We start from the raw sequence: 71,160 nt of genomic DNA on the forward strand, positions 1-71,160 counted from the left end.
TTGCTCAAGCTAGAAATAAACATGGAAATCATGCTAGACTCCTTTCTCTTTCTCACCTTCAATCAACTCAATCATCATAAAATTTCCCTTCTATCTCTTTATTATCTCTGCAATATACACTCATCTCTCCAACCCATAGCCACTGCCCTAGTCCCAATACCATGACCCACAAGAACCTTCATGATCTGGCTCCTGCCATTCTCTTACATCTCATCTGATGTTCCTCACCCCCATCCACTACCTTGATCTCTATACTGAACTGTTTCCTGCACAAATTTGGCAATTTCTTCCTTTCCCTTGTAGAAAGTAAGCTCCATGAGTACATAGACCATGTCCAGTTATTTACTTCTGAATTCTCAGCATAGTGCTTTGTATATACTAGGTGATCAATAATGTTAGTGGAATTAATGAATGAATTAAAAAAAAAGAATGACTCTTTCAGCCTTTGCTTAAGATAACCCCTATGTGTGAAGTGTTCTTCCCCAACACTGCCTCCTCTTTGACTAATTTTTTCTTTGTACTTCTAGACGAGGCATGGGTATTGCCTCCTCTGGAAAGCCTGCCCTGATCCTCAGGCTAGATTCCCTAAGCTCCTTCGGCTCCCACACCACAGATACCTGTTCTTACCTCTGTCCTAGCACTGGTCATATTGTCATCATTGTCTGCTTCAACATCCGTATCCCCAGGCAGCCTCAGTATTCCTGAAAGGAAGGGCCTAGTTCATGTTATCTGTTTTATTCCTGGGGCCCAGCACAGGGTCTGGCACAGAGGAATTCTGTGATGAATATTTGTTGAATGAAGAGAGGGAATGGTATATCAATTTTGTTTATCTTTTCAAAAAGCTATCTCTTGGTTTCATTGATCTTTTCTATTTTGTGTGTGTGTGTGTGTGTGTGTGTGTGTGTGTGTGTGTGTGTGTTGGTCTCTATTTTATTTATTACCTCTCTGATCTTTATTGTTTCCTTCCTTCTGCTGTCTTTTGGCTTTGTTCTTCTTTTTCTAATTCCTGTAGATTGTAGGTTATGTTGTTTATTTGAGATATTTCTTGTTTCTTGAGGAAGACCTATATCACTATAAACTTCCCTCTTATAACTGTTTTTGCTGCATTCTATAGATTTTGGAAAGTTGTGTTTCCATTTTCATTTGTCTTGAGGCATTTTCTTATTTCCTCTTTGACTTCTTTATTGACCCATTGGTTTTTAAGTAGCATGTGGTTTAGTCTCCATGTATTTATGCTTTTCTTTTTGTAATTGATTTCTAGTTTCATACCCTTTGTGGTCAGAAAAAATGCTTGATATAACTTCTGTTCTCTTAAATTTCTTGAGGCTTGTTTTGTGGCTTAGCATGTTATCTATCCTGGAGAACATTCCATGTGCACTTGAAAAGAATGTGTATTCTGCTATTTTTTTATGTAGTGTACTGTAGATATCTATTAAGTTCTACTAGTCTATTGTGTCATTTAAGACTACTCATTTTTTTAAAATGGGGATGAAATAATGCTTACAAATTATTTGTATCCCATATATAAAGGTAGAACACAATATAGAACACAAAATCAAAATTTATATCATGTCAAACATAAAGATTCTAAAAGAATTTTGTTGAAGTATAGAAGTAATTCATTTGTTAACAGAAGTCATAATTATTTTTTTATTCAGAGAGTCACAAAAATTATAATCATCCTCATCAGTTCACTCAGTCCCATGTAATTAATTTATTTTTCATCTTGATCTTCTGTTAGCACTTTTAAATTCATCAGTTTTCCATTAGAGTTCTGAAAATGCTTATTCATTCAGTTCAGCAGTATAGTCAGTTAGCAGAAACATGTGCTTGTCAGTCTTTTCCATGAACTCCTTGAAGATGAAACCCTTTTACTGGAACACTTTTGCAAAAGCATCAGAGTACATCCAGAACTGTCTGTAAATGACAAAAGACTTAAAAATGACCATGCTTAAAGATTTGATGAAAGTTCATAACAATGTAATTGACAAGGAAATTTAGTTATTTCTGAGATATACATTTTAAAATAATAACTAGAATTATGACTTAAAACATTATACCAGAACATATAAGATTATTAGGAATTTCATGTAATGTCTGAAACATTTATATTAACATATTTTCATACAAATAACCCAAAGAAAGTTTAGTATTAGTTGTTGTTTTCTTTGTTTTTTAATTTTTTAATTGAATTTAATTTATTTTTTTATACAGCAGGTTCTTATTAGTCATCAATTTGATACACATCAGTGTATACATGTCAATCCCAATCGTCCAATTCATCACACCACCATCCCCACCCCCCCGTGGCTTTCTCCCCTTGGTGTCCATATGTTTGATCTCTACATATGTGTCTCAACTTCTGCCCTGCAAACTGGTTCATCTGTACCATTTTTCTAGGCTCCAAATACATGCGTTAATATATGACATTTGTTTATCTCTTTCTGACTTACTTCACTCTGTATGACAGTCTCTAGATCCATCCACGTCTCAACAAAAGACCCAATTTCGTTCCTTTTTTATGGCTGAGTAATATTCCGTTGTATATATGTACCACTACTTCTTTATCCATTCGTCTGTCGATGGGCATTTAGGTCGCTTCCATGACATGGCTATAGTAAATAGTGCTGCAATGAACACTGGGGTGCATGCGTCTTTTTGAATTATGGTTTACTCTGGGTATATGCCCAGTAGTGGGACTGCTAGATCATATGGAAATTCTATTTTTAGCTTTTTAAGGAACCTCCATACTGTTCCCCATAGTGGCTGTATCAATTTACATTCCCACCAACAGTGCAAGAGGGTTCCCTTTTCTCCACACCCTCTCCAGCATTTACTGTTTGTAGATTTTTTGATGATGGCCATTCTGACTGGTGTGAGGTGATACCTCATTGTAGTTTTGATTTGCATTTCTCTAATAATTAGTGATGTTGAACAGCTTTTCACGTGCTTCTTGGCCATCTGTATGTCTTCTTTGGAGAAATGTCTATTTAGGTCTTCTGCCCATTTTTAAATTGGGGTGTTTGTTTCTTTAATATTGAGCTGTGTGAGCTTTTTATATATTTTGGAGATTAATAATTTGTCCATTGATTCATTTGCAAATATTTTCTCCCATTCTGAGGGTTGTCTTTTCGTCTTGTTTATGGTTTCCTTTGCTGTGCAAAAGCTTTGAAGTTTCATTAGGTCCCATTTGTTTATTTTTCTTTTTATTTCCATTACTCTAGGAGGTGGATCAAAAAAGATCTTTCTGTGATTTATGTCAAAGAGTGTTCTTCCTATGTTTTCCTCTAAGAGTATTATAGATTCCGGTCTTACATTTAGGTCTCGAATCCATTTTGAGTTTATTTTTGTGTATGGTGTTAGGGAGTGTTCTAATTTCATTCTTTAACAAGTAGCTGTACAGTTTTCCCAGGACCACTTATTGAAGAGACTGTCTTTTCTCCATTGTATATCCTTACCGCCTTGGTCATAGATTAGTTGACCATAGGTGCGTGGGTTTATCTCTGGGCTTTCTATCTTGTTCCATTGATCTATGTTTCTGTTTTTGTGCCAGTACCATATTGTCCTGATTACTGTAGCTTTGTAGTATAGTCTGAAGTCAGGGAGTCTGATTCCTCCAGCTTCGTTTTTTTCCCTCAAGACTGCTTTGGCTATTTGGGGTCTTTTTTGTCTCCATACAAATTTTAAGATTTTTTTGTTCTGGTTCTGTAAAAAATGCCATTGGTAATTTGATAGGGATTGCATTGAATCTGTAGATTGCTTTGGGTAGTATAGTCATTTTCACAATATTGATTTTTCCAATCCAAGAACATGGTATATCTCTCCATCTGTTGGTATTATCTTTAATTTCTTTCATCAGTGTCTTATAGTTTTCTGCATACAGGTCATTTGTGTCCCTAGGTAGGATTATTCCTAGGTATTTTATTGTTTTTGCTGCAAAGGTAAATAGGAGTGTTTCCTTAATTTCTCTTTCAGATTTTTCATCATTAGTGTATAGGAATGCAAGAGATTTCTGTGCATTAATTTTGTATCCTGGAACTTTACCAAATTCATTGATTAGGTCTAGTAGTTTTCTGGTGGCATTTTTAGGATTCTCTATGTATAGTATCATGTCATCTGCAAACAGTGACAGTTTTACTTCTTCTTTTCCAATTTGCATTCCTTTTATTTCTTTTTCTTCTCTGATTGCCATGGCTAGGACTTCCAAAACTAGGTTGAATCATAGTGGTGAGAGTGCACATCCTTGTCTTGTTCCTGATTTAGAGGAAATGCTTTCAGTTTTTCACCATTGAGAAAGCTGTTTGCTGTGGGTTTGTTGTATATGGCCTTTATTATGTTGAGGTAGGTTCCCTCTATGCCAAATTTCTGGAGGGTCTTTATCATAAATTGGTGTGGAATTTTGTCAAAGCATTTTCTGCCTCTATTGAGATGATCATATGGTTTTTATTCTTCAGTTTGTTAATATGGTACCTCACATAGATTGATTTGCATATATTGAAGACTCCTTCATCCATGGGATAAATCTCACTTGGTCATGGTGTATGATACTTTTACTGTGTTGTTGGATTCTGTTTGCTAGTATTTTGTTGAGGATTTTTGCATCTATATTCATCAGTGATATTAGTCTGTAATTTTCTTTTTTTGTAATATCTTTGTCTGGTTTTGGTATCAGGGTGATGGTGGCCTCATAGAATGAGTTTGGGAGTTTTCCTTCCTCTGCAAGTTTTTGGAAGAGTTTGAGAATGATAGGCGTTAGCTCTTCTCTAAATGTTTGATAGAATTCACCTGTGAAGCCATCTGGTCCTGGACCAGATGTTTGTTGGAAGATTTTTGTTTGTTGGAAGATTTTTAATCACAGTTTCAATTTCATTGCTTGTGATTGGTCTGTTCATATTTTCTGTTTCTTCCTGGTTCAGTCTTGGAAGGTTATACCTTTCTAAGAATTTGTCCATTTCTTCCAGGTTGTCCATTATATTGGCATAGAGTTGCTTGTAGTAGTCTCTTAGGATGCTTTGTATTTCTGTGGTGTCTGTTGTAACTTCTCCTTTTTCATTTATGATTTTATTGATTTGAGTCCTCGCCCTCATTTTCTTGATGAGTGTGGCTAATGGTTTATCAATTTTGTTTATCTTCTCAAAGAACCAACTTTTAGTTTTATTGATCTTTGCTACTGTTTTCTTTCTTTCTATTCCATTTATTTCTGCTCTGATCTTTATGATTTCTTTCCTTCTGCTAACTTTGAGTTTTGTTTGTTCTTCCTTCTCTAATTCCTTTAGGTGTAAGGTTGAGTGTTTGTTTATTTGAGATTTTTCTTGTTTCTTGAGGTAGGCTTGTATAGCGATAAACTTCCCTCTTAGAACTGCTTTTGCTGCATCCCATAGGTTTTGGATCGTCGTATTTTCATTTTCATTTGTCTCTAGGTATTTTTTGATTTCCTCTTTGATTTCTTCAGTGATCTCTTGGTTATTTAGTGACGTATTGTATAGCCTCTATGTGTCTGTGTTTTTTACATTTATTTCCCTGTAATTCATTTCTAATCTCATAGCGTTGTGGTCAGAAAAGATGCTTGATATGATTTCAATTTTCTTAAATTTACTGAGGCTTGATTTGTGACCCAAGATGTGATCAACCTGGAGAATGTTCCGTGCACACTTGAGAAGAAAGTGTAATCTGTTGTGTTTGGATGGAATGTCCTATAAATATCAATTAAAACTACCTGGTCTATTTTGTCATTTAAAGCTTCTGTTTCCTTATTTATTTTCATTTTGGATGATCTGTCCATTGGTGTAAGTGAGGTGTTACAGTGTCCCATTATTATTGTGTTACTGTCGATTTCCTCTTTTATAGCTCTTAGCAGTTGCCTTATGTATTGAGGTGCTTCTATGTTGGGCGCATATATATTTATAATTGGTATATCTTCTTGGATTGATCCCTTTATCATTATGTAGTGTCCTTCCTTGTCTCTTGTAACATTCTTTATTTTAAAGTCTATTTTATCTGATATGACTATAGCTACTCCAGCTTTCTTTTGATTTCCGTTTGCATGGAATATCTTTTTCCATCCCCTCACTTTCAGTCTGTATGTGTCCCTAGGTCTCAAGTGGGTCTCTTGTAGACAGCATATATATGGGTCTTGTTTTTGTATCCATTCAGCAAGCCTGTGTCTTTTGGTTGGAGCATTTAATCCATTCAAGTTTAAGGTAATTATCAGTATGTATGTTCCTATGACCACTGTCTTAATTGTTTTGGGTTTTTTTTTATGTAATGTCTGAAACATTTATATTAACATATTTCCATACATATTTCCATACAAATACAAATATAAAATTTTTAGAAATTTCATGTAATGTCTGAAACATTTATATTAACATATTTCCATAAAAATAACCCAATGAAAGTTTAGTATTAGTTGTTTTGTTTGTTTTTTTTTATACTGCAGGTTCTTATTAGGCATCAGTTTTATACACATCAGTGTATACATGTCAATCCCAATCGCCCAATTCAGCACACCACCATCCCCACCTCACCGCAGTTTTTCCCCCTTGGTGTCCATATGTCCATTCTCTACATCTGTGTCTCAACTTCTGCCCTGCAAACCGGCTCATCTGTACCACTTTTCTAGGTTCCACATACATGCGTTAATATACGATATTTGTTTTTCTCTTTCTGACTTACTTCACTCTGTATGACAGTCTCTAGATCCATCCACGTCTCAACAAATGACTCAATTTCGTTCCTTTTTATGGCTGAGTAATATTCCATTGTATATATGTACCACAACTTCTTTATCCATTCGTCTGTTGATGGGCATTTAGGTTGCTTCCATGACCTGGCTATTGTAAATAGTGCTGCAATGAACATTCGGGTGCATGTGTCTTTTTGAATTACGGTTTTCTCTGGGTATATGCCCAGTAGTGGGATTGCTGAGTCATATGGTAATTCTATTTTTAGTTTTTTAAGGAACCTCCATATTGTTCTCCATAGTGGCTGTATCCATTTACATTCCCACCAACAGTGCAAGAGGGTTCCCTTTTCTCCACACCCTCTCCAGCATTTGTTGTTTGTAGATTTTCTGATGATGCCCATTCTAACAGGAGTGAGGTGATACCTCATTGTAGTTTTGATTTGCATTTCTCTAATAATTAGTGATGTTGAGCATCTTTTCATGTGCTTCGTGGCCGTCTGTATGTCTTCTTTGGAGAAATGTCTATTTAGGTCTTCTGCCCATTTTTGGATTGGGGTGTTTGTTTCTTTGATATTGAGCTGAATGAGCTGTTTATATATTTTGGAGATTAATCCTTTGTCCGTTGATTCATTTGCAAATATTTTCTCCCATTCTGAGGGTTGTCTTTTCGTCTTGTTTATGGTTTCCTTTGCTGTGCAAAAGCTTTGAAGTTTCATTAGGTCCCACTTGTTTATTTTTGTTTTTATTTCCATTACTCTAGGAGGTGGATCAAAAAAGATCTTGCTGTGATTTATGTCAAAGAGTGTTCTTCCTATGTTTTCCTCTAAGAGTTTTATAGTGTCCAGTCTTACATTTAGGTCTCTAATCCATTTTGAGTTTATTTTTGTGTATGGTGTTAGGGAGTATTCTAATTTCATTCTTTTACATGTAGCTGTCCAGTTTTCCCAGCACCACTTATTGAAGAGACTGTCTTTTCTCCATTGTATATCTTTGCCTCCTTTGTCATAGATTAGTTGACCATAGGTGCGTGGGTTTATCTCTGGGCTTTCTATCTTGTTCCATTGATCTATGTTTCTGTTTTTGTGCCAGTACCATATTGTCTTGATTACTGTAGCACTGTAGTATAGTCTGAAGTCAGGGAGTCTGATTCCTCCAGCTCCGTTTTTTCCCCTCAAGACTGCTTTGGCTATTCGGGGTCTTTTGTGTCTCCATACAAATTTTAAGATGATTTGTTCTAGCTCTGTAAAAAATGCCATTGGTAATTTGATAGGGATTGCATTGAATCTGTTTATTGCTTTGGGTAGTATACTCATTTTCACAATGTTGATTCTTCCAATCCAAGAACATGGTATATCTCTCCATCTGTTGATATCATCTTTAATTTCTTTCATCAGTGTCTTATAGTTTTCTGCATACAGGTCTTTTGTCTCCCTAGGTAGGTTTATTCCTAGGTATTTTATTCTTTTTGTTGCAATGGTAAATGGGAGTGTTTCCATAATTTCTCTTTCAGATTTTTCATCATTAGTGTATAGGAATGCAAGAGATTTCTGTGCATTAATTTTGTATCCTGCAACTTTACCATATTCATTAATTAGCTCTAGCAGTTTTCTGGTGGCAGTTTTAGGATTCTCTATGTATAGTATCATGTCATCTGCAAACAGTGACAGTTTTACTTCTTCTTTTCTAATTTGTATTCATTTTATTTCTTTTTCTTCTCTGATTGCCGTGGCTAGGACTTCCAGAACTATGTTGAATAATAGTGGTGAGAGTGGACATCCTTGTCTCGTTCCTGATCTTAGAGGAAATGCTTTCAGTTTTTCACCATTGAGAATGATGTTGGCTGTGGGTTTGTCATATATGGCCTTTATTATGTTGAGGTAGGTTCCCTCTATGCCCACTTTCTCGAGAGTTTTTATCAGAAATGGGTGTTGAATTTTGTCAAAAGCTTTTTCTGCATCTATTGAGATGATCATATGGTTTTTATTCTTCAATTTGTTAATATGGTGTATCACATTGAATTGATTTGCGTATATTGAAGAATCCTTGCATCCCTGGGATAAATCCCACTTGATCGTGGTGTATGATCCTTTTAATGTGTTGTTGGATTCTGTTTGCTAGTATTTTGTTGAGGATTTTTGCATGTGTATTCATCAGTGATATTGGTCTGTAATTTTCTTTTTTTGTAGTGTCTTTGTCTGGTTTTGGTATCAGGGTGATGGTGGCCTCATAGAATGAGTTTGGGAGTGTTCCTTCCTCTGCAATTTTTTGGAAGAGTTTGAGAAGGATGGGTGTTAGCTCTTCTCTAAGTGTTTGATAGAATTCACCTGTGAAGCCATCTGGTCCTGGACTTTTGTTTGTTGGAAGATTTTTAATCACAGTTTCAATTTCATTACTTGTGATTGGTCTGTTCATAATTTCTGTTTCTTCCTGATTCAGTCTTGGAAGGTTATACCTTTCTAAGAATTTGTCCATTTCTTCCAGGTTGTCCATTTTATTGGCATAAAGTTGCTTGTAGTAGTCTCTTAGGATGCTTTGTATTTCTGCGGTGTCTGTTGTAACTTCTCCTTTTTCATTTCTGATTTTATTGATTTGAGTCCTCTCCCTCTTTTTCTTGATGAGTCTGGCTAATGGCTTATCAATTTTGTTTATCTTCTCAAAGAACCAACTTTTAGTTTTATTGATCTTTGCTACTGTTTTCTTTGTTTCTATTTCATTTATTTCTGCTCTGATCTTTATGATTTCTTTCCTTCTGCTAACTTTGGGTTTTGTTTGTTCTTCTTTCTCTAGTTTCTTTAGGTGTAAGGTTAGATTGTTTACTTGAGATTTTTCTTGTTTCTTGAGGTAGACTTGGATAGCTATAAACTTCCCTCTTAGAACTGCTTTTGCTGCATCCCATAGGTTTTGGGTCATCGTGTTTTCATTGTCATTTGTCTCTAGGTATTTTTTGATTTCCTCTTTGATTTCTTCAGTGATCTCTTGGTTATTTAGTAAAGTATTGTTTAGCCTCCATGTGATTTTCTTCTTTACGTTTTTTCCCCTGTAATTCATTTCTAATCTCATAGCGTTATGGTCAGAAAAGATGCTTGATATGATTTCAATTTTCTTAAATTTACTGAGGCTTGATTTGTGACCCAAGATGTGATCTATCCTGGAGAATGTTCCGTGCGCACTTGAGAAGAACGTGTAATCTGCTGTTTTTGGATGGAATGTCCTATATATATCAATTAAATCTATCTGGTCTATTGTGTCATTTAAAGCTTCTGTTTCCTTATTTATTTTCATTTTGGATGATCTGTCCTTTGGTGTAAGTGAGGTGTTAAAGTCCCCCACTATTATTGTGTTACTGTCGATTTCCTCTTTTATAGCTGTTAGCAGTTGCCTTATGTATTGAGGTGCTCCTATGTTGGGTGCATATATATTTATAATTGTTATATCTTCTTCTTGGATTGATCCCTGGATCATTATGTAGTGTCCTTCCTTGTCTCTTGTAACATTCTTTATTTTAAAGTCTATTTTATCTGGTATGAGTATAGCTACTCCAGCTTTCTTTTGATTGCCATTTGCATGGAATATCTTTTTCCATCCCCTCACTTTCAGTCTGTATGTGTCCCTAGGTCTAAAGTGGGTCTCTTGTAGACAGCATATATATGGGTCTTGTTTTTGTATCCATTCAGCCAGTCTATGTCTTTTGGTTGGGGCATTTAATCCTTTCACGTTTAAGGTAATTATCGATATGTATGTTCCTATGACCATTTTCTTAATTGTTTTGAGTTTGTTTTTGTACGTCCTTTTCTTCTCTTGTGTTTCCCACTTAGAGAAGTTCCTTTAGCATTTGTTGTAGAGCTGATTTGGTGGTGCTGAATTCTCTTAGCTTTTGCTTGTCTGTAAAGCTTTTGATTTCTCCATCAAATCTAAATGAGATCCTTGCCGGGTAGAGTAATCTTGGTTGTAGGTTCTTCCCTTTCATCACTTTAAGTATATCATGCCACTCCCTTCTGGCTTGCAGAGTTTCTGCTGAGAAATCAGCTGTTAACCTTATGGGAGTTCCCTTGTTTGTTATTTGTCATTTTTCCCTTGCTGCTTTCAATAATTTTTCTTTGTCTTTAATTTTTGCCACTTTGATTACTATGTGTCTCGGCGTGTTTCTCCTTGGGTTTATTCTGTATGGGACTCTCTGCGCTTCCTGGACTTGGGTGGCTATTTCCTTTCCCATGTTAGGGAAGTTTTCGACTATAATCTCTTCAAATATTTTCTCTGGCCCTTTCTCTCTCTCTTCTCCTTCTGGGACCCCTATAATGCGAATGTTGTTGCGTTTAATGTTGTCCCAGAGGTCTCTTAGGCTGTCTTCATTTCTTTTCATTCTTTTTTGTTTAATCTGTTCCGCAGCAGTGAATTTCACCATTCTGTCTTCCAGGTCACTTATCCGTTCTTCTGCCTCAGTTATTCTGCTATTGATTCCTTCTAGTGTAGTTTTCATTTCAGTTATTGTATTGGTCATCTCTGTTTGTTTGTTCTTTAATTCTTCTAGGTCTTTGTTAATCATTTCTTGCATCTTCTCAATCTTTGCCTCCATTCTTATTCCGAGGTCCTGGATCATCTTCACTATCATTATTCGGAATTCTTTTTCTGGAAGGTTGCCTATCTCCACTTCATTTAGTTGTTTTTCTGGGTTTTTTTCTTGTTCCTTCATCTGGTACATAGCCCTCTGCCTTTTCATCTTCTCTATCTTTCTGTAACTGTGGTTTTTGGTCCCCAGGCTGCAGGATTGTAGTTTTTCTTGCTTCTGTTGTCTGCCCTCTGGTGGTTGAGGCTATCAAAGAGGCTTGATGGGAGGCTCTGGTGGTGGGTAGAGCTCTTGGGTTTGTTTTTGTATGTCCTTTTCTTCTCTTGTGTTTCCCACTTAAAGACGTTCCTTTAGCATTTGTTGTACAGCTGGTTTGGTGGTGCTGAATTCTCTTAGCTTTTGCTTGTCTGTAAAGCTTTTGATTTCTCCATCAAATCTAAATGAGATCCTTGCTGGGTAGAGTAATCTTGCTTGTAGGTTCTTCTCTTTCATCACTTTAAGTATATCATGCCAGTCCCTTCTGGCTTGTACAGTTTCTGCTGAGAAATCAGCTGTTAACCTATGGGAGTTCCCTTGTATGTTATTTGTCGTTTTTTCCTTGCTGCTTTCAATAATTTTTCTTTGTCTTTAATTTTTGCCAATCTGATTACTATATGTCTCAGCATGTTTCTCCTTGGGTTTATTCTGTATAGGACTTGCTGCGCTGCCTGAACTTGGGTGGGTATTTCCTTTCCCATGTTAGGGAAGTTTTCGACTATAGCCTCTTCAAATATTTTCTCTGGTCTTTTCTCTCTCTCTTCTCCTCTGGGACCCCTATAATGCAAATGTTGTTGCGTTTAATCTTGTACCAGAGGTCTTAGGCTGTCTTCATTTCTCTTCATTCTTTTTTCTTTATTCTGTTCCGCAACAGTGAATTCCACTATTCTGTCTTCCAGGTCACTTATCCGTTCTTTTGCCTCAGTTATTCTGCTCTTGATTCCTTCTAGTGTAGTTTTCATTTCAGTTATTTTATTGTTCATCTCTGTTTTTTTGTTCTTTAATTCTTCTAGGTGTTTGTTAAACATTCCTTGCATCTTCTCGATCTTTGCCTGCATTCTTTTTCTGAGGTCCTGGATCATCTTCACTATCATTATTCTGTATTCTTTTCTGGAAGGTTGCCTATCTCCACTTCATTTAGTTGTTTTCTGGGGTTTTATCTTGTTCCTTCATCTGGTACATAGCCCTCTGCCTTTTCATGTTGTCTATCTTTCTGTGAATGAAGACTACTCTTGCCTTATTAATTTTCCATCCAGATGATATGTTCACTGATGTAACTATGGTGTTAAAGTTGCCTACTCTCATTGTATTATTGTCAATTTCTCCCTTTATGTCTGTTAGTGTTTGCTTTGTATATTTAGGTGCTGCTGTTTTCAGTGTGTTTATGTTAATAAGTGGAATATCCTCTTCTTGTACTGATCCCTTTATCATTATATAATGCCTTCTTTTGTCTTTTGTTATAGACTTTGTTTTAAATTCTCTTTTGTCTGATATGAGTATTGCTACCTTCCCTTTCTTGTCTTTTCTGTTTACATAAAATATCTTTTTCTATCTGTTATCTTTCAGTCTGTGTGTCTTTAGCTCTGAAGTGAGTCTCTTGTAGGCAGCATACAGATAGGTCTTGTTTATTTATTCAATCGGCACCCTAGGTCTTTTGATTGAATCATTTATTCCACTGACATACAATATGATTATTGAAAGATACATACTGCCATTTTATTACTTGTTTTTCAGTTGTTTTTGTAGTTATTCTCTGTTCATTTCTTCCTTTTTGGTTTGATGATTTTCTTTAGCATTATTTGCGTTCCTTTCTTTTTAGTGTCTGTGTATCTATTGTAGGTTTTTGACTTGTGGTTACCAGGGTGTTCACATATGTTAACCTGTAACTATTTGTACTTTTCTAAAACTGACAGTCATTTAAGTTCAAACACATTCTAAAATATGTACATTTTTTATCCCCCACCCCCACATTTTTTGTTTCTGATGTCACATTTTACATCTTCATGTTTATTCCTTAACTGTTTATTGTAGTTAAAATTGCTTTTACAATTTTTTTAATCTTTTAATCTTCATAGTAGCGTATTTAAATGGTGAAACTCAGTCCCTAGTATATACTTGCCTTTACTATTGGGATTTTTCCTTTCCTATCAATTCTTACTTCTAGTTATAGTCTTTTCTTTTCCACTTAGAGAAGACCCTTGAACATTTCTTTACGGTGGGTTTAATATTGATGAACTCTTTTAGGTTTTGCTTGTCTGAGAACTTCTTTATCTATTGTTCAATTCTAAATGGTAATATTGCTGGGTAGAGTATCCTAGGTTGCAGATTTTTCCTTTTCAACACTTTGAATATATTATGCCACTCCCTTCTGACCTACGAAATATCTGCCGAGAAATCAACTGATAGCCTTGTGGGGGTTCCCTTGTATATAACCCTTTGTTTTTCTCTTGCTGTCTTTATAATTCTCTCTTTATATTTAACTTTTACCATTTTAATTATGATATGTCTTGGTGTGGGTCTGAGTTCCTCTTGATTGAGATCCTCTGTGTTTCCTGTACATGGATATCTGTTTCCTTCTTCAGGTTGGGAAGTTTTCACCCATGATTTCATTAAATAAAATTTCAACTCCCTTCTCTCTCTTCTCCTTCTGGAACCCCTATAAGGTGAATATTGGTATGCTTGATGTTATCCCAAATATCCCTTAAATTGTTCTCATTAAAACTTTTTTTCTTTTTTCTGTTCTGATTGGTTGATTTCCAATATTCTATCTCTCAAATCACTTATGCATTTTGCTATATCACCTAGTCTGCTGTTTATTCCTTGTAGTGTGTTTTTTCTTTCAGTTATTGTATTCTTCAGTTCTGACTGCTTCTTTTCTATATTTTTGAGTTCCTTTTAAAAATTCTCACTGTGTTCATCTATTCTTTCCCCTAATTCAGTTAGCATTCTTATTATCTGGTAGATTAATTAACCAAGGAGGTAAAAGACCTATACTCTGAAAACTATAAAACATTGATAAAGGAAATTGAAGATGATACAAAGAAATGGAAAAATATCCCATGTTCTTGGATTGGAAGAATTAACATTGTTAAAATGGCCATACTGCCCAAAGCAGTCTACAGATTTAATGCAATCCCTATCAAATTACCTATGACATTTTTCACAGAACTAGAGCAAATAATCCTAAAATTTATATGGAACCATGAAAGACCCAGAATTGCCAAAGCAATCATGAGGAAAAAGAACAAACCTAGAGGTATCACATTCCCTGACTTCATACTATACTACAAAGCTGCAGTAGTCAAAACAACATGGTACTGGCACAAAAACAGGCACATAGGTCAGTGGAACAGAACAGAGAGCCCAGAAATAAACCCACACGCTTATGGCCCATTAATATACAACAAAGGAGGAGAAAAGATATATAATGGAGAAAAGACAGTCTCTTCAATAAGTAGTACTGGGAAAACTGGACAACTACATGAAAAAGAATGAAATTAGAATATTTTATCACACCATATACAAAAAATAAACTCAAAATGGATTAAATACCTAAACATAAGACCTGAAACCATAAAACTCTTAGAAGAAAATATAGGCAGAACACTGTTTGACATAAATTGTAACTATATTTCTTTGGATCTGTCTCCTACAGCAAATGAAATAAAAAAAAACTAAAGAAATAAAATCTAATTAAACTTAAAATCTTTTGCACAATAAAGGAAACCATTGACAAAACGAGAAGACAACCTACTGAATGGGAGAAAATATTTGCAAATGACATGACCAATAAGGGGTTAATATCCAAAATACATAAACAGCTCATACAACTCAACATCAAAAAATCAAACAACCCAATTAAAAATTGGGCAGAAGACCTGAATAGACATTTTTCCAAAGAAGACATATGCATGGCCAATAGGCACATAAAAAGATGCTCGACATCACTAATTATTAGAGAAATGCAAATCAAAACAACAAGATATCACCTCACATCTGTCAGAATGACTATCTTCAAAAAGTCAACAAATAACAAATGTTGGCAAGGATGTAGAGAAAAGGGAACCCTTGTACACTGTTGGTGGGAATATAAATTGGTGCAGCCACTATGGAAGACAGTATGGAGGTTCCTCAAAAACTAAAAATAGGACTACCATATGATCCAGCAATTCCACTCCTGGGTATATATCTAGAAAAAACAAAAATGTTAATTCAAAAGATACACGTACCTGATGTTCATAACAGCATATTTTATAATTGCCAAAATATGGAAGCAACCTAAGTGTCCATCAACAGATGAATGGATAAAGAAGATATATATATATATATATATATATATATATATATATATATATGCATATATATATACATACACACACACACATACATATACATAACTCAGCCATAAAAAAGAATGTAATTCTGTCACTTGCAACACTGTGGATGGATGGACCTAGAGAACATTAGGCTAAGTGAAATAACTCTGACAGAGAATGACAAATACTATATGATATCACTTATATGTGGAATGTAAAAAATAATACAAATGAATGTATATAGTGAAACAGAAACAGACTCATAGATACAGAAAACAAACTAGTGGTTACCAGTGCAAAGAGGGAAGTGGGGAGGGGCAAGTTAGGGGTATGGGATTAAGAGATACAAACTACCATGTATAAAATAGATAAGCAACAAGGTATATTGTACCAAACAAGGAATTATAGCCATTATTTTGTAATAACTTTTAATGGAGTATAATCTATAAAAATATTGAATCACTATGTTGTACATCTGAAACTAATATAATATTTTAAATGAAATATTAAAATATTCAATTAAGAAAAAGGAGTGTGAATGTGCACCAAGGGTAGAGTTTTGTTTGTGCATTCCCACCCACTAACACCTCAGAAAGGCATTCTTCTCCCCTCTCCTCTCCTCTCATCCTATCAGACCAAGCTCCTCAAGTCTGGCTTCAAACACCATCCCTTGCCCCAAGCTGCACTGGTTCTACTGGCCCTGGAAGAAAACTCACATTTCTCATCCACACTCCCTCTTTCCACTTCACTCGTTTTACCCTGCCATCCACTCTCCTCACTAGAGCACTCTCATGCTTACCCCTGTCACAAGGCTCAGGATGAGACCGCTCCCTCTCCTAGTCTCTCCTTTTCTCCTCTTTGTCAATGGCAAAGCAATAGTAAAGGTCCTACAAGGCCTGGCATCAAGAACACCCTCAGATTCTTTGTGTCCCATTTCTACGTCTCCCACTGTTTGTGTATCCCAGTGTCTTTGTGTCTCAACCTTTGAGTGTCACAGTATTTGTGTATATCCCAGCGACATTGTGTCCAAGTGTCAATATGTTTTAGTTTCTGTGTGTCCTAATGTCTTTATGCCCTGGTGTCTCTGTGTTCCAGTGTTTGTATGTCCTAATGACTGTATGTCATAGCTTTTCTCTATGCCCAAGTGTCTATGTGTCTTGGGGTCAGTGTTTGAATATCCCAGCACCGTGTTTCCCGCTGTTGGTATTTACCCTTATGTGTAAATGCCAGTGTCTCTGTGCCCCAGTGTCTGTACATGTCCCAATGAGTATATTGAACAGTGATGTTATCTTAGCATCTGTGTATATCTCAGAGTCTTTGTTTTTCGAGATTCAATATGTCCCAGTGGCTGTATATCTCAATGTCTGTGTTTCCTAGGGTCTGTGAGTTGCAGGTTCCGGGTATGTTCCAATGACTGTTTGTCCTAGTCTCTGTGTCCCAGTGTGTGTATCCCAGGGTCTCTGTGTTACAATGTCTCTGTGTGTTCCATTGACCAAGTGTGCCTGTGTTTGTGTGTCCCAGTCAGTGGTTCTTATTGTCAGTATGTACTAACTCTTATTTTCCAGTGTCTATGCATCCTATTTACTGTATGTTCCAATGTTGTATATTTCCTGATGACAGTATATCCCAGTGTTTATGAGCCTTACTTTCTGTGTGTTCCCATATCTGTATGCCTCAGTGTTTGTGTATCCCAATGCTTGTGTTTCCTGGTGTCTGTGTTTCATAGAATCTGGGAATGTCCCAGTGTTGGTGTGTCCCAATGTCTGTGTACCTTGTGTGTGTGCACCAATATCTATGTGTTCCAGTGCCTGTATATCCCAGAGTCTGTGTATCCTAGTGACTATGCACCAGTATCTACATACCCAGTGTCTGAGTGTCTCAGTGAATATATATCCCCATGCCACTGTATATCAAAGTTTCTATGTGTCTCAAGTTCTATGTGTCTCAGTGTCTATGTACCACAGTGTCTATGTATACCAATTTCTCTATCTCTGTAAATAAGTGAATTAGTGTCCATGTGCCCCCAGTGTCTGTGTGTTACAGTGTCAGCATGTTGGTTGTATAGCTCAGTTTCAGTGTTTCTGTGTGCCTCAGTTTCTATCCCTGTCTGTGTGCCCTAGTGTTTTCGTACTAGTGTCTGTCTGTTTTAATATCTGTGAAAAGAGTGTCTGTACGTCCCAGTGTCAGTGTATCCCCATGCCTGTAAGTTCCAGTGTCTATGTGTCTTAGTGTCTATGCAAGTCCCAATGGACTGTATGTTCTATTGTCTGTCAATGTCTGTATGTCCCAGTGTTTGTGTGTTCCAAAGTGACTGTGTGTTCCAGAGTAAGCATGTTGCAGTGTGTCTATGTATTTCAGTGTTTTGTGTGCCTTAGTGTCTGTACCCCAGTTTCTGTGTGTTTGAGTCTGCTATATCCCAGTGTCTACATGTTTCAGTGACTGTGTCCCTATGTCAGCATGTTGTATTCTGTCTGAGTTTCAGTGTTTGTGTGCCTCAGGGACTATATCACACTGTCTGTATGTCTTAGTGTTTGCGTGTCCTTGAATCTGTAGGTTTAAGTGTTTGCTACTGTATATGCCAGTGTCTGTATGTTTTCTGGTGTCTGTATGTCCTAGTTTCTGAGTACCCCAATGTTTGTATGTTCCAATGTGTACCACAACATCTCTATGTGTCAGTGTTTGTGTGTCTCAGGGTCTGTAAGTCCCAGGGGTTGTTTGTCTCAGTGTCTGTGTACCTTGTTTCCCAGTGCCTAGGTGCCCTAGTGACTGTATCCCCGTGTTTCTGTACATCCAAGTGTCTATGTGTCTCAGGGGCTGTGTCCCAGTGTCTGTACACCCAAGTATCTGTGTGTCTCAATGTTTATGTATCCCAGTGTCTATGTACCTCAATGTCTATAAGTCCCTGTTTCTGTCTACTGACTGTGCAACAGTCTGTGTGTCAAAATGACTGTGTGTCACAGTGTATATATAATTCCCGGTATCTGTAGATCACAGCCTCTCTGTACTCCAATGCTTGGGTGTCCCAATATCTGTTTATGTCCTAACGACTGTATGTTCTAGTGTCTGTGTGTCTTGATGTCTGTGAATGTTCCAGTATCTGTGTTCCTCAATTTTTATATGTCCCATGGTTTGTGTACCCCAGTGACTGTTTCCATGTTGCATATGTCTCTTAGTTTCAGTGTTTTTGTGTACTTCAGTACCTGTAGCCCAGTGTTTGTGTGTCACAACATCTGTTTGATCCAGTTCTGTGGTGGTTCTATGGTGGTTCTGTGTCTCTATGTGCCTCAATAACTGTATGTCCCAGGATGTGTCCCATTTTCTGTGTGTTCCAATGTCAGTGTGCCTCAGTGTATGTATATTCCAGTGTTTGTTTGTTCCACTGTCTGTGAGGTAAAGTGTCTGTGTGTCTCAGTGTTTTTATATGTCCTTATGTCTGTGTGCCTCAATATCTATATTCTATTGTCTGTGTGTCCCAGTCTCAGCATGCTCCTGTGTGTCTCTGAGTTTCAGTTTTTGTGTGCTTCAGTCTCTATACCCCAGTTTCCTTGTGTCCCAGTGTGTGTGTGTGTCCCAGGTTTTATGTGTCCCTGTTTGTGTATCCCAGTGTCTGTGTGTACCAGTATCTGTGTGGCAGTGTCTGGTCCCATTGTCTCTGTGTGCCAGTGTCCCTGTGTGTTCTGACATCAGTTCTAGTGTCTATGTGTGTTGTGTTTGTATATTCCATTGTCTCTGTGAGTTTTAGTGGTTGCCTATATTTCCCAGTGGCTATGTATATCTTAAAAGCTGTATGAGCAAGTGTTTGACTGTGTTCCAGTGGCTACATATTTTAGTTTCTCAAGGTTTCTGTGCCCCAATGTCTCTGTGTTCTGGTGTCTGTGGTTTCCATTGCATATCATACGTAGTTCAGTATATGCATATCCTTGGCTCCCTGTAAGTCTGTGAGTTTCTGTGTCTTATTCTTTATGCACCTACCTTATACATCCTATTGGTCTCTTTGTTTCAGTGTCTGTATGTCCACATCTCTGGGTGTCCTGGAGTCTCTGTCTGTATTCCCTTGTTTCTATGTCCTTGTCTCTGTGTGTCCCTGATCTCTGTATGTCAGTGTCTGTGTATCCTTATCCTTGAATATACTTATTCAAGGATAAGGACACGCATATCCTGAGTCTTTGCATATCCTGAGCCTCTGTGTTCTAGTGTCTGTGTCTCCCTGTCTCTGTGTGCCCATGGATCTCCACTTCTCAGTGTCTGGGCATCCAATGAACCTTTCTGTTTGAGTGTTTGTGCATCCCTTTTTCTGTACATTGTTGAGTTTTTGTGTTCCTGAGTCTTTACATGTTCCTGAATCTTTGCACTTTCCTAAGTATTGTGTCCTTGAGTCATTGTTCATCCTTGAGTCTGCATGTTCCTGAGTCTTTGAATGTGATCTAGGATCTAGTGTCTGTGCATCTCCATGTCAGGGCACCCATGAGCCTCTGTGTTCCAGTATCTGTGTGTTCCTAGCTTTGTGCATCCCCAAGTTTTGCATATCCCTGAACTTTTGTGATCCAGTGTAAGTGTGTCCTGGAGTCTGTATATTCCTGTCTGGGTGTCTCTCTCTGAGCCTCTGTGTTGTAGTGTCTATATTAATGAATCTGCACATGCCTCCTTCCATGTGTCCTTGGTTGGTGAGTCTCTGAGTCTATGCATCTCTGGGGCTTGGCTCTCCATGTCTGTGATTTGATATTTATCCTACTTCTACATTTATTTTCTCCAGCTTTTGCCAATGTTTCTGTATTATTTTCTTGATGTTGCTGTGTCTTAAGTTGCTCTGTACCTCAGTGCCTCTCTTTCTTAGTCCATTGATCTTTTTCTCTAGATTCCCATGACTGTGTTCTTGTTTCTATGGGTCTGTTTGTCAGGGTGTCTCTCTGTATCTGTTCCTCTTTTCGTCTTGCTCTATCCCTGGTATGGTTTTGATCTGACTCACCACGTCTGTGTCTCTGTGTCTGTTTGTGTCTGGTGTCTGGATCCATGTCTTTTTATTTTTGACCCACTATCTATGTGTCCCTGATTCACTGTCCCCATCCTTTCGTCTGTGGCCTTGGTTGTCTTTTTGTGTGTCTCTATTTCTGGGTAACCAGGTGTATCTTGATTCTGTGTCTTTGCCCATTTGCTTATGTTCTGTGTGTCTGTTTATGTGTGTCTAGGTTTCTTTATTCCTATCTTGATCCTTCCAGAAGTGTGCCTGTGTTTTTGTCCCTATGTCTAGCCTGTATCCATATGATTGTGTTTGTGGGTTCACATCCCCATGTCTACTTGTTCTAAGATTTCTGTCTCTGAATTCCTGTGTCCCTGTCATTGTGTCACAATGTCCCCATCATTGTGTCACAATGTTCCCATTATCCCTGGGCCTCTATTTTGTCTGTCCTTATGTCTCTGTTACCTGGTCTGAAACTTATCTCTTTGGTGGTGTTTGTCACTGTTGAGGTGTCTGCATCCCCATGTCTTTGTCGCTGGATCTCTAAATATATAAGTCTATACTCCGGTCTCACTCTTAGTGTGTTTCTCTGCATTTGCGTGTGTCCTTGGGTCTTTGTCACCAAGTCTGGATCTGTGTAACATCTCTGTTTCTATGTCCTTATAGGTCTCTGGTCTTGTATCTCTGTGTTCTCTTCTCATCCCCCACCCCATGTCTATATGTCATCATGTCTATGTGTTTCTACCTCTCTGTCTTTGGTGTCTTGGACTGTGGTTTTGACCAATGTTCCCCTGGTTACTTCTGTGTCCCTGTGTGGCTTGACTCCTCTGCTCCTGTGTCTGGATCTCTGTGAATCTCTATCTTTTCATTTGTATGCTGTTATGCCTCATTGTCTTCACATTAGTCATTGTGTGCCTGTCCCTGGGTGACCTCATTTTTGTCTCCCTGCCTCTTTGTTTGTGACAGGGACAGCACCTCAAAATGGGGATACAGAAGCCCAGCAAGTGGGCATCTGTTTCTCTGGGTTTATGTCCCTGATACTGTCACTCTGGCTTCCTAACCCCTCTTTGTATGTCTACATGCCCTTATGTCTATTCTCTTTATTTTGAGATCCTTGTGTTTCCATATGTCTCTATCTCTATTTACCCATCCACGTCTGTGTCCTCGTTGCTGTCTTTCTGTGTGTGATTCCGTGCCTTTGGCTGTGGGTAGTATATGTGTTTGTCTACTGCTGTGTCATGGGATCCTTTTTGGTTCATTCATTCAGCAAATATTTACTAAGCACCTACTATGTGCTAGGCCCTGGGGATACATAGATGATTCAGAAAAGGTCCTTGCCCTCAAAGAGCTCACAGTCTAAGTAAGGGATCCAGACAAGTAAATAGATGATTACTACACAGTATGATAGGTGAGCTTGAATGGAATGTGGGGGTGGGCTATGGTAACAGGAGGGGACCAAACTCAATCTATGGGAGGGGTCAGGGAAGGCCTCCTAGAGGAAGTGACAACTAAGACTTGAAGAATATGTAAAATTTACCTGCATGAAGCCAAGGAAGGGAGTCCCACATAGAAGGAAAAGCACATGCAAAGGCCCATTGGTGGGAGAGAGCATGGTTTGTTAGAGGAACTGTAAGAGCTTTAAATATGTCATGGGAGCCAGAGAAGGTCGTGAGCAGGACTGGTGCCTCAGTTTTTTGTTTTAAGGAAGTCACTTCTAAGGCTGCTGTGGAGTATGGATTGAAAAGAGTAGAGACTGGAGACAGTAAGGACTGTGAGGAGGCAGAAGTCACTAAGCCTCTAGGTCCATAGATCTGCATGTCTTTGTGTGTGTGTTCTGGTATATGTGTCACTTAGTGCATGTGTTAGTGTGCATGTCCCTGTGTGTTTCCACATCCTAGGGGCTTTGTTCCTGGCTCACCCTATGCCCTGGCCTCTGGGTCTCCAAAACTTAGGTCTCCTGCTCTGGGGTTCAGGGGCCATCAAAGGAGATAGGCAATGTAGGGGTGGCCCAGCAGCCGCTGTACATGAGAGTGCTTCACCAGCCAGCAGGAAGCCCAGTGGGGTGGCAGCCTTGGTGAGTCCTTCAGCAGCCTCTTGCCTAGGATCACAGGCACATCTGGGCCCTGGTGCCTCCTCAAGCTTGGCCCCATAGGCCCTGCCACCAGCTGGATGTCTCCCTCAGGACAGAGATGCAACACCAGTTAAGGCAGTGGCCTGAGTCCTACTGACAGCTCTGAGAGGATCCTAAAGCAGGAAACCTAGAAGGAAAAGTGGGAGGGAGGAGGGGCAGCAAAGGCCTGGAGGAGGGAAGAGGCTGAGCATTGTGTGAAACGTGGAGGAGCCAGATGGAACAGTAGTATGAAAGTAGAGAGCCAAGGTGGATGAGATGGCAGCAGAAGGGGTTCAGTCCTGCTTGAAGGAGATGACAAGGCAGATTGGAGAAGTGAGGAGGTTCAGAGGAAGTAAAAATATCTGTCCAACCCACCATCACTGCCCAAACTCTTTGGTGTATGCCTCTGCCTCAGGTTGTGCTAGTGTCTCCTGACCTACAATCTGGCTTCCTGCAATCCCCCTTTACAGCAGCCTCCAGAGGGATCTTCGTAATAGACCTGACTGTATCTTTCACCTGCTTATGCCTTTTCATGACTCCCATTGCCTTCAGGAAAAAGCCAAATTCCTCACGCTGGCACTCTTGTCTGATCACTCCAGCTCCATCTCCTGCAATCTCCATTCCTTTCCTCTACATGTTTGCTCAGCTTTTCAGACTCGGTGTGGGTCTCTCTCCTACAGGAGATCTTTCTTGAACTTCAAAGCTGGGCAAGATGCCTCACCCTGTGTTCCTCCAGCTCCCTGGACTGCTTTCTGTCTAGCACTGATAACTCCCTGGGATCACTATCCATGCCTGGGTCTGTCTTTTCTATATATATATATATATATATATTTTAATATTTATTTATTTATTGATTTATTTATTTATTGCTGCATAGGGTCTTCGTTGCTGTGTGTCGGCTTTCTCTAGTTGTGGCAAGCTGGGGCTACTCTTCGTTGTGGTGCATGGGCTTCTCATTGTGGTGGCTTCTCTTTGGTGTGGAGCATAGGCTCTAGGCACACGGGCTTCAGTAGTTGTGGCACATGGGCTCAGTAGTTGTTGCTCGCAGGCTCTAGAGCAAAGGCTCCATAGTTGTGACACACAGGCTTAGTTGATCTGTGGCATGTGGGATCTTCCCAGACCAGGGCTCAAACCCATGTCCCCTGCATTGGCAGGTGGATTCTTAACCACTGCACCCCCAGGGAAGTCCTGGGTCTGTCTTCTTCCTAGACCAGGAGCTCTCCAAGGGCACAGCTTGGCTCTGATTCCTCTTTGTGGTTTGAGGGTCAAGGTGCTGGGGGCTCACTGGCCTTTCACCCTGGCAGAGTCTCTCTTGGGACTGGTGCTCTCTGATCACTATCAGCCTCAGTAACACTTTTCCAGCAGGCCACGGGCCAAGGGGCTGAGACCTGAGCCATTGATCACATAGAGCCCCAGGTGGGGTAGTTGTGGGGTGCTGGGGTTCTGGTAGCGGTGCTGGAGGACTAGGAACTCAAGGTGGGGCCCAAGGCAGAGGATAAGGTGGGCTGCAGCAGCCACATGGAGCTCCAACTGGGACCTCTTCAGTAGGGCCGACTGGTCCCAGGACAGAAGCAAGGTACCCTCACCTTGCATGGATATGGAACTGCGGGTGATGGTGATAGTGTAGGCCCGGGATTTATCTTTAGTAACTGTGATGGTCTGGAAGTAGGTCCTTGTGCCCTGGCCTGGATGGTGCCCCAAGCAGCTGCCCATGTACATGCAGCCCTGGAGGGAGAAGAATGCTTGCTGGGAGCACAGGCTTTCACGTGGTCATTCACGTAGTCACCCACAGCACAGGAGGGGTGAAGTCTCAGGGCCTGAAGTTCAGGTGAAGTGGTGCAGATCTGTGGTTAGAGAGCTAGCTCCTGAGGAAAGTGCTTCTACCACAGCCCATCTAGCTGCTCCTTCCTGTGCACTGTATGAGCATGTATGTATATGTGTGCATGCTTACCCCAGTGGGGCTGTTTGCATGCATGTGCTTGCCTCTGAGTGTGTAAATGTGTGTGTTTAGTTCTGTTCATATGAGTATCTCTGGACATATCTGTGCATCTGCATATTTGGGGAAGGTGTTATGGTAGAGCGTGTATTTTTTGGTTGTATGTGTATATGTGTCTCTGGATATGTTGGTGTTATAAGTCTTGGTGAATAGTTTATGTTGTGTGTGTCTGGTTGTGTGTTGGTACATATTGTATATCTGGGGGTGTCAGTGTGCATGCATCTGGCTGTGTGTCATGGTATTTGTGTGCTTTGGTGTGTTTTATATGTCTAGAGTAGCAGAGTATGTGTACCTATGTGTGTTGAATTCTTGTGTATTGGGATGAGTGTGGTTACCAGTGCATGTATGTGTGTCTGAGTGTGTTGATATATGTGTCATTATGTATATCTGGGCATGTGTTGTGCATCTCTGTGTATCTGGATGCCTATTTGTATGTTATTATGTGTAGGTGTGGAAAGTGTCAAAATATATGTGCCTGGATGTGTATTTTTGTGAGTTTACTGTATTCCTTAGTGTGTGTGTATGTGTATCTGTGAGTGTCTTGGTGTTAGAGTATATTTGTGTGTGTTTCCATGTGTCTGGGTATGTACTTGTGTGTTAGTGTGGTGCCCTGCTATGTGTTTGTATTAGCCCACAAATGTCTGGGGGTGTTGACATGTGTATATCTGGCTGTGGAGTTATATGAGGTAGAGTCTTTGGGGCTCTCAACTGCCTTTGGGTCATCTATTAGCTGTAGTAGGTCCCCTGGGCACCCATCTAGTGTGAAGCAGATCCTCTCTTTTGAGCATGGGATGTGGATCACAAAGTGGGTGTCTCCATCCACTGCAAGGCAGGAGGCACAACTCTGAAGTTATGGCCCTAGAAGTGAGGCAGGAGGTAGATGGGCACCCCAGGGTAAGCAATTGGAGATTCATTCCCTGTGGACAGAAACTCCAAGATGAGCATAGCAGGACAATTGAGAGAGGAGGCTGGGCCCTGCTCAGATAGAAGATAAGAGATCACATATTTCTCATTCTCAAAGTCAAGGAGACCTTCCCAACTAGAAAGGCTCCTTGGAGGTCAAAAAGGGAGGGGGCGCCACCCCATAGTAAGTGATGTCAACTACCCATAGGCCTCTTGGGTGGCATCCATCTTGGCGCACACATTGGGAGGATCCTGAGATATACCAAATACGGACTCTGAACCAGGTAAATCAAAATGATTGGCTAAAGGAAACCTGGAAGAAATGCCCCATATAAGTGATTTAAACTACCATGAGGGCGTGACTCTCTTTTTGAGTCAGTCCCTGTGTCTATACACGCGTACTGTACTCTTTTTCCTCCTAATAAATACTTTACTTGTTTCACTGCTTTCCATCTTTGTGGAATTTCTTTTCTGCAAAGCTGAAGGGCCAGAGCCTTGTCACTGACCACTGGTCTAGTGGCTAGGATTTGCTGCTCTTACCGCCACGACCTGACCTCAATCTCTGGCCAGGAACAGAAACCCTGCTTCAAACCGCTGCAGGCTGAGGCACCCGAGATCATATTTGGTTCCGAAACCTGGGAATTCAGGCATTCAAGGTAAACGGTGGGTTTCACCCAGCTGTGGCTTGAGGCCCCTGACTTTTGCTCTTGTTTTCTTTCTCACTCTCCACTTCACTTTCTTTTCAAGACCTGCAGGGCATAACCTCTGTCTGCTCACAGCGTTGTGGCTACCCCCACCAGCATTGGGGGTGGCAGGCAGATTCCCCAGGCCGTGCAGATTCAAATAACACTCGGGTGACAGCTGATGCTATCCTTTGGGACATGGTGGAAACGTGATTTCCAACTGAGAAGGAACCCAAGGGGTCTCTTTTTCTCTCTCTCGCTCTCTCTCTCTCTCACTGTCCCGTATGGAACCCTCCCCTATGCTTTTCTTTCCCAAATTACTTGTACAACAAGGTCTCTTTCTCACTTCGTATCTCCACGCCCTTTTAGGGAAGGATTTCCTAGACATCATTCCTAAACTGCATCCCCGCCATTGACAAACCCAGTGCTGCCTGTGTGAGACAAAATTGTCAGACGCTTCCCAGTTCTATCTTAGCTGCCAGACAGGGCAAAGGATTTTGGGTTCTTTTGCTGTCTAGTCTCTCACCTCACTCAATGCCCAGAAATTTACTATGAGAATTTCTCCACCTCCTGGCCCTGGAAGCTTGAACCCTGTGGCATCTTCCATAGCGCCCAACTCCAATTTCTCCAAGGGCTCCTCTTTGCATCTATGGGACCCCCTTCACTCCAGGTCTTGGCAGCCTACACACTGCTATCTATCTGGCTGGCCGCTACCCAGAAGCCTGAATTATAAACTTTGTAGATGCTCAGTCACGAGGAGTACACCCCAGCATAGGAAGACTTATCACAGGACATAAGCTCTATAGACAAGGGATCCCTCCTAAGGAAAGTCCTGGCAACTGGTCTGCACTGGTTCGAAGGTCCTCCCCTGGCCATGTTGGGGGAGAAGACTTGCGCAAGTTACCACGGAAGACCAGAGACGTCTGGTCAGAAATCGATGGGAGAGTAGAGGACGCTTGAAACCTCATCAGGTTTGAAGGGAATCTGGGCAATGCCCTGAACCCCTTCAGGTTAAAGCCTCCTGATAAATGTTTCCAGGATGCCAGATTTCATTCTAGGAGCTCTCTCTTGTTCTCGCTTGCAAGTTACTCAACATAGGAGGATCCCCCTCCAAGCAAGAAGAGACACCTCTGGAGTGTATCATTAAGAATTGGAATTTTTTTTTAAATAGAAGGGCTAAGAAAGGAAAAACTTAGGTTCTACTGTAACAGTGCCTGGCCTTTGTATAAGTTAGAGAATGGAGAAAAATGGCCTGAAAATGGGTGTCTAAATTACAATACCATTCTGCAATTGGATCTCTATTGCTGCAGGATGGGAAAGTGGACTGAGGTTCCCTATATTCAGGCTTTCATGGTCCTTTACCAAAATCCCACCTTACATGGCTCTTATAATTCAAAACCTGGGGAACCAGAAAACTCTCCTGACATTTTAGATGACCCCCCTTCTAAGCTCTCCCATTCCTCAGGGGGAAACCTAGCTCCTCCTACTCCTGACAGTATCCCTACTTCTCCGGAGCCACCTACTTCTCTTGCTCCCTCTGACTGATCCCAAACTGCACCTCCTTATGTCCCACCAGACCCTCCATTACCCCAAGAGAGGCTAGTCCTTCTTGGGTAACTCGCAGTGGAGCTTCCTATCACCCAGGATCAGGGAAACTATGCCCTCTTAGGGAAGTGGCAAATGGAGACGGGACAATCAGAGTACATGTGCCCTTCTCTTTAACTGACTTAGCCCAATGCAAACAGAAACGGGGCCAGTTTTCTGAAGACCCTAGTAAGTTTGTTGAAGGGTTTCATGACTTAACTTGGAAGGATGTCCAAGTAATTCTATCTATTTGTTGTACTCTGGAGGAAAAACAGAGAATCTGGACAGCAACCCAGGGACATGCCAACCAGCTTGCCAGACACCAACCCAAACATTATGCTATGGGTGGAGATGCAGTCCCAAATCAGGAACTCCCTTGCAATTTTAATTTGCAGGCAGGAACAGAAGCCAGGAAGCATATGCTCCAATGTGTATTAGAAGGGATGAGAAAGTGTATCAAAAAGTCAGTTAACTATAAAAAGGTTAAAGGAGTGACCCAAGAAGAAGAAAATCCAGCCCTCTTTCATGGGCAGTTTGTGGAGACTTTTAGGAAGTATACCAACATAGATCCCTCCACTTCTGAAAGTCAGCCCCTGCTTGGACAACACAACACTTTATTAGTCAGTCCACCCCTGATATTAAATGGAAACTCCAAAAATTACAATTGGCCCTGCAAACACCCATGCCCCAACTCCTAGATGTGGCATTTGGGGTATTTAATAATCGAGATCAAGCTGAGAAGGAAGAGAGAACCCAACATGAGAAAAGACAGGCCAGGGCTCATGCAAAACTGATAGCTGTTGCTGTCAGCCATGCCTTGCAACCTCAGGACAACCCAAGGGGGCCAAGAAAGTCCAACTCTCCATCTGGAGGTAAGACCAACAAGGGGGAATGCTACAAATGTAAGTCAACTGGCCACTGGGCCCAAGATTGCCAGAAAGAGCCCCCCAGGCCATGCCCAACCTGCAAACAAATAGGTCATTGGAAGAGGGACTGCCCTCAGTCCCAAAGGAGAAAGGGGGCTCCCGCTCCCAAGATGGCCATGCTCGACCACTGAGGTGGGCTGGGGATTCTGGTGGCTCCCCCTAATGAGATGTCTATCTCCATTGAGGAGCCCTGGGTAGTCCTTGACGTGGCAGGTATGAAGATTGATTTTTAAATTGATATGGGAGCCACTCACTCTGTCTTAATTTCTCACTATAGACCTCTTTCCTCCAAAAGCTGTACTGTGACTGGTGTTAATGAAAAGCTTAGCACCCATTACTTTACTGGGCCTCTCACTTGCCAATTTGAGCAGTGGTTGATTTCGCATGCCTTTTTAGTTGTACCTGAGTGTCCCACCCCACCACTGAGGAGAGACCTTCTGAGCTCCCTCAGGGCCATACTCCAGTTAGGAGGCCCCGAGTAGCCCCTTATCTTGACTCTGACTAAGACAGACCAACTGGAAGAGCAAGGTCCTATTCCCAGCCATATTCTACAGGCAGTGGACACTTCAGTATGGGACAAAGGAATCCCTGGAAGGGCCATAAATGCCCAACTGTAAGAATTAGCCATAGACCAGAAGCTGCCTACCCTAACAAGAGACAATACCCTATAAAGTTGGAAGTGAAGAAGAGTTTATAACCCCTCGTAGATAAATTCTTAACACATGGCCTCTTGGTGCCCTGCCAGTCTCCATGCAATACTCCTATTAGGCTACTTGTTAAGCCAAATTGGAAACATAGGATGGTACAAGACCTTAGAGCAGTAAACAATGCAGTGGTCCCTATACATCCCCTCATGGCCAATCCTTATAACATATTAGCCCAAATCCCTGAGGACACTAAATGGTTTACTGTACTTGACCTCAAGGATGCCTTTTTTTTTCATCCCAGTTCATCCCTCATCACAATATCTATTTGCCTTCTAGTGGACTAACCCCGACTCAGGCCAAATGCAACAATATACCTGGACAGTATTGCCTCAGGGGTTTTGGGACAGTCCACATTTTTTCACCCAGGCCCTAGGAAAGGAACTAAGGGAAATACACTTGAAAGAAGGGACTATTATACAGTATGTAGATGATATATTAATATGTAGTCCCTCCATGGAGGCCTCAGATCAAAATACCATTGAAATCCTTAATATCCTTGGGGCATGGGGTTACAGAGCCTCTCAGATAAAGGCACAAATCTCAAAGCAACAAGTTAAATATCTGGGATATATTATAAACCTGGAAGTAGACAGTTATTTCCAGATAGAAAACAAGCTATATTAGGCCTAAGCACACCAAAGACAAAGAAACATCTCCGTACATTTTTGGGCATGGCAGGATTTTGCAGAATTTGGATTCCAGGATTCAGGCTAATGGCTAAGCCCCTATATGAAGACACTAAAGGCCCAGATATAGAACTATTACTTTGGAACAGGGAATAAGAAAAGGCTTTTAATGATATCAAGCAAGTCCTCACCAGAGCCCCTGCTTTGGGTCTCCCCAGTTGGAAAAGCTATTCATCTTGTACGTGGCTGAAAAACAGGGGACAGCTTTTGGTGTCCTTATACAGAATCTAGGGGAAGTTCCTCAGCCTATAGGCTACTTTTCCAAGCAACTAGACTCCATGGCCCGAGGTTGGCCTGGCTGCCTCCAGGCAGTAGCTGCCACTGCTTTATTAGTGGAAGAAGCCAACAAGCTCACCTTTGGACAGCCACTGGAAGTCCAGACCCCTCATCAAGTGAAAGGGATTCTAGATATAAAAGGCCACAATTGGCTAACTGGAGGCCGTCTTATTAAGTACCAGGCTTTGCTCCTTGACTCCCCAGAGCTAACCCTCAAAACTTGCCGCACTTTTAACGCCACTACACTAATGTCCGCCGAAAGCCCAGAGCTAACACATTCTTGCCTCAAAACCCTTGACCAGGTCTATGCCTATAGGTCTGACCTAACAGGCCAGGCCATAGAAAACCCTGAGGAAGAATGGTTTACTGATGGCAGTAGTTTCATTAAAGATGGAGTTAGGAGGGCAAGGTATGCTGTTGTGAGCATGCATAGTGTCATAGAAGCAAAACCTTTGCCACCTAACACCTCAGCCCAAAAGGCTGAACTGATAGCTCTAACCCAAGCCTTAATCCTAGGGGAAGGAAAGATTGTAAATATATACACCGACTTAAAATATGCCTTCCTCGTTTTACATCCCCACACAGCTATCTGCAAAGAGAGAGGACTCCTAAATGCAAGAAATTTCCCTATAAAATATAGGGCTGAGATTTTATATCTCATAGAAGTGGTTCAAAAACCAAAACAGATAACAGTCATTCACTGCCATGGGCACCAAAAGGGAACTTCTCAAATTTCTCAAGGAAACAACAGGGCAGATCGGGAAACAAAGAAAGCAGTCTTGATGCCCATAACCGAAATGGCATTAATCCCATCTCTTACCCTTTCTAATGTTATACCCAGGTACTCAACTTCCAAAGAGAACTGGGCATGAGACAGAGGAGGTACTAAGGGAATGGATGGTTCATGGCACATAGATCAGAAATTGCTCATACCTCTCTCTGACCAATGGAAAATTATTAAAGGGCTACATGATTCTCTCCATCTGGGGAGAGATGCAATGTCTATAATCGTTTTCCGTCTTTTTATAGGGAAAAGACTCCCGGAGACAATTAAAAGAGTTACTTGAGCCTGTGCCCTTTGTGCCACCCATAATCCAGGAGGCAACTTCAAGCCTCCCCCTCTTGTTAACCCAGTCCAGCGATGTAGGACTTACCCAGGAGAGGACTGGCAAATAGATTTCACTCAGATGCTCTCTTTCCAGGGTTTCAAATACTTACTAGTCTTTATAGATACTTTTACTGGATAGATAGAGGCCTTCCCTACTAGAACAGAGAAGGCAACTGAAGTGGCTAAGGCTCTCCTAAAGGAAAGTATTCCTAGATTCAGGTTGCCCCGTCACCTTCAGAGTGACAATGGACCTTCGTTTGTAGCAAAGATCACTCAACAGCTTTTGCAGGCTTTAGGGATTAAATACAACCTCCGTTCATCCTGGAGACCGCAGTCTTCAGGAAAAGTGGAACAGGCTAATCATACTCTAAAGAAAACCTTGGGCAAACTCCATCAGGAAGGGTCAGAGTCGTGGTATTGCCTGCTGCCAATAGCCCTCTTAAGGGTCAGAGCAGCCCCTAAAACAACCACTAAGTTAAGCCCTTTTAAAATGACATACAGAAGGACATTCCTTACTCTGGACATGCTAACTGACCCAGAAACCCAGGTTCATCTTAAATACATTATAAACCCAGGCCAGGTGCAGAGGCTATACAAGAGCATGGTAACAGAGTACAGCCCTCTCCAGATGACAGTCCCAGTCACTCTGTTGTAAAACCTGGAGATTGGGAACTTTTAAAGACCTGGAAAAATGAGTCCCCTGGTCATCAGCTACTCCCAAAATGGAGGGGTCCTTACCTAGTCCTGCTGAGCACTCCTACAGCAGTTAAACTCCAGGGGGTCACCAGCTGGGTTCATCTGTCCAGGATTAAACCTGTTTCCACTGATACGTTACAAGAACCTGAAGACCCACATTCCAGCCATTCCTGTGAATCCACCCCTTCTTCTGAGTCTCCACAGGATCCGGAGGACCCAGGAAAGCCTGAAAATTCCAGGTGGATGAATGAACCTCTCCAAGACCTGAAGCTTTTATTTGAAAAGGACAAAAAGACTTCTTAGACCCTAGGCTAAGTACCCATAGCCACTATCTTCCTTCTTGCCTTCCGCTACTCCAATCCACTTACAGAATAATTGATAGGCTCTGGTAGATTTAGATAACTATTGTCTTCTTTGCTCCCACCTTTGCTCTTGGAACTTACTAAACTTCTCTGCCCATGCTAGGTGATTTAAATATGACTCTGACTGGTGCTACTATGAAGCCTTAGCTTTTCTATGCCTATTTCCCTTATCCACAGGATGGACAGCAACTCTGGTTTGCATTGCACAAACTCTTGCTTCCTCCACTCTATTGACAGAATGCTGGATTTGTTTACCCTGAGCTAAGTCCATTGTGGACCAGAGCAACCCTCTTGTCCATCCTGTAAGGAATTTTAGCCAAGTTCCTGATGGAAAATGGTCTTCTACCAGAGACCCAAGGCTCAGAACGGTAATGTACAGAGTCAGACTTGTTCATTTTCCTACTGAAGAAAATTCTAATGTCTCTTGCCTAACCCTCCCCTTAGCAACAGAAGGAGAATATGAGGTCAAACTGGGAGGATGAAGAACTGGCATTAAAGCACCCCAGCGTTTTATAATGCCCCCCCAAGCCAGAATTCCAGTTACTTATTTGTGCTCAAACTCTAACTCACTACCCAAAGGAAGAATGATCCACACAGGAGAAGCAGATAGCAGGACGGATGTGGATGGAACGGGTTGGATTTGTAGCTGGAGAAATTTTCCATAACAATAGAATTGGATGGCTAGGTCTTTTTGTTTTAAACATCTTTATTGGAGTATAATTGCTTTACAATTTTGTGTTAATTTCTGCTGTATAACAAAGTGAATCAGCTATATGTACACATATATCCCCATATCCCCTCCCTCTTGAGCCTCCCTCCCACCCCTCTAGGTGGTCACAAAGCACCTAGCTGATCTCCCTGTGCTATGCAGCTGCTTCCCACTAGCTATCTATTTTACATTTGGTAGTGTATATATGTCAGTGCTACTCTCTCACTTCGTCCCAGCTTACCCTTCCCCCTCCGGATGGCTAGGCTTTAAAACTTTGGGTGAGTTAGTCTACTGTGCCCTGCCAGGATACATTTTCATATACCAGGTAGATAAAAAACCATGCACCACTAATTGCCTACAAAATAACTCCATGCCCACACAGTGTATGCTGGGAACCTTGATTACCCCTTTCTTAATCCACTCCTTAAACGAATCCAAGCACTGGACCACTTCATTAAAACTGTTCACTCAATTAACTCGAGGTTTACCTGGTGGCATCCCAGATGGAGATGCCTATTTCTTTGGGTATACATTGTTACCATGGTGGGGAGTAGCCGCCCACCAACATGTCCTTTGAAACTTGTCTCATACTCTTACTGCCATAGGTAACAGTACTGCTAACTCTCTCACTAATTTACAGAAGTCTCTAGATTCGCTGGCCAAGGTGGTACTTGACAACCGACTGGCCCTGGATTATCTGTTGGCAGAGCAAGGAGGGGTACATGCAGTTGCCAACACTTCTTGCTGCACATACATTAACACCTCTTCCCAGATAGAGACCAACATTGAGAAAATTCGACAACAAGCCACCTGGCTTCAGCAGACAATTAACCACCAATCCTCGTTATTCATTATGGGCAGGAAAATTGAAAAGTGGTTCTCCAGCTTGTTTTCCTGGATCCCACAAGATATTAAAACCTTTCTAATGCACTGTGATAATCTAAGTGGGAGGGAAGTCCAAAAAGGGAGGGGATATCTGTATGTGTATGGCTGATTCATTTTGTTGTGCAGTGGAGGCTAAAACAACATTGTAAAGCAACCATACTCCAATAAAAATTAATAAAAAAAGAAAGGGATTTTAAAAATGTAACAGGAAGTGGCTTTAAAAGTAAAAGTATAGTAATATTCTTAAAAAGAAATTACAAATAGAATTAATATTAGATTCTAATTAAGTTCACTCAAAAGATAAATTAAATTTAATTAATTAATTAACTTTTTGGTATACAAAAAGTTTGGTATTCCTTTATTGGTTCTAGTAATTATAATTACATGTATTCATTAGAATTCTTTAATCTTAAAAACTTTAATTTCTAATGATATCTAAGAATTAAGCAATTGTGAACTGTCGTTCCTTTCTATACCAGCATTATTTTTTTTAAATTAATTTTATTGGCGTATGGTTGCTTTACAATGTTGTGTAAAAATAAAATCATGAACCAAAAAAAAAGAAACTCTCTGATGGGAGGTTTCCATTTTCTTATAACCTTCCTTGTTTCAGCCATACTGATTTATGTTATATTTTGCCTAGTGCTCTGTTGTCTTCCATACTGTTGCAAATCTGCAACCAAGACCTTTCAGTCCAAGAAGGAGACCTGGAACCAACAGGTTCAGAACTTCTATTTTAGAAATAGAGAAATATACTAAAATTTTAAGCCTGAGATTAACAAAGATACGCTGACCTTGTATAACCAGCTTCCTACCCTTGCTTGAGTCTCTGATTATAGTAGTCTTTTATTAGTCTTTAGCCCCTGCTTCTCTAATCTAATTATTTAGTTTGTTTTCTCTAGGGCATCACAGGATAATGGTGGTGCAGGGACTCCAACCACTCCCCATAGCCAATCCTGCCAAAATAACAACAGAAATCACCCTGGGGCCCCTTAATGAGACAGGGCAAGAGTTCTGTGACCCCAACTAGGTAGAGTCTACAAGCCCCTTGCCAGCCTGAAGAAGCTATGGAAGAGAGACCTTTGTCCTTCATCTTCCCCATAAATATTTCTTGGGGGCTACATCTCTCATGGGGTATTTGAGGAAGGAGGTAGATGCCCCCCCCAGGGTAAGCAATTGGAGATTCAATACCTGTGGACGGATACTCCAAGATGAGAATAGCAGGACAATTGAGAGAGGAGGCTGGGCCCTACCCAGATAGAAGATAAGAGACCACATAGTTCTCATTCTCAAAGTCAAGGAGATCTTCCCAACTAGAAAGGTCCTTGGAGGTCAAAAGGGGAGTGATGCCAAACTACCCATAGCCCTCTTGGGTGGAATCCATCTTGGTGCACACATTGGGAGGATCCTGAGGTATACCAAATATGGACTCTGAACCAGGCAAATCAAAATGATTGGCCAAAGGAAACCCAGAAGAAATGCCCCATATAAGTGATTTAAACTACCATGAGGGCGTTAATCTCTGAGTCCACCCTGTGTCTATCCACATGTACTGTACTCTTTTTCCTTCTAATAAACAATTTACTTGTTTCACTACTTTCCATCTTTGTGGGAATTCTTTTCTGCAAAGCCTAAAGGCCAGGGCCACTGGTCTAGTGGCTAGGCTTTGGTACTCTCACTGCCACGACCTGACCTCAATCTCTGACTGGGAACCAAAACCCTGCTTCAAGTCACTGCACGCTGAGGTCACTTGAGATCAGAAGGAATGGGAGAGGAGGGGAGGGAAGGAGAGAGGAGAAGGTAGGAGGCCATGTCTACTTCCCCAGAGAGACAGTCCAGCCCCAATCCTAGTGCACAAGCTGTCCTGTACTCAAACAGGACAGCAAGGGTGGCTGGCTTACCCGAGGATGAGAAGGTGAAGATTCTTGGCAACGTGCCTACAAAAGAGAGGGGGACTGTGTTGGTAAGAGACTGATCTATTATGTTCCTAGGTACTCTGGGGCCCCCTGGCCTCTCAGTCACCTCCTCCAAAATAAACCCCAAAATCCTGAGCTCAGCATTTAAGTCTTTTCTGATATCTAGTCCCTGCCTAGCTCTCCAGGCTTCTCTGCATGCTCCAGCCAAACTGAACTAACTATTCTTATGAGTTCCCTGCCTTATCTTGCTAGTGACCCTTTGCTTCTGTTTTTTCCTGCCACCTGGAATGTTCTCCTTCCTTTAGCTACTAAGGATCAATTTCTAGTTATTCTTCCAGGCAAACTCAAATGTTATTTTCTCTTGCTTTCTGTCTGTGGTAGGTAGAATTCTAAGATGCCCCCCAAGATTCCCCAGTATACACACCCTGTAAAATCCTCAGGGTGTGATATGGTGAGTTATCACTCCCATAAATAGGTCATGTTATGTGGTGCAGTTGATGAAATAAGGAGATTATCCAAGTGGGCATGACCTAATCACATGAGCCCTTTAAATCTGGGTCTGGAGATCAGAGACAGAGATGTCAGAGGGATTTGAAGTATGAGAAGGATTTAACAGGAGGGAGATTCTCCATGGCTGTCTTTGGAAGATGGATGGGGTCACGTGGCAAGGAATGCAGGAAGCCTCTAGGACCTGAAAGTGGCCCCAGGGGCCTCTAGAAGCTGAGAGTGACTGCTAGCCAACAATCAGAAAACAAACAAACAAAAAAAAAAACAGAGAAAACAAACAAACAAAAAACCCCCAAAAATCCCACAGCGATCTCAGTCTTAATACAAAGAACTGAATTCTGCCAACAACCTGAACGAACGTGGAAGACGATGAGAACTCAGTCTGATAGACACCCTGATTTTAGTCTTGTGAAATCCTGAGCAGAGAACCTAACTAACTCTTGCCTAGACTTCTGGCCCATAGAACTGTGAGATAATTAATGGGAGTGTTTTAAGCTACTAAGTTTGTGGTAATTTATTATGCAGCAATGGAAAATTAATACATTGTCCCTCCTCTGGGCTCACACAATACCTGTGAAAATTCTAACTGAATGGAAATGAAAGCTCAGGGATCTTTGTCAGGGGAGCTCTTTGTTCACTTTTTGCTAGCCCTGCAGAACTTCCCTGAGATTCCATGCTGTCTCCAGCTCCTCCCAGGATCTCCTCAGAATTGCTGTCCCAATGTGGATTTTCTGCCAAGTGTAAAAGAAATAAGAGAAATCCTTCACACTCGGAGGGCAAAGATGTCCTCGGCCCACCAAAGGGGAGACTCTCCTTCTGACCAGAAGAGTCTTCATTGGCTTCCCAATCTGACATGCACATTGCCAAGACTGAGACCTTATGTTCTCCATAGTACCTTAGTCTTTCAAGCTCAGTTATGTTCAAAATTCTTCCTTATAGCATTTACGCATGCATTCATGTGATCATTTATTTATTCATTCAGGCACCGTTCAAGCATCAGGGATATGATGGTGAAAAAGTCAGTCATGATTTCTGACCTGGTGAAGCTCATATTTTGGTTGGGCAGGCAGGCATGAATGAAATTATAATTACCAATGGTGACAAATGCTATAAGAAAAAAGAACAGATTGATGGAGGGAGTTGCAGATCCTTGACGTAGTCTGGGGCAGTAGGAAGGGGTGAGAAGGACATTTGACCTGAGATTTAAGGCATGAGCTGGAGTTTGAGTGGCAATGGAAGAGATGAGGGTGGTAGGTAGGGAGCAGGGCAAGGCAGGTCAGAGCAATTTTCAAGCAGGGGGAACAGCTTGGAAGAGGTCCCTGAGTGGAGGCAGGGATGGGGGTAAGGCCCATTGGAGGAACAGGAGGCCATTGGGGCTTGAGTTCAGAGGGTGAGTGGGAGAAGGTGAGGTCAGAGAGGTATGGGATAGAGGGCAGATCATGCAGGGCCTTGAAGCTCATAAAGAGGACTTTGGACTTTATTCTAGGTATGATAGGAAACCTTTGAGAGGAGTTAAGTAGGGAAGGGACATGAAGTGATCTATGTTTTTAAACGATCGCTTTTGGCTTCCCTGGTGGTGCAGTGGTTAGGAATCTGCCTGCCAATGCAGGGGACACGGGTTTGAGCCCTGGTCTGGGAGGATCTCACATGCCACAGAGCAGCTAAACCCGTGTGCCACAACTACTGAGCCTGTGCTCTAGAGCCTGCGAGCCACAACTACTGAGCCTGCATGCCGCAACTACTGAAGCCCATACATCTAGAACCCGTGCTCCACAACAAGAGAGGCCACCGCAATGAGAAGCCCATGCACCGCAATGAAGAGTGGCCCCCGCTCGCCGCAGCTAGAGGGAGCCCGCGTGCAGCAACGAAGACCCAACACAGCCAAAAATAAAAATAAAATAAAATAAATAAATTTATAAAAAAACAAAAAATGATCCCTTCAGCTGCTGGGGGAGAATGGCCAAGAGAATATCTCAAGAGAGGAAGCAAGAAAACCAGTGAGGAGGCTGGAACAGTTTTGTTGGTGAGGCACCATGGTAGTCTGCCCTAGGATAGTGACAGTTGGGGTAGTGAGAAGTGGGTGCATCTGACAAACATATTAAAGATAACAGTGTCAGGAATTGAAGATGGATGGGATATTGGGAGGGAGGGTGGTGAAGGAGAGGGGTATGTCAAGGATGTCATGCCCAAATTTCTATCTCTATGACTTATTGTCACCACCAACTGGTTCTGATCCTACCCTACAAGGTCACCCCAGGAAATGTCACTCCTCTCAGGAAGGCGAATTGTGAAGTGGTGAATCACATTCAGCATGGGACCAGATTATGTAGGTTCAAATCTCTTACTAGCTATGTGATGTGGAACAAGTTACTTCACTTCTCTGTGCTTCAGTTTCCCCATGAGTAAAATGCAGATATTAAGAGTTTTTTGGTGAGGATTAAATGAGGACTACAAGTACAACATGTAGAGCAGTACCTGCACATAGGAAGAGCTAAAAAATGTAAACTGTTATTATTTCACAGTCTTTGGGAAATTTAAAGACAACTGTCATCACCTTCCCCAATTTTTATATCCCTTTCATTAAGCAGGGCTGTTCATAGAGCACAAAAGAACCAATCAGAGCTGACTTGCCCAGTGATGTTCCAAGTTATAACCCCACATCCCTTCTCTGCTTGGGAAGCATGAGCAATTCTCTTGTCCAACAAAGCAAATGTCAAAGCCATAGCTTGGCCAGTCCATTTCTGTGCATTCCCGAGTCTTAACATCCCTTCTCTCCCAGGGCCTCTAATTCTGTGCCTATGTGCTGAGGCCCAGAGAAGTTAAGTAGCTGGTTCAAAGTCTCAAAGTAAGCAAGCAAGCAGCTTGAATCACAAGAATCTGCACAAGCTTTGTATACTTCTAGTTCCTGGTTCTCTCTATTCAAATTGCCCCCCCTTGTGGTTTGACCTCTTGCCCATGGCACTCACCATCTTTGTCAGGAGTGAGGAAGGTATAGAAAGCCGGTGGGTTCAAGGACTCCACAAATTTGGACTCCTCCATTAACTCAGACAGCAGCTGTAGCTCCTCAGGGATAAGGAGCAGGCTGACCGCCTCAGGGAGGGTGCTAGAAGGCAGCAAGACTGGCAGGTTTGGGGGATTGCCTTCTGGCATAGGCCTGGAGCTATTGGGTAGGCCCATCATCGGGACTCCTGACACAGATGGTCCCAGAATTTTCCTGGTGCGTTGGGGTTCCGGCAACAGGTCATGCTGATGCCAGAGCCTTCCAGGGGGCAGCAGAGAGGGCAGGGTGGGGTGAAAGAGAGTAGGGAGGGGTTCTCCAAGGACAGAAATTGTCATGGAACTGCTGGGACTTGTAGGACTTGAGATAGTGCTCGGAAGTATGCTAAGGCTCTGAGGAGGTGAGGACCTGAGTTTGTCAGGCCTGGGGGGTAATGAGATTTTGGGTTTATTGGGGATTATTGTTTTAAGTTTGGAAAGTGATAAGCTGAGGGGAGTTTGGTGAGGTGGGGCACTAGGTTTAAGAGGTGATGGGATTTTAGGGGTCTTGGATAAGAGGATCCCTGGTCTAGGGTACGGCAGGTTGTTTGGGGTCTTAGGAGCAGGAACCCTTATGGGTATTTGACAACCTGATGTGTGGAGACTCCAGCCCTAGGCTGTGACAGGCTTTTGGGTGACTGTGATGTAAGTACCCCAGGTTGGGGGTGTGATGGGGCATCTAGTTTAGGTTGTGATGGAGAACCAGGTTTGGAATGCAGCAGAGTAACATGTTTCATAGAGCCAGCTTTGGGCTGGGCTGGGGTGCTAGGATTCAGAGGTGGGACTTGTGTCTTGGAATTCATTGGTAATAGGGTACCAGAATTCTGATGTAATGGCGTGCTGGGCTTCAGAAGCAATAGGCCACCAGAATTTGAGGGCACAATGGCAGCAGGTGGTATCCTAAATGTTGGCTGAGCCAAGTTGCCAGAATCCTGTTGTGCTGGAATTTGGGGCTTTGGGTGTGTGAGGGTGGATGGGGTTCTAGGGCTCTGACCCAGTGGCTCCAACTCCTTGGAACTGGGCAGGAGTAGTTGAGGATAAGTAGAACTTTGGTTTCACAAGCCTTGATTTGGGAGAAACCTTGGGAACCAAGGCTGGCTGGGCTGTGCCTGTCCTTAGGCCATGACTGCTGGTGGATGAGGGCATGATGGTGCCTAGTCCATCTGCGGTGGAAGTCTGTTTCCTGACTTCTTCAGTGGCTTCTTTGGGCTGCACCATGACCAGTGAAGTCAGAGGTGTGACAAAATCTTATTCAAAGGACAGGTTGAGGACTTTGGTAGCTAGCAGGTGGTGAGTGCTGGCATCGTGAGCTTGGAAGTGTGCCTCCAGCAGTTCTCCAAAGGTGATGTCAGCCCAGAGGCAGCATATGAAGTGGGCTACATTGGGGGCTGTCTCCCCTGGGCAACCAAAGAAGCTGACCCCTGGGGCCACGGGTTGCCAGGTAGATGTCCAGTTCCTGCTCGCCTGGTTGCACTTGGCCTGCCACCACCAGCTCTGAACCACCAAAGTAGTTGGGGAAAAAGGCCCAAGGGGAGGCGCCAATCAAGCCACCCAGGTAGTCCAGATGCACATCTACCAGCAGAGGCATGGAGATCTCTTCATAGAGGCCCTCCAGCTGTAGGGCTGTGTTGGTGTCCTCATATATGCGCCAGGCTGCTCCTTGGTTCTCCAGGGACAAGCGACGCGGCAGTGGGAAGTCAGCATCATTCCCAAAGGCCAAGCTGACCTTGGGACACTCTGTTGTCCAGTGCCTAACGGATGTTGGAGAAGATCACACTGGGAGTCGTCACTCCAGCCATGGGCTCCCCATCTGTCAAGAAGATAATGAGAGTGATCCTCCCCACACTGGGGCCCCTCCCAGGCTCCTGGTTGCTATGGTTCAGCACTGAAGCAGCTGCCAGCAGAGCTGCATTGATGTCAGTCCCTAATTGGAGAGCAGACTGTGAGACCATTTTTTCTAGTAACTTCTACCCCCATTGGACACACTGGGTACCTCACCAACCTCCCAGGCTCAGTCATATCTCCTTATCTTTGCTCACACTGTTTCCGCTGCTTATCCTTCCCAAATCCCCACCCCCACACAGTCTCCCTGAGATCTGACAGTGGGGCCCACATGTCCTTGGTTTTTATCTCTCCCTGTCTCAGACTGCTCTGACTGTTTCCTGGGGGGATGTCTCATTCGCTAGTCAGATTGGCAGATCCCCAAGGATAGCATCTCCACCTCCATGCTACAGGGGAAAAAAGGGCTGAGTTGTCAGGAGGTGGTGGGTGGGGGAGACTTCAGTAATCGTCTGAGAGAGGATTGATCAGAAGCCAAAACAGGGCAGCAGCTTGCTCAAATACTTAGAAATAAATATCTAGATTATTGATACAAAATAAATCAAAAGTTTCAGCAAATTCTTTTGAGTATGTGCTTTAAAGAGGAGGAAATTCAGCCCCAAAGAGGAATGTGTCCTAAAATACATGGATATTTAGCTGTGCTCTTTCCACTAGGCAAAGAAACACAGAAGGACAAAGGGACATATTTGTGTAAAGTGTAACAGTGATATTTCAGACATTATGAGAGGTGAAGTGGATGGGTGCATGAAGGGAGGGTTTCAGGAATTTCCCATGTCACCACAGCCTGCCAATTTGGGTGGGTAGGTCTAACACAACCAGCAGCTTCCATGTGCCCCAGGTAGTCCTTGGCACTGTGGACATTCTGGATGGTGGCCTGGATGGAGCCTCTGGCTTTCCAGACACTAACTGTGTCAGAAAAGGAGATGATGTTGAAGTAGTCACTGGCCGGCAGGTTACCAAGGATCACACTCATGGCCTTTTTAGTCTGTGGGATATAGATGATGTGAAGGAGATGGACCAAGACTTGAGGTCTTGTTCAAGACTGAAAGGCTCTTTCTATACAAGGTACTGAGGTCTAAGTGTTGTATGGTTTTAATGTTCTCTGACTCCAGCACTTTAAGTCTAGGAGTCTTAGGTCAAAATGCTCTATAGGCTCTAATGGCTCAAAGCCTAGAACTGTACTGTCCAATGGTAACTGCTAGCCACATGTAGTTATTTAAATGTAAATGTAAGTTAGTTAAAATTAAAGAAAAAGTTAAAATTCTGTTTCTTCATTTGCAGTAGCCACATTTCAAGGGTTCAAGAACCTCATGTGGCCAGTAGCTACTGTACTGGACACTGTTTAGAACATTTCCATCATCAAAAAAGTTCTACTGGACAGTGGTGGTCTAGAAGGTTTAAGTTCTATGCTTTCAGAGAGCTAGGATTCATGTGTTCTATGGTTTCTGAACCCATGATCAAGGATTCAATGATTCGAGGGCCCTAAAGTTTAAGAGCTTTACGATTCCAGGTATTTATAGCTACCTTTCAATGACTTTGCATGCTTTGGTTCTCTGTTCTCTCTAATCTGTTCTTCTACCTCAATTTCTGTTTCTTCCAGGCTGGTCTTCTCACCAGCCTCCAGATAACCTAGATTCCATTTCGTCTCCACAACTTTGTCCTTTACTTATTCATATCTTCATAGTTCCTTCAGTTGCTCTTTCTCTGGGCAGCCCTTCCTTGATTGCCTAGTCTGATCCATGCTCTTCGCACCCAGATATTCCCTGTCCCACATTATTTGCTGACTATCTTACGTGGAATATTTTCATTCTCCATACAGATCTTGAGTCCTCTGAGAACAGGGCTTAGATTGCTACTTCCTCTTGGCTCCCTTCTCCATGACAATATTTAGTATAGGGCTACGCTCAGGGAATACAATATGTAGGTTCTAGTATTAGGGTACCATTTGTAGGATACTTGCTATGCTCCTGGCACTGTACTTTAGATGCATCAGCTCATTTCATCTTCACAGCAACACAATGAATAAGGTACTAATATTGTCCTCATTTTACAAGAGATGACATTAAGGCTCAGAGAGTGGAGTGGCTAGCTCAGGGTCACACACCTAGTCATTGATGGACCAGGGACTCAAATCTGTATTTTGGAGGTGGTAAATCCAGTGATTTTAAGCATAATATACACTTTCAACCTTTTATAGAGGTGTGGATTCTAGAAACCACAGGAAGGACATTTGTGGCTTGCCTTTCTCTACATCTTAAACTGATAGAAGATGCCTTGAATGCTTTTAAGTGGATCAGAAACTTTCCTGCCACAAGATGAACTCAGGGGATAGGTCACACATTCTGGGATTAGGAGCTGAGCACCAGGGACTTCCCTGGTGGTCCAGTGGCTAAGACTCCACACTGCCAATGCAGGGGGCCCCGGTTCAATCCCTGGTCAGGGAACTAGATCCCACATGCCACAACTAAGAGTTCTCATGCGGCAACGAAGATCCCGCACGCCGCAACGAAGATTACACATGCTGCAACTAAGACCCGGAGCAGACAAATAAATAAATAAATAAATAAATAAATATTAAAAAAAAAAGGAGCTGAGCACCATATTCCTGCTTCCATTAAGAGGGCTGACACATAAAGGATGGCCTTCCCTGAGAATCTCCTGTTATCCAGGAACAGATTACGTTTTTAAAAGTGTGTTGTTTAATCTCCTATTACTTTGAGATTTTCCAGCTATCTTTCTGTTGCTGATTTCTAGTTTTATTCCATTTAGTCTGAGAGCATACTTTGTATGATTTATATTATTTTAAATTTGTTAAGGTGTGTTTTATGGCCCACAATGTAGTCTATCTTGGCAAATATTCCACATGAGCTTGGGGCAAATGTGCATTGTGCTGTTGTTGGATGAAATGTTTTGTAGGTGTCAGTTAGATTCAATTAAATGATGGTGCTGTTCAGTTCAACAATGTCCTTATGGATTTTCTGCCTGCTGGATATGTCCATTTCTGATATAGGGAAGTTGAAGTCTCCAACTATAATAGTGGATTTGTCCATTTATCCTTGCAGTTCTATCAATTTTTGCCTCGTGTATTTTGGCACTCTAATGTTAGGTGCATACACATTAAGGATTATTATGTCTTCTTGGAGAATCGACCCTTTTACCATAATATAATTCACCTTTTAATCCCTGACAATTTACTTGCTCCGAAGTGTACTTGGTCTGAAATTAATATAGCTGTTCCAGCTTTCTTTTGATTAGTGTTAGCATGGTATATGTTCTTTGCAGCCCATTACTTTTATCTATCTGTGTCTTTATATTTAAAATGGGCTTCTTGTAGAAAATACAGTTGGTTTTTGTTTTTGTTTTGTTTTAATTGACACTGACAGCTTCCGTCTTTTTTTTTTTTAATTTTTAAAATTTTGTTATGGTAAGAACACAACATGAGATCTAGCCTTTAAAATTTTTTTTAAATTTTTATTTATTTATTTATGACTGTGTTGGGTCTTCGTTTCTGTGCGAGGGCTTTCTCTAGTTGCGGCAAGTGGGGGCCACTCTTCCTCGCGGTGCGCTGGCCTCTCACTATCGCGGCCTCTCTTGTTGCGGAGCACAGGCTCCAGACGCTCAGGCTCAGTAATTGTGGCTCACGGACCCAGTTGCTCCGCAGCATGTGGGTCCCCAGACCAGGGCTCGAACCCGTGTGCCCTGCATTGGCAGGCAGATGCTCAACCACTGCGCCACCAGGGAAGCCCCTAGCCTTTTAAATTTTGAAGCAATTTTTAAGTCGGCTGTACTGTTTTTTTTTTTTTAACATCTTTATTGGAGTATAATTGCTTTAAAATGGTGTGTCAGTTTCTGCTCTATAACAAAGTGAATCAGCTATATATAAACATATTATATGGAAGCTTCTGCCTTTTAATTGGTGTATTTAGACAAGTCATCATTAAAGCGATTACTGATATAATTAGATTAATACTTGCTATATTTTTAACTGTTTTCTCTTTGTTTCCCTTTTTTTTCCTTTGTCTCCTACTCTTTTCCTGCCTTCTCTGGTTTCAGTCGAGTGTTTTATATGGTCCCATTGTCTCTTGTCTCTTAGCATATCCATTATGTTAAGAAAATTTCTTAGTGGTTGCCCTAGAGTTTGCAACATGCCTTTACAACTAATTCTAGTCCACATTCAAATAACACTATACAGCTTCATGAATAGTTCAAATACCTTGTGACAGAGTAGTCCAATTCCTCTATCTTGTCCTTTATAACATTGCTGTCATTAATTTCAATTATCAGTAAACTATATTCACTGAATACATTTTTGCTATTATTATTTTGAACAAATCATTATCTGTTAGATCAATTAGTTAAAAAATAAAATATATTATTTTACTTCTATTTATTCTTTCTCTAACAATCTTCATTTCTTTATGTAGATTCAAGTATCTGAGCTATCCCATTTTCTTTCTCTATGGAGAACTTCTTTTAACATTTAGCTGTGCAAGACAGGTCTACAGGTGACAATTCTCTCAATATTTGTTTGGCTGCTAAAGTCTTTATTTTTCACTTTGGAAGGACAATTTTGCTGCATACAGAATTCAAAGTGAGTGGTTTTTTCCTTCAACACTTTGAATATTTCACTACACTCTCCTTTTCCTTGCATGGTTTCTCAAGAGAAATTCAATGTAATTCTTATTCTTGTTCCTCTATAAGTAAGATATTATTTTCTGTGGGCTTTTACAGGATTTTCTCTTTGTCTTTAATTTTCTGCAGGTCGAATAGGATATGCCTACATGCACATTTTTTGGTATTTATCCTGCTTAGTGTTCTCTGAGCTTCCTGGACCTGTGGTTTGATGGACGTAATTTGTTTTGGAAAATTTGTATCTGTTATTCCTCCAAATATTTCTTCTGTTACTTTCTCTCTTTCTTTTCCTTATGGTATTCCCATTACACATGTTACACTTTTGTACATGTACACAGTTCTTGGATATTTTGTTTTTGTTTTTTTTAAACATCTTCATTGGAGTATAATTGCTTTACAATGATGTGTTAGTTTCTGCTCTACAACAAAGTGAATCAGCTATACATATACATATATCCCCATATCTCCTCCCTCTTGTGTCTCCCTCCCACCCTCCCTATCCCATCCCCTCTAGGTGGTCACAAAGCCCAGAGCTGATCTCCCTGTGCTATGTGGCTGCTTCCCACTAGCTATCCATTTTACATTTGGTAGTATATATAAGTCCATGCCACTCTCTCACTTCGTCCCAGCCTACCCTTCCCCCTCCCTGTGTCCTCAAGTCCATTCTCTACGTCTGTGTCTTTATTCCTGTCCTTCCCCTAGGTTCTTCAGAACTATTTTTTTTTTAAGATTCCATATATATATATTTTCATTCTTTTTTCTCTTTGCTTTTCAGTTTGGAAAGTTTCTATTGTCATATCTTCAAGTTCATTGATTCTTTCTTTGGCCATGTTCAGTCTCCTAATGAGCCCACCAAAGGCATTTTTCATTCCTGTTACAGTGTTTTATATTTCTAGTATTCTTTTTAATTTTCTTAGGATATCTATCTCTGCTTAAATTTGCCAGCTGTTCTTGTATGTTGCCCACTCTTCCCATTAGAACCCTTAGCATATTAGTCATCCTTATTTTAAATTCCTGGCCTGATAATTTCCAAACTCTGCCATATCAGTTTGGTTCTGATGCTTGATTCATTTCTTCAGATTGTGTTTTTCCTTTTAGCACTCTTTGTATATTTTTGTTGAAAGCCAGACATGAGGTATGAGGTAAAAGGAACTGAGGTAAATAGACCTTTAGTGTGAGGTTTTATGTTTATCTTGTTAGGAGTTAGGTTGTGTTTGTTGGTTGCTGCATTTGCGGGTGTCAGGGGCTAAAATTGTTTCTAGAGTCCTTGTTTTTGTTTCCTATGTTGTCTTGGGTTTACCTAGAGACTCTTCCATAAATAGAGTACAGTCTTCCAGTTCTTTCAACTGTAACCTCCTGCTTTTACACAGGAACCCAGCTGATATGGTGGTCATGCATGGGGGGAGGAGAAACATTCTATAGTTCTAGGATTAGGTCTCAGTCTTTTAGGGCACCTAGCCCCTGGAATATGCTCATCATAACTTCTTTCAGCTTTTTTCCTGCCTTAGATGAAATGGAAAGACTAAAAAGGTTTGGAGTTGGGTATATCCCTTCCCATACATTAAAGGCTAGAGGAGACAGTTTTCAATACTTCCCTTCTCCCAGTATGGTTATATTCTCATAAAACACAAGTCAGTTAGCCTTAGGTCCCATGGATTCTGTGGTTCAAAATGTAAAGGTAAAAAGGTTACACTGTCCCAAGACACTAGAACTTTATAATTCTAGAACCACAGAGTACTATGGTTTGAAACGCTGCTTCCAGAACTTTATGGATTCAGGCTCTAAAGTCAAAATCTCTTTGGCCTATGGCTCCAGGATTCTGTTTCAAGGGTGCTCTTGTAGGTGGGGTACAAGACTGAAGCCTAGATGGACCCAGGACTCTATGGCTTCTAAGCACTATAAGGCCAGTGCACTGTATTCTTCTGACTATATAGTCAAACAAAACCAAGCAAAACAAAGCTGTGGTCCCTTGACAGTTCTGGATCTAAAATGACTACAGTTTTAATGTTTTTGACTCAGGCTTTATGATGCCAGAGTACTCTAGCCCAAAGTCTCTATGACTCTGGGCCTTTATGAGACCTGGAGGTTTGTGGTTGAGGCTCATGATGGGTTCAGGCCCCATAGTCCTATGTTTCAGTGTTCCTAGGATTCTGTGGCTCCATGTCTACATGGCTCCTGATATGTAAGGTACCAAGACTCTAAGGTAGGCCTAGGCCTATAAGGTCCAAAGGTGATGGGATGGCAGGGTGTCTTGTCTCAGGGAACCACTGTACCAGCACTCTCTGCTTTCTGAGCTTTCTAAATCAAGAGCTAGGAACGATCCCCAGGGTCCTTGTTACCTGCTTCATTTTGGTACCAAACATGGAGCCGCTCGCGTCAATAACAAGCACCACGTTTTTCTCAACAGGTGGAAGGCTTCTGGGTGCAAAGTAATGAACAAAATAGCCATCGCAAATCTGGAAAAAAAGAAGTGGAATCAACAAAAACTGTGAAAGCCAGTCTAAATCAAGTCCCCTCTTATTTTGCTGCATAAAACCCTGCTCTTTTCCTTCCTAGGCCTTATCACTGTTGCTATTAAATAGGCATTTGTGGGATTGTTTGCTCAATGTCCATCTCCTCCACCAGAAGTGTATCTCTGCTGGTCAGGCTGCCAGCCCAGGGCCTGCCCCTGAGCTGTGGAGAAAATGAGACTGGCTTGTGGCCCAAGGCTCCAGGGATCAGGATCTCTGTAATATGTGAGTTCCTGTCTGTGAGAGCTGGGCTTGCATAGTCTTGAGGGCCCCTAGGGACGTTTTGCCTGGGCTCCAGGAACTGAGAGTGTTGTTTTAACCTCCCTCTATAGAGTGAGCCTGAGGCCCGGCTCCATTGCTGCCAGGGGCTGGGAGTTTGCAGGGCCTCCCTCTCCTCCTTAAACCTCCTTTCTGCTGTTGCTGGGCAGAGCAGGGAGGGGAGGAGGGAGCAGAGGCTGAGTGAGCTATTTGTTCAGAGGGGATTGGTTAGACCAGGTGCAGATGCCTTGGGCTATCGGGGATATGATTGGCTGCTGACCCCCTTCCCCCACTCCATCTCTCCTTCTGCAGAGCCTGGGGCCTGGGACAGTTGAGGGAAGCGGAGGGGGAAGCTGGAAGGGCCCCCAGGACCAGTGGCAGCTCAGCCTAAGGAAGTATAGGCTTGCTGAGGGTCTGTGCTGCCCAGGAGCCTGAAGCAAGTTCTGTCCTGGGATAACCAGCTTATTCTCCTCTCAGCCCTTCAGGCATTCTCTGGTCACAAAGCTGGACACACTATCTCCTCCCATCTTGGAGGGCGGGAGGGGGGTGGTGGAGAGCAGGAAGGAGATGGGAGGACATCTTGCTCTTCCCCTCCACCGCAGCCTTTGAATTAATTCACAAGCACAAGCGTAGGTTTTGTCTGCACTTTTTCCTGGCACTCTACAGCAGTTCCCCAAGCCCTGGGTCAACCATCCTGCAATTGCCCACGCCACAGGCAGAGTCCAGCTGTCCTTCTGTGTTCTTCCCATACCTGGGTAGGTGAGAGCTTCTGGGAAAATCACATTCCTACCTCTCCATGGTCCCAGGCTCACCAGTGGCCCCACACCTCACATCCTATTATATAAACCAGAGGCATGACCCAGGTCACCAACCTCTCACACTCCCTTCAGCTGTCATGCCACCCCATTCTCAGGAAATGCCTCCCCTCCCTCCTCATGAAAAAATTAAGGGCACCAGGCCATGTCCCTTGGACTGCCCACCCCACCCTTGCACAGGGTCCACACACCTATATGCCTCCTCCCTCTACTGAAAGACAAAACAATCCTTCCCTGACCCCATGCATGCCCAGCCTCCAGTACCTCCTCCACCAGCCAGACTCCTACTCTCCAACCCAGCCCATGCACCCGACTGGGTCTTCTTTAGAGTTTAAAAATGTTAGGGTTTCCCTGGTGGCGCAGTGGTTGAGAGTCTGCCTGCCAATGCAGGGGACATGGGTTTGGGCCCTGGTCTGGGAGGATCCCACATGCTGCGGAGCAACTGGACCCGTAAGCCACAACTACTGAGCCTGCGCGTCTGGAGCCTGTGCTCCGCAATAAGAGAGGCCACGATAGTGAGAGGCCCGCGCACCGCGATGAAGAGTGGCCCCCGCTCGCCACAACTGGAGAAAGCCCTCGCACAGAGGCGAAGACCCAGCACAGCCAGAAATAGATAAATAAATAAATAAATTTAACAAAATTATGTTGGTGTCTTTTCCATCCACTGAGACAACCTCCATTCATCCCGATCCCACCCAAACTTCAAATCAGCTCCTTTCTTCCCAGTAGCATGCCAAGGTAATGAACTCGACAGCTGTAATGCTCTTCTCACCTCCGGTTTACTCCTCTGCCCACTGCAGACTGGCTTCCAGCCCCACCGCTGATCCATCTCTCACCAAAGGTAGCAACGACCAGTTGGTTGGAAAACTCAGTGGGTGTGTTTCAGTTCTCATCAGACTGCACCTCCCTGATATATTATTTCACAATTGACAATCACTTCTGGTCCTCAGAAGAATCATTTCCCCTGAGATTCAGAGATGATGAACGCTCCTTATTCTCCTACCAGCTCTCAGGCCCATCGGATTCAGTCTCTTTCTTCAGCTGCATTTCCCCCCCTGTCCCTTAAACAGTGTTGCCTAATATTTGTCTGTCATGGCATGCAAAGAAAATGATTACGTTTGTGTAGCACAGTGGAGGGAAGTGGTGGGGATTTAGAGCCCTGAATAGGCTGATGGCAGCTCGTGGGGCCAGATACCCCAAGGGCTGTGGAGATCAATAGCTCCTAGACTGGGAAGCTCTACCTTAGCAACTGCCGTCCTGGATCTGTTCTTCCGACTCTATACATTTGGCCTGGGTCAACTCCCTAGCTCTCTTGGATTCAACCCCTGAATCTCCACTGCTGATCCCACAGCTCTTTCCCCAGTCCAATGCTCTTCACTCTTCCCCCTCCACAACTTCATACCCACTCACCATTGGACCTGTTCCCTTGGATGGCTGAAGCCTCCAATGTATGCTGCTCAAACAACAAATTCATTACCTTCCTCCCGTCTCACCCTTGCGTGTCTTTGTCATTTAGAGGCACCATCATGCACATGGTCACTCCAGACACAAACCTGAGTGTCACCCCTGAATCCTCCTGTGTCCCTCACTCCTCACATCCAACCAGCCACAAATTCATGCTGGTTTGATCTGCTGGATATGTCTCAGGTCCACCCCTCCTCGCCATCCCAAACTAACGAAGCCCAAATTTAGGGCTCCTTTCCCTCGGGTTTCCCTGTTTCTCCTGGGGCCCCTCCCATCCATGCATCGTTGTAGCAGCTGCACGGTCTGGTCTTTCAAAACACAAACCTCATAGTGTCATTCCCTCTCAGGGCTCCCTGGGCATGTTCAACATAAATTTTATGTTCCTTATCAAGCCCCTGCAGCACTCATGGCCTTCAATCTCACCTCTTAGCATTTCTTGGGCCTCAAATCAACACTCCAGGAACTCCAATCTACTTGTAGTTCCCTACACACCCCTGGATATTTCCAGCCTCCATTCTCTGTATCATGCAGCCCTCAGTTTACTAGACTGCCTTTGCCTTCTGAGAGCCCCCTTCCCAACTTGGTACACTTCTTTGAATTCTTTAAGACCCAGGTCAGGCTCCCTGACCTCCTCACCCCTCATGATGGCTTCCATCATACTTATGTTGTCATTGACAAAGCGCTTCTCATCTTGCGTCATTCTCGTGTCTCTCTGTTTCACCTGGAGACAGTGAATAAGATCTGTGTGTGATTCACTTCAGGGTTCCTGACATCAGCCAGCAGTGGGCATACCGGATTAGGTGCCCATGGAGTGAATGTGTTGGGCTTTGAAAGGCGGGCATACTCATGTAAAATGGGAGGTGAATTGAGGGGTTCTTGGTTGGGGGATGCAGGAATCATAGCACACAGTGGATGGGAGTATCAGTCGTACTATTTAATGCCTAGTTCCGTCTGTTCTATCTGTATCTTTACTCCAGGCAATGGTGGGAGAGGTAAAGAATGAACAAGCAGACAAATGCCTCAGTTCACACGTGCGTGCGCACACACACACACACACACACACACACCCCAGAACACCAGGTTAAGGCCCTGCTGCCACCTACTGGCATGATACCCTCAGCTCCTATTCTGAGAGGGTGAATTCCTTCTATTCCCCTTACACATCAGGCCTCTGTTATACCTCTGTGCCTCTGCATATGCTATTCCCCTCTCTCTGCATGCCCTCCCGTTCATCCTATCGGTCCAGGTGGAGGTAAAGTCTATTCAGTTTTCCTATGCTAACTTAAAGGCCAACTCGTTCAGGAAGGCTCTCGTGAAACCCTCCTCAGTGGTATCCATACGTAACCCATTACAGATTTATACACAGCCCTTAGAACCTTTTATGACTGCTCTGGCTCTATGTATTGGGTTACCTCAGGATGGGACATTTCCAAAGGGAGATTACGGCTGTGTCCAACTCATTCCTGACTTCCCAGAGTCACTGAGGGCAGGACTGGGCTAGAGCAGTTTCCTGCTTGATGGAGATGAGTCCACATATGAATGAGTAAGTAAGTGCATGAGGAGAGGTGTAACCAAAGCACTATACTAGCCCAGAGCAGAGAGAGGAATTGTACGTGGGGTGGGGTCATCATGGAGGTGGCCCTGAAGCAAGGTTTTCAGGGATGAGGAGGACACTCACCAGTGGAGAAAGGAGGGAGAAGACATTCCCAGGGCGGCAGATAGTATGAGCACATAATCAGGCACAGATGACTGGCGGGTGCAGGTGATTTGGGACATTGGTGTGTGGTGTGGCATGGTGTGAGGCAGCTGGAGGATGGTTTGTGTGCTGGAGGCAGTGAGAGGTGTGGTGGGAGAAGCAGGCTGGGACCAGACATCTCAGGCTGCCATGCAATTGTTGTTGTCAAGCCAAGGGTCCCGGATCAGCCTCTACCCCTTTGGTAGAGCGTGGGACCTCTGCACGTTCTTCGTGAGTGTGTGAGCTCAGAATTTAAGGGCTCCCTGTTTAGGCAAATGGCTCAAGTGAGGCAAAAAGAATTTTTAAAACTTAGAGACATCCAGAAAGCCCAAGAGAACATGAGAGTATCAGAGCTGCAGAAAGTGGGAGAGACTAATCACTGGCCAATGGTTGCCTTTCCAAAAGGTCTGGTTAAGAGTGGGCTATGACTTGCTTCAGTTAGGAATGTATTCAACTGGATCTTGATTCAGTTTATACAGTTCCGGGTCTCCAACTCTTTGGGGGACATATGTGCTTCACCAGGTGTGAAGTCATGTGTCGCTACACACCGTCCTGTCCGTGTTCACTAGTCCTCACTGATCCCTAGGGAGAAACAAACGCGCACCTTGTGGAGGCCAGCGCCTTGTTTCCCAGGCCTGTCTGACTCCAGAGCCCATGCTCTTTCCATTCTCCTGGCCCTCTCACCTGCACGTCTCCAACGATGTCCTCCATGACTACATCATACTGGACCACGAAGTCGGCCCTGATGCCTGAACTGGAGAAGGCAGACTGGTCTTGCAGTGTCACGCAGACGGTAATTCGGACACTGGTCTCTGCCCTCTCAATCCTGGTGGATGGGGGCGAGTCAGCCTCACCTGCATGGGTGGGGAGGGGGTAGGTGGGATGGAGAGCTCGCCAGGCAGAAAGCCAGGTAAAGGGACATCAAAAGAGGCAATATCTGGGGAGGGTGAGAAGTAAGCCCTGCACCACCTGCTGCTCCTTTTGCCTGCAACGCCCCTCCACCTGCCCAAATGCTACATTCCTCTCCCAATCCTACTACCAGCTCCCCCTACTCTGCCTCTTCCACGAGCCCAGCCTGACAGACCCAGCCCCCACTCAGCTCCCAGGCTCTGGCAGCCTGGCCCTCACTCACAACTTCATCCTGGCTCATTTGCCATCCATCCCGGGAGCCCAGTCTCTGGAGGAGTGTCACGTCCCCAGGAGCCTGGATCTCCTCCCGGAGAGACCGTGTCGTGTGTGTTGTGGAGAGAGACAGATACACAGTCAGGGCCTCGGTCTCCTCCCATGCCCCTTACTGCTGTGGGAAACTGCAGCCCAGCAACGTTCTCTTCTAGATAGAATTTCATGTGTTTTCTTCCCCCTCTGGCTTCTTGACTCTCAGAATCACGTGTGTGAATAAGACTTTTAGCGCCTCATGAAATCACAGATGAACTTCTGGTCCCGGATGTTTGCTGAGCTGGCCACAAGATCAACTCCTCTGGAATTTCAGCCCAAGACAAATGTCCATTTAGACATGCCTCTGTGCCTCCTTTTTTCCAGAAAATGGAAACTAGGGAATTCTGCTCCCCGCCCCCCTTTCCTGCTACAGCTGTCAGGAAGCTTAGGGGCAAACTGAGCCCCCATACTCTCTGAGGCGCCTGCTTACATACATTCCCTTGGCTTCCTTCCTTTCAGAGGTCTTTGTTCTGTTTTATCCCCACAGGATTGGCTCTCCCCTCCGTTTTAACCTTTAAGGAGAAGGGGGGGAGGGAGCTGCCATTTATAGCTCAGGGTTTAAGCGTGCAGGCTCCAAGGACTCAGATGCTGCCTGTGGGCCCCTGGACAAGTTATTCACACTCTCTAAGCCTCAGGCTCCTCATCTGTAGCACAGGAAGGATAATAGCTCCTCTTTCATAGACAGTGTTTGTGCGAATTCAATGAGATCATTTATGTGAAGCATTTGGAACCATACTTGGATCTTAGTAAGTGCTCGATAATGCTAATGATTACAATTATCATCAGGTCTTCATTACTCTGTACCGGTGATTTGCAGAGAGGAATTTTCTCAAATTCTCACAGTGGTCCTGGGCCATCGATTGCATGTCGCCATCGTACAGACGGGAAAAGTGAAGCAGAGCCAGTGAGTGATTTGCCTGCTGCCCCACCTTTGGAGAAGGTCAAAGCTGGGATTTGAACCCAGGTCTGTGTCTGTCTCTCTCCTGTCTGTATTCCATACTGTCTCTCTGGGTCAGCAGGGTCCAAGTAGGTAGGACATCCGAAGCTAAACAGTTTAGTGAGAGTGGCCACATGACATGGGTGATTTCTCTGTGCCTGTCCACTTGTCCCTCAGCGGAGGCGTCTAGGCCGGATCAGTGGTTCTCCAATCTGACTGGACATCAAGTTCACTTGCAAATGGGTCAAAAAGATAGGTTCCTGGGCCCCTCCCCAACCTATTGAAGCAGACTCCAGGAGGGTGGGGTCCAGGAATCTGTATTCTGACAACTCACATAGCGATTCTACTGTAGCCAGTGTGGCCTTCAAACACCTTGAGATGAAAACAAACAAACAAACAAACACCTTGAGATGAAGTTTGAAGCAAGCCTGGCAGCCAGGATGTCTCTCTGGCATACAGGGCCTGAGATGATGTCCTCTGGGGCAGCCTGCACTTCACACTGTCCTCCCATTGCCCTTCCATTCTCAGTGGTGATTCCAGAGGAAAGCAAGTGTGGCCTCTGCATCCCTTAGTAGAATAAATAGGAAAAGGTTACTGATCAACTCATTCAGTCATTCACTCATTCACATTTACTGATTCATTCATGCATTTGCTCACATTACATTCACCCACTCTTTCCTTTACTCACACATTCAGTCATTCCCCTTTTCTTTCCCATTTACTCTCTTCATCAGTCAGAATGCCATCAAAAAGCAGATGGCTCACTCAATCAGTAAACTGAAGATAAATTAGCGAAGACATAAGTCTCCTGGGGCACAAAGTACTCTGTGTGCTACCCGTCTACTATCTAACGTGACGCTCACGAAGACCAGGTTGGGTGAGCTAATGCTCTTCGCATGTTACAGGCAGCAGGCATGAAGCCACAGAGGGCCAGGGACATGCCCCAGGCCACACAAGGACCCTGTGAGGGAGCCGGGGTAGTTTAACCCTTGTCGCCTGTCTCCCAGTCAGGACTCCTTCCACCAGAGCACACTGACTGCTGACTGGTATTCCATAATTAGCATGCGTGTACACAATGCCTATATTTGTACATAAAAATGTGTGCCTGTAACTGTACATTTGTGCAGATGTTCCTCACACAACATCTGTGATTAATAACATGCCTATATGCAGAAGAAGGGTGAATCACTTGCTCATCTGGGCTCCCACAAACGCAAGTGGTTCCTTTTGGTGCTGTCACTGTTTCCCCTCACTGTTCTTGAGAACAGGCCACCCCAGTACCCAGCACGGGCCATGAACACTGTAGTCACTAGCAGAGGTTTGTGGAATGAACAAGTAAATGTCTGAGTGAGTTGAGTGAGCGTCTGTGACAGATTGGGATGATGCGTGGGGCCTGTGACAAGCCCCAAGCAGAGAATCAAAGCACAAGTTTCTAGAGTTTTGGAGCATAAGCCATGCTCTTTGTCAAATAATTACCCTCCTTTTGAGAAACAGCTCCTGGCACCTGATGATTGAGTTAACAAAGTTAAATCACTGGCCCTGGTAGAGTTTGAACACCTAACCATGGGACCCCAAGTGACCACGCAAACTGAGCTGCCCATCCTAAGCTTGGTGCCATCTGATCCGCCAAGCCATAAATTTGGACAGGCAATAACAACACTCCAGGGTTTCCCTGGTGGCGCAGTTGTTGAGAGTCTGCCTGCCAATGCAGGGGACACGGGTTCGAGCCCTGGTCTGGGAAGATCCCACATGCCACGGAGCAACTAAGCCCGTGTGCCACAACTACTGAGCCTGCGCGTCTGGAGACTGTTCTCCGCAACAACAGAGGCCGTGATAGTGAGAGGCCCGCGCACCGCGATGAAGAGTGGCCCCCGCTCGCCGCAACTAGAGAAAGCCCTCGCACAGAAACGAAGACCCAACACAGCAAAAATAAATAAATAAATAAATTTATAAAGTTCCTACCAAAATTCTAAAAAAATAAATAAATAAAATAACAACATTCCATCACCAAAGAGTAGCGGTATAAATAAAGTCAGTCTGGAGCAGGTCCGGAAAGCAAAAGCGAGTTATAGGAGGCACAAACTCCCATAGTCCCTACTCATGCCACATTGCTTGCTCTCCTTCAGCTCACTTCTAGGCCCTTGTGGTGAGTTCCCAATAACCAGCTCACTGAAGAAGAAAAAACCCAGGAGCATGGTTTGCAGATGATGCTGTATGATAAGTAGGAACTAACTGGAAGTTAACAGCCCCACTTAGATGTGACCCTGATGGGAAGTAAGGAAGGGAAATTCTCCTAGGAGGCAAAACTCGGAGCTGTGCGTCTGGTTGATCTCTTAATTCAGAAAGTGACCTGGCCGGGGCACTGATCAATGCCAATTAACAGTCTTGTCAGATGGTCAGACACTGGGAAGGAACAAGATTGGAGAACTGAGCAATAACAACAAGGCAGGAAAATACTTAGAGAGCACTTATTACGTGTAAGGCACAGTCTAATTGCTTTGCGTACGTATATATGAGGAGTAAGTGAACGGATCTCTCGGAATGGGCTGAGTGTGAGAATATTTGTGTCTCGTGTGAATGCTTACAAAAGGGAGCATGATGACCCAGCCTGTGGAAATCTGTCAACCTCTTTCTCTAGACATTCCAGTGCTTGTTAGATGAGCCAGTGAACAAAACTGCCATTGTAGAAGGGATGGATGTTATGCAGGGATTTGACATGGATTTACCATCACATGGGTTGACTTGGCTACCAACACTGTTGAGTGCCCAATTTCTCAACAGCAGAAACCCCAATATGTCACCATTTCCTGGGGAGACCAACAAGTCCTTGGATGATGGAGGGATTGGACCTCTTCCATCAGGGAGTGGGCATCAATTTATCCTTATGGAAATAATCACATATTCTGGAATGGATTTGCCTTCCCTGGTGCTTTTACCAGCACCACCATCCTTGGATTTTCTAATTACTTTATACACTTTGTACATCATTGAGATATCCCATACAATTTTTTTTTCTGGTCGAGGAACACATTTCACAGTGAAAGAGGTAAGACAAATGGTCTAACGACGATGGGTGATCACCCATAAGCAACCGCCTTTGCAGAAGGGTGGGATGGCCTATGGAAGATTTAGTTCTGGTAACAGTTAGGAAACAACACTTTGTGAGGTCTGGGGGCCATCCTGCAGAATTCAGTGTGTTCTGTGAATCAACAACCAATATATGATGCTCTTTCTCCCATAAACAGAATACATAGGTCTAGAAATCAAAGGGTGGAAATGGGAATGGCACCTCTCATCACTTCACTTAGTGAAACAATTGCAAAAATTTGATTCACAGGAAGTTGAGACTTCCACCTGGCCATTTGGAGTTCCTCATGACATTGAACCAATAGGCAAAGAAAAGGGTGTTTACTATGTGGCTGGGATGAGTGGTCCCAACTATCAAGGGGAAATAGGGAATCTCTCTGCTACACAATGGGGTAGGGAAGAGCATGTCTGGAACTCAGGAGATTCATTGCATGATCCTAGCACTGCCATGTTCAGTGGCAAAAGGTCAATGCATATTACAGCCAGCCAATACAGGTAGGACCCCCAAGAGCTCAGATTCCACACAGTCATTGTGGAGGCAACCTCTAGGGTCTCAGGAGCATAATACACAACTTGCAGTTCAGGATTGCTCGACCCACTGGAGCAGGGCTTAATCTACCTTCTATATATGAATATATGAGTCCCAGGAAATCCCCTAGTACCTTCATCCACATCATACACAGTGATGATCCAAAGATTATCCAAATGATACAATACCCATACACTCACAGGACATGGTGGTTCAACGTACAATCTAGTTCATAGCTTGTAGTATATCTAGAATGGGTTGCGAGGTAGGTAGAAAAGGAAAGGACATCACCCAAAAATTCCTAGACTGGAGGCTGGAGATAGTAGGTAATAAGATTTGGGGTGATCTCCTTTTGAAGGGATGAATGGCAATTGTACATGGATTAATAGTATTATGTTGAACCAAAGCATTTTTGAAAGTGTAAGTTTGGAGAAAAATATTGTTATCCATTTTGTTTTCACAAATGGTTGGTCTCTAGTAGATATTTGTTTTCTTTTCCTCCCTCCCTCCCTTCCTTTCTTTTCTTCCTCTCATTCCCCCTCCCTCTCTCTCTCTCTTCTTCCCCACACCCCACTCAGCATTCATTCTACCTTGTTTTATTGAGTCCAGGTGAAATGTTGCTGTAGGGTTTCTATTCTCAATGCAGGGGTAAAGGGCAGATAGGATGGTGGGTAATCACCCCCCAAGGGAGTGAAAATTGGTCTTTGTGGGGGACAAAAATCACAAAAAACTTTCACAAAAATTATAATAGTTTGTGGCCCTCTAAAGCTCAGCCCTACCTGAGGAATCTTACTCTTTAATATTTAATTTCTGTTACTGGATTTTCTTGGGTTTCACATGAGAAACAATGAGGAAAATACACAAAATGTATTCAAGATCAACACTACAGAACCATGGCAAATAGATGGCTATGATTGGAAGACTTTCAATCTATTGCTCATTCTTGCAGAAGTGACCTGCTTGTGCCTGTTGGCTGCCATTGACTGCCTTTATGTTTGATCCTCAGTGGCTCTGTGTGTTGTTTGGGCTTTGAGAATTAAAGAAAAATGGCTTTTATTTAATTCTACAAAAGTTATTCAATCTATCACTAATTATGTCAAGTATTGAAAAGAAAAATGTTGATGATACCTGAATGAATATCCAGCAGCTAGTTAAGTTTTCTCATATCCAGCAACACTTAAAAGTTAATTACACTAAAAATAATTTTTAAGAAATTAATTTAAAACTTCATTTGTTTTACTTCTGCTGAAAAAATAAGTTTTGAATAGTATTTTAAAATTTTGATTACACTGCTAATATCATCAGTTATATAAATTGCTAATTTACATATGTACTCTGATATCTTACAGTGTAAATAGGTTACATTTAAAGTTGCTCAGCAAATAAAGTTAAATGTTCATAGCTTTTACAAATTGTTAAACTTTTAAACATTTTATTTAGTCATTATAAACCCTGTATTGAATAAAATATCTTCTTATGTATAAAGTACAAATGTACATAGTTATTAAATAGATATACAGTTTATCTGTGGTATTCAAATTTCATGGGGGGTAGCAATTAGGACAAAAATGTCTAAATAGGCTTCTTGGGGAGTGATAATAAAAAATAGATAAACTGCTCTAGGGGCTTTTCCCACTCCTAGCCAAATGGAGGATATATGATACATTCTAGAATTATTTGGAATTAATGATATACTGTGGGAGTTCTTTCATTGTAGTAGTGGCCTCCAAGCTGATAAAGGTGACAAAAAACATGAACCAGGGTCTATTCCCATTTCCCCTGGCACTCCCTCTTCCTAGTTCTGGCCACTCCCCACTTGCCTGGAACTGGACTTGATTTCTTCCTCCCTGCCTCACATGCCTTCAGTCCTTACACTTGGGTAGTGAGAAAAAGTCCATCACTTGTCCTGTCAAGGTCTAAGCTTTGTAGGAAAGGAGAAGAGGTAGGGAGCCCTGCAAACCTAGTGGTCTGCAGAGGGAAGGTAAGTGGGAAGGTCAGAGTTCTTCATGACTGATTCACCCTTATCTCTATCAAGCACTTTGAACTAAATTTTTATTAGAATCATAGTCCCCAAGTTCCTTGTCACCCCTCACCATCACCGCCCCCCCAACCCATTCCATTTTCAGATGGACATAACCTGGAAGTCTGAGAGGGCCCTGGACGTGGTACCCACCCACTAGAGAGTCCTTCCTAGGTCTAAGCTGCCTCTGGCCTTGTCTACCTCTCCCAGGTACTATCCACCCCGAGGGGACCATGGCCTATGGAATTAATCGAAGAACCTTTGCCTCCAGTGAAGAACACCTCGGCAGCAAAAGCAGGTCTCAATTCATGACCACAGGCAAGTAACTAACTTGCTCCAGGTGCAGCTTTTTCTTTTTTAGATCTTGTTCCCTAAGCAGCAAACCTTGTTCCTTTACTGCTTACAGAGTCTACAGGAGGGGAAAGGCAGCTGTTACTAGAGCCTCATTGTCTGCAAGACTCTGTCCCAGATAAGGAGTCTGGTAATGTGGCAATTAGATGATGAGAGCTTCCTGGAAAGAAAGGTCCAGGGAAATACTCCCCAAAACAGGGCAAAGGTGGATCTCTGATTGCCTGCGGGCCGCATGCCTTAGTGGGCACTGGAACTGGGAGGACATCTTCAACTACACGAGGGGACTTTGGCACTTGCCTCACAGTGCTCTTCCCTACCCCAACTCCTGCCTCCATCCTGGGTGATTTCACTGTCCAAATGGATAACCCAACCAATACCCCATCTTCCCAGGCCATTGACCCCTCATGTCTAGGAACCATCACCTTCTCTCCCGTTTAACCACCTACTCCTTGGACCTTCCCATCACCCAGAGTTCTCTCTGCTGTCTTCTTAAATACAATCATCCCATTGTCTGACCATCTGACTAGTGCCCCAGTTTATCCTTCCAGTTCTCTCAACATTCCTTCCCAGACACCTAGAACATGGCACGTAGCAAGCACTTAGTATATTCACTTAATGTTCTGCCTTGTTCATAGACTTCAGAGACTCCTGTCCACAAACCCCTGCACTGTCTCCCAGTCTGTCACACAATCTCATCTTCCTCACCAAGCCTGCCTGGGTCCCATGGTCCATCTCTTCCACCATTCTGTGAACCTACTATGTGTCAGACACTGTGGATACAGTAACGAAGATTCAGACTCACACTCACTGCCCTTGGTCTTGTCCTTATTCCACAACCAAACAACAGAACGAAAACCTTGGAATAAACTAACACTCATCTTGATTCCTACAAGATTACTGAGCACCTTGCCACGGGGAAGGGGTCTCCCAAAAACCATGGGCTCCATGCTCTACTGGGGCCTCCCCACTGCCTAACATCCTTCCACAGTCCCCTCTCCAAGTCCTTTCTGTACAGTCCCTTCCCACAGGTCCTCCCCACCCACCTCCTCAGGGACTGGGCTGCACGAGTCAGCCTTCAACATCTCCCTGTCTTTTGGCTCCTGCCTGCCCAAGTCTCTCTCTTTTCCCAAGAAAATCCCTACTTGTTCCTGTATCTCCCTTTAGCTACCTCCCTCTCCCTCCTTGTCTCACCCAAATTTCTCAAAAGGAGAGTCTATACTTGTTCAATCTCCTCTATTTTTCTGCTCCAGACTTGCCCACCTCAGGGCTCTTCTTCGAAGTGTGCCCTCTATGCCTACAATCCCCATGACTCCTCACACCACTGCAATCCTGCCTGCTCTATAGGCTAGAGATGGGGCCCAACCTATCCCAGAGAAACATGCTAATTTTGCTCTACTGAATTTGACAATGTCACCTAAAGCTAAGCACAGATTGAGGTGGAAACTTTCCCAATTCATTTTAAAATGTGATACCAAAATGTGACAGCCCACCAAAAAAAGCAATAAACTCAGAAATGGCAAATAGATTTAATGTAGAATGTCAATTTCGATTGATTGATAGTGGCTGCCTAGAGCGCTGTGTTGAGTAGGTTTCTGAGGATGCACCCTGGCTCGAAGAGAAAGACTGCTGGGATTAGGAATATCTGAAAACACAAGTAAAAGAAAATCAAAAAGTCAATTGATATCCACCAAAAAAGAAGGAATAAAATGCCAAAAGTAGTGTTTTCTCACACTCTCCATGTGGTCCTCCAACCTTGGCCTTCCTATAACCACCCAGCTCCTCATCCCATTCCCATGAGGCCCGGCTGCCCCCAAGTCTAAATAGATACCTGAAATCTCACTTGTAGGAGAAACCACAGGCACCAGAGCTGCCACTGGTGCTGGCACCAGCTCCACCAAGGCCCGCGAACAGCCCAAACGTGAGAGTGGCTGTCAGGCTGGTGCTAGCACCAAAGCTGCCACTGGCACTGGCACCAGCGCTGGCACCACCACTCTCCTGGGCTTTGGCTTTAGCTTCAGCTCCCGTCTGGATCCGGGCTTTGGCCCAGGGTCCAATATCAGCTTCGTCCCAGTTGCAGGGCCCAGCAGCATTCTCAGAGCCGAGCCCAATGCCCATCCGAGCTCTAATCTCAGCCCTTGCCTTGGCTTCAGCTGCAGCCTCAGCTGCAGCCTTCATATCTGCTTCCATTGCCTCTCGGTACTGAGCTGCCCATTCCTTGGGATCCTTCTTTTGTACCTGAAACAGGAATAACAACCATCTGAAGGATCAGAATCTGAGCATTGAGTGCCTACAGGATGCAAATTATAGTAATACAATAAATACTACTAGTAATTATACACCTAATATTCCATCCCTGCTCTGACACTTACTATCTCTGCGACCTTGGACATAACACCTGACAACCTCTCTGAGCCTGAGTTTTCTCATCTGCAGTAAGGCAATGACATGTCAGTTGTAAGGATTAAACTATTCAGATAAAGTGTTTGCACATTAATACAGGCTTCAGAATGTTCATGTATGAGCTGCAGGCTGCTCTGCACACAGCCTACCCCAAACAGTGGCACCCCATGCTCTTGGTATGCCAAGCTTGGACAGCTCTCCAATTACCTTACAGGCAAACTTGAGGACTTTCATCTTGCTGGTCTCATAGTAAGAGCGCAGGCCCCAGAAGAACTCATACTCAGGCGGATTACTATTAGGGACTCTGGCATAGTCCAGGTACCTTGAAAAGAGAGGTTCAAAGCCTTTATGTCTGTAAGACCACTCATGGCCCACTCATGCATTTAGGTGGCAAACTCCCCCACTAAATACTGCAGCTTTTCTTCCAATATTCAGCCCTATCTCACTGGTCCTGCCCAGCAGCCATGTGGAGGGGCAGGGGGCACGTGTAGGGTATTTGTTCATAGGAAGGCCACGAGTTTTGTGCCCCTTGTCACAATAACCCAGGTTCTTGTTGGGTGTGTTGTAAACAGAGGAGCCATTTCTTCAGGCCCCCTGCTCTGAGCACACCCCACCATGGGGCTCGTCCGTGGCCTGGCTGAACCCTGGGACAGTCCACCCTAGAAAATGACTGTACGGGAAGAAACAGTCAACCAAGAGCAGTGGACTCCATACATACTCTCGACCATTTGTGTGTGAGCCCACAGGTGTGTGCTGGTACACCTGTATGAGTGCCCACATGTTCTCCAAGGACCAAGAACAGGGTGGGCCCTGGCCAGAAAAGTCAGGAGGTCTGGGCTTCAGGTCCAAATGGATCCTTTACCAGCCGGGGCCATGCTCAGACTTCCACTCTCCGAGCCCTAGGCTCCTCAACTGATACAGGGGATGAGGTGACAGCAGCTATTCTGCAGGGTAGTTATGAAAATGAAATGAGATGTACTAGTCAAGACCCCAGCACAGTACCTGGCTGCTTAAAGCTACCATTCTATGGCATTTCTTTATGGAGATTAATTTCTATGAAGCCCTAGCTAGCATAGTAAAAAAGAACCAAGGTATTGGGGCCAGGATCTAAATACAACTCTTCCGTTTGCTACCTGTATAATAACCCTGAGCAAATTACTTCACTTCTCTGAGCTTTAGTTTCCTCACGCGTACAATACTGGTGATGACAATCCCTCCCTTGAAGAATTGTTCCAAAGGCATATGTGAGAGTACAAGTAGGTCAGGAAATGTGTGCTTCTGTTCTCTGCCACTACCTCAGGAATAAACTACCACCTGCATACGCACACGCACGTGCACCACAGCTTTATTACTCAGTTCTAAGACAGGCAAAATGCATGGAACACAGGAACACTAGACAGACACTTACTTCTGCTTCACAAACTCATCAGTAATGAGCTTCTTCACATCCCCAAAAAGCGAATGATGTATCCTGACAGCAGAAAATGATAAAATACATACATACATACATAATTGCATACATAGATAAATATAATCAGGGCTGTTGCACTTCCCAGATGTGGGCAGAGACATTTCCAACATGGAAAAGAGGCTTCCAACATAAGATGGAAGCTCCACAGAAGCCCAAGAGTCAGTGAGACAGACAGCAGAGTTCAGGACCATTTCCCCATCCACCCAGGTCAGAACCCTGGACCCTCTACCCAGTCCAGCAACCCCGCCCACTCCACCAGACCACCAGGCTGATGCAATCCTGGGACCATCCTCTCTTCCCAAAGGACAACACAGACAGCAAGTGCTGACAGAGCCCAATCATACCCAGGGCGCAGCCCCAACTTGCGCAGCACCTCCCAGATGACAGCTGCAAGGGGAGGCAAAAGGAAACAGGGATAGAAAATGAACATGTGGAATTCTGACCATGATCCCCCATTCAGCTGCCAGCCCAGCCACTCACCCTCACTGGACCTATTTCCGTTCATGAAGATGATGCTAAGAAGCACCATGAGGAGACCCAGCTTTGGTGAGTCCTTGGTCCTAGGGGAATAATGGGACAGAGAGAAGGTTTACATCCAGCAGCCATCTGCAAAAAAAAACACACCAGCCAGCTCACTAGGCTAGCTTCTCCCAGATTCTTCAGATATGAGAGAATTCTGCCCAGTCTGTGCTTCAAGCTCTATGTGACCCTGGGCAAGGCACTTAGACTCTCCTATTCATAAAATGGGAAAATCACATTCTCCTCTCCCCAGGTTGCTGAGAGGATAGAATTGTACTTGTACTTGTCAACCCAGTACAACCCGGACACCCAGCCAATGTGAGTCCCTTCTTTCTCTTCCAGACCCCTCAGCTCCAATAGATTTCTAGGCACGGCCCCACTGATGTTCCTGCCCTTCAACCCTCATGATTCACCCATACCAGGAAGCCCTCCCTTGAGAACCACTCTACCAAGGTCAATAGGAAGAGACAAGCAACAACAGGGAAGCTTCTGGAGATACAGAAAACTTGACAGTAGGAATGACCTGCCTCAGGCTTCTACATCCTCCAGTCAATCATAATCAGGTATCACTATTGTGTGCAGGGCTCCAACTACGTGCAGGAGCTAGAATAGGGGTTTTTAGGCTCTGTCTTTCCTGACTTCCTAAGGGGATGTGGGGAGAGGACAGGGATGGAGTAGTACCATGGGCAAAAGCAGAAGCCTCCCTCCCACCCCAGCCCTTTCCCAGCTTACGTTCCTAGTATGCCTGCATCAGTGGGCTCTAAGGTGCTGAGAAGAATGTACAAGTGGTCATTCTTATCAATTTCCTTTAATTGGATCCCAAATACCTGCGGATGGGGAAAACAGCTTGTGAGATCACAGAATTCAGCTTCCTGGGCATCCCACAGCTCCCCCTGTGCCTAGGGGTGTGTGTGTGTGTGTGTGTGTGTGTGTGTGTGTGTGTGTGTGAGAGAGAGAGAGAGAGAGAGAAACATCAGTGAGATAATGCACTTAAAGCACTTAGTTTAGTGGCCAGCACATGGCAAACAGGCAACAAATGCATTACTTTTAATCAACATCATCTTTGTGATTAGTGGGAATCTAGGCAGCCAGAGAGTGGGGAATGAAAGGGAGAGATGAGCATCTGAAGTACATTATAGGACATGTCCAGCAGTGGACAGAAGTCAGGACTAAGCTGGGTGGCTTGGGTCCTAGCTGTGATTTTACCACTGACTTGCTATGTGACCTCAAGCTAGTCTATGCCCCTTGCTAGGCCACTGTCTGCCCATCCTCACAGTGATGGGGCTGGATTAGTCTCTGTGGTACCCCCCAGAAGAGACATGTACACCTTTGTTTGATTCAAGGCTACCCCACTGCACCCATCCCCCAGGTCCGCCCCTTCACCTTCTCCAAGGAATAGCCTGCTCGTTCAATGATTTCAGGGTACACATCAGTGTATTCTTTGATGATGTCCTTCAGCATGTCTGCAAGGGGAGAGTGTTGCGAGCACCTGGGCAGAAGTGAAGCCGGGTGGCCCCCATACCCAAACTAAAGACCCTTTACCAACCCTGCTGTGGGTGGCACAAACAGGTTCTGAGCTAATGAACAGAGGTACTACTACTGCCATTAGAACTTTAGGAGGACATAAGTGGGAGCAGGAGAGCAAGAAATGCCCTCAGCACATGGGGGAGAGGGCAATGGAGAACAGAGCTGGGGGAAAGGAGGGTTAGTAGAACTCTACCTGAGCGTTTGATGGGAATCTTCGTCTGGTCTTTAACCAACAGGTACTTCACCAAATCATTGGCCTGGGAGAGGAGGAAAAGATGGAACGATCAAAACATGCTTGCAGAAGACTTGAGAGGATGGCAGAGAAGAGGGCAGGCAAAGCAGTGAATAACGCTGAGTGGAGAGGACAGGTTTCTTACCCTCCCTTGCAAAAGGGCTACATCCCGAGGTGGTGGTGTTTCAGGCTCTTGGGATGACTGGAGCTTGGCGGCTCTGCGGCGAGCCTTGCCCCTACGGGCCTTAGGTGACCTCAGAGAAAGCAAAGCTCTCCGGGCCCAAGCAGCCAAACGAGTCCTTGATGCCCTGCGGGCCCAGAAGGCTATGGGGCCCCTTGAAGCCCTGCGAGCCATTGAGGCCATTAGGGCCTTTGAGATCCTTCGGCCGCCCGTGGTTCCAGAAGCCTGACTCTGATCACTGCTGCCATCCTCTTCCCCATTCAGATGCTTCACCTGCATCAATGGAGAGCAAGCACAACATTGCCAGATGGTGCAGATGGTCCTTTTTCCTCATCTTCTCTCTTCCTGAAGTCCCCTCTAATCCCATCCTTGTAGTAACAGCCTGAGTCTTGGATTTGTCTTTCACTGTTTTCCAAGCAGGAGTTTCACCTTCCCACCAGGCCAGGAGCAACCCAAGGGTGGGGCCTGAGGCTTCTCCTCCTGTGTGCACCACTGGCTCTGCTTATACCACCCTGGACACGTCACTCCACCTCTCTGGGACTCAGCTTCCTTCTCTACAAAACTAGATTACTTTCAGGATTTAGTGAGATAACCTGTGTGAATGTGCCTAGCTTAAGGCCTGACATATGGTAGCTAATATGTAAATATAAACTGCATTTCGTTCAGATTGCAGCTGTTCGTATTCCTGTCTCACGTGCCCACCAGTCTGTGAGCTTTCTGAAAACAGGAATTATATCACATTTCTCTTAGTGTCCCGCCACAGCCTTGATGAGCAGAGGGAACTTTCTAAAGGTTTACAGAACCATGAACCAACTGAGAGAAATAGAAAGACAAGGGTCTTACCTTTCGGGCTTTCTTGGCCTTGACCTTGGGCCGAGTATCCTGATTCTCCTGAGCCTGTGCAGCTGCACCCTCAGGCTCAGGTTCATCTGCCAGAGCCTGAGAGGCAGCAGCCTCAGTCTCCAGGGTCTTTGTATTGACCTTCGTATCAGCCCCACAGCTGACCTTTTTGGTCTCAGTAGCAGGCATTGTCACAGCCTGAGGGTCAGTATTCTGCATCTTGGTTTCAGCTGCCGGATTCTTCGTTTCAGCTGCCAGAACCTGGGTATCAGTCAGCTTAGTGGTAGCTGAGGCCTGAGTGGCAGATACCTCCTGAGCCTCTGTGGCCTTTGAGACCTCTGTGGTCTTTGAAACTCCTGCAGCACTTGAGACCTTCATGGCCTTTGAGACCTCTGGTGCCTTTGAGGCCTTCGGTGTCTCTGAGACCTCCAAGTTCTGGGTCACTGTCAATAGGGTCTGCATCTTCAAGCCACGGTCCTCTTCTGAAGCTTCAGCCTGCAAGAGGAAACAGGGAAGCTCACAGACCTTCTCCCCACCCCCAACTAGGCAAATGGCCCCAAAATTCCAGGGCCTCACTTCTCTGACCTATACTAACTCCTACTTGCAGTGTGCTCTGACCACCTCAGCCCAACAAGGTCTCCCTTTCCTCTGAGCAGAAGAGGGGCGGGCCTACCCTCCCTCCCGCCTGCCTTCCTTCCTCCCTCCTTCCTTCCCTCCTCCCTCCCTCTACTTGGGGGAGGGAGGCGGCAACGAAGCAGGGAGGTAGATGGAGAAGGGCTGGGGAGGGGAGGTGCCAAGAGATTTGGGGCAGCAACAGGGGCTGGAGAGCAAAAGCAGCTAGGGAGAGGGCAGAAGGAGGGCTTACCTGGAAGTGGGTTGGACCCGTACCACTCTCGCTTGTGTCAGACATGTCTCAAGTTGGCCTGGCAAGAGCTGAGCCTGAAGAAGAGAAGGCCTGGGTCAAGAGGCGAGCTCACTTAACGTCCTCTCTCCCGCTCTGCCTGGAGGCTGATACCCACCTTCCCTAGGGTCCCAATCCCAAACCTTCCCCCCACCCCCCAAGGACTCCGTTCTCAAATTCAGTAATCCAGAGCGCCTAGATCTCAATTCTCTGCAGCCGTACCCTCCCCTACTCCAGGAAGATGTGCCAGCGCGGCAGCTCTGAGGACCCCGCCCCTTTTCCCAGTGCACACCCCCCCCAGCCGCAAGTCGACAGTGCGCATGCGCATCCGTTGCAGGGCCCATCTCAGCCCCGCCCGCTTTCCCAGCAGAAGCTCTTTCTTTGATGTCCACCGTGCACATGCGCATTCGGCAGCTGGCTCGTCTCCAAGCTGGCCCTTCACTACACGCCCCTTTCCAGAGATCCATAGTGCGCATGCGTAATAGAGACTCAGTCCAGTACCTTTTTCCAACACGCCCCTCTCCAAGTTCGTAGTACCATTCGGTCCCGCCCCCTCCCCAACAAGCCTCCCTCTCAAATTGTCGCAGCGTCTGGTGGTCCAGGCCCCTCCCCTACCGACATCCAGCCCAAGTCCACAGCACCGTCCGGTCCCACCCTTTTTCATTATACGCCCCTCTCCAAACAGGGGCCAAGCGCATCTTGGTTCCGCCCCTTCCCTAATACACCCCCCTCCTCAAATCAGTATTGAGCTAGTGATTCCATCTTGGGCCCAGCCAAACAGGGTCCTGTGCCCTCCCTTCCCGGCCGGATGGATCCGGTACGATCCGGTCCTTAGAGCAGGATTTCTCCAGATCCCAGAGGGTGGGGCCGACCCCTCCCGGGCTCGGATCCAGAGCTGGGCCTCGCTGCTCACCTCGTCTTTCTACTACTCCTGAGTGCGTCCACTCCCTCTAAGCCCCTCATAAACTCAGAGACTGCCCTCCCCCCTCCAGGCCGGAAGTGGTCCCGCCCCTTTCCGCCTCCCTAGGGGGCCTCCGTCCCAGCCAGTCTGCCCTTCCCCCCGCCCGCTCCTCATTCCTTATCCCCCACTCCGTACCACTCCGTATTCCCTCTGCCTTGCTCCCTGCTCCCTATTTCTCCATCGCTGTTCCTGTTTACCCCACAGAATTCCTTATTCCCATTCCTTACATCCTCCTTCATGCTACCATTGCACCCCCTCCCCCAGTATTCCTTAACCCTTCTCTACATCCCCTGTTTTCTTCTCTGAATTTCCACTTCCCCTCAGTATTCCCCTTCCCCCTCATATTCTCCATCCACTACTCAACACGCCCGGTTCCCAGTTTTTCTCCCCCTCTTCCTCAACTAGCCTCTGCTCTCCAGTCCATACAGCCTCCTACTCTCTCGGTCGTCTTCGTTGCCTACATCCCACTCCGAGTAACCTCTCCCCTAGCTTCAGTGGTGCAGTAAAAATTGCCCACCTGCCTGGCTCTAGGTTCGAGTGGACTGGAACCACTGTCTGGAAACCCCGATCTCAACGTCCCTCACCTTGTCCTCTAGCGAGTCCGGAATTCGTCTGCCCTCTCTCAGTCCCTCTCGAAGTCTCAGCCTCCTGGACTAGAGCTGCAGCCAGCCCAGCCCAGCCCAGCCCAGCCCCTTTCCGCAGCCCCCTGCCACCCCCCTTCTCCTTCCTCGGGGGTGGGGCAATGGGGCCCCGCTCGGGGCTGTCTGACGCCGAAGCCCGTGTTTATCCCACTGTACCAGGCTCGGTCTGAAGCCATTCCAAACCAAAACCACCGCCTCAAAGCGATTCATTCATTGAATATATTTATTTTTATGTATATATATTTTTTTGCTTATTGCAAAAGTAACGTGTTGTAGTTGTGAAATTTCAAATTATGCAGAAATATGTAACATACCAATGAAAGGCCACCCTTATCTCATGCCCCAGAAACAACCACTATTAACGTTTTGATATACATTCTTCCAGATTTGTTTCTATTTATATACTAATTATTTGGGTTTTCTCCCCACAAATGGTACACTATACCT

At 44.0% G+C, this 71,160-nt stretch overlaps 2 protein-coding genes and 1 non-coding gene across 5 annotated transcripts; all 3 read right to left on the minus strand.

The window, feature by feature from the left end:
* Positions 1 to 22,537: 22,537 nt before the first annotated feature.
* On the minus strand, positions 22,538 to 54,982 carry ITIH6 (inter-alpha-trypsin inhibitor heavy chain family member 6). The gene is given in 16 exon segments (XM_059910382.1): positions 22,538 to 22,735; positions 23,406 to 23,413; positions 24,021 to 24,337; positions 24,339 to 24,396; positions 25,376 to 25,486; positions 36,091 to 36,126; positions 37,251 to 37,343; positions 39,579 to 40,223; positions 40,226 to 40,668; positions 40,670 to 41,059; positions 41,061 to 41,377; positions 41,379 to 41,572; positions 42,301 to 42,472; positions 48,459 to 48,575; positions 53,586 to 53,791; positions 54,958 to 54,982. Coding segments are annotated over 16 exon segments (3,330 nt in total).
* A 7,565-nt stretch (positions 54,983 to 62,547) lies between these two features.
* Positions 62,548 to 70,760, minus strand: LOC132357440 (melanoma-associated antigen D2). 3 transcript variants are annotated; one of them, XM_059910867.1, is made up of 13 exons: positions 70,657 to 70,760; positions 69,076 to 69,149; positions 68,214 to 68,705; positions 67,335 to 67,643; positions 67,151 to 67,214; positions 66,814 to 66,893; positions 66,163 to 66,257; positions 65,392 to 65,471; positions 65,256 to 65,298; positions 64,849 to 64,911; positions 63,648 to 63,762; positions 62,869 to 63,275; positions 62,548 to 62,682 (listed from the first exon to the last, which is right to left on the minus strand). In XM_059910867.1, exons 2-12 carry the CDS (start codon positions 69,118 to 69,120, stop codon positions 62,877 to 62,879), a joined length of 1,785 nt encoding a protein of 594 aa, XP_059766850.1. In that variant the 5' UTR covers positions 69,121 to 69,149; positions 70,657 to 70,760; the 3' UTR covers positions 62,548 to 62,682; positions 62,869 to 62,876. The 3 variants fall into 3 exon arrangements, with proteins under 3 accessions (XP_059766850.1, XP_059766852.1, XP_059766851.1); XM_059910869.1 differs by lacking the exon at positions 70,657 to 70,760 and adding an exon at positions 70,590 to 70,650; XM_059910868.1 differs by lacking the exon at positions 70,657 to 70,760 and adding an exon at positions 70,025 to 70,101.
* LOC132358065 (small nucleolar RNA SNORA11) lies at positions 63,924 to 64,052 on the minus strand. The gene has a single exon (XR_009500420.1). It is a non-coding gene; the product is annotated as a small nucleolar RNA SNORA11 (small nucleolar RNA).
* Positions 70,761 to 71,160: the final 400 nt, after the last annotated feature.

This window comes from Balaenoptera ricei, chromosome X (assembly GCF_028023285.1).
Source record: "Balaenoptera ricei isolate mBalRic1 chromosome X, mBalRic1.hap2, whole genome shotgun sequence".
In the NCBI taxonomy this organism is placed as follows: Eukaryota; Metazoa; Chordata; class Mammalia; order Artiodactyla; family Balaenopteridae; genus Balaenoptera; species Balaenoptera ricei.

Bases quoted from the DNA above. Each gene is read 5' to 3' on its own strand.
- LOC132357440 (XM_059910867.1), bottom strand. From the start codon at position 69,120: ATGTCTGACACAAGCGAGAGTGGTACGGGTCCAACCCACTTCCAG. The intron at 68,706-69,075 runs GTAAGCCCTCCT...TTCCTCTTGCAG, and splicing joins CGGGTCCAACCCACTTCCAG to GCTGAAGCTTCAGAAGAGGA. The intron at 65,472-66,162 runs GTAAGCTGGGAA...TTATTCCCCTAG, and splicing joins GATGCAGGCATACTAGGAAC to GACCAAGGACTCACCAAAGC.